The sequence below is a fragment of the Phalangium opilio genome, unplaced genomic scaffold, assembly GCF_054372755.1.
Source record: "Phalangium opilio isolate 3A_F unplaced genomic scaffold, DU_Popi_V2 ptg000060l_1, whole genome shotgun sequence".
NCBI lineage: Eukaryota > Metazoa > Arthropoda > Arachnida > Opiliones > Phalangiidae > Phalangium > Phalangium opilio.
In genome coordinates this window covers 2,238,403-2,310,491 of record NW_028324177.1, presented here as the reverse complement: position 1 = coordinate 2,310,491, position 72,089 = coordinate 2,238,403, and the positions used below count along the sequence as shown (strand labels likewise).

The following is a 72,089-nucleotide window of genomic DNA, read 5'->3' as shown; positions in this document are numbered from 1 at the left end:
GAGTGTTTATTGAAAACTAAAATAGTTGAGAATGTGTCCGAGTCGGGACTACCTCTGGTAGAAAAAAACCAAAGTTGCATAGACTTTCGAAAGCGTCTTGCACCATTCTTGAGTGCGACGTGCAGTATTGCATGCCCTCTTAATTTTCTATAACATTCAAATATTTTCCAAAAGTTGAATGTTTATTGAAAACTGAAATAGTTGAGAATGTGTCCGAGTCGGGACCAACTCTGATAGAACAAAACCAAAGTTGCATAGATTTTCGAACGCTTCTCAGACCATTCTTGAGCTCAACGTGCAATATATGTACCTGTCACTGTATATCCTCTTAATTTTTTATAACATTCAAATATTTTCCAAAAGTTGAATGTTTATTGAAAACTGAAATAGTTGAGAATGTAACCGAGTCGGGACCACCTCTGGTAGAACACTACTAGAGTTGCATAGATTTTCGAAGGCTTCTTGTACCATTCTTGAGTGCGTCGTGCAATATTGCATACCCTCTTAATTTTATATAACATTAAAATATTTTCCAAAAGTTGAATGTTTATTGAAAACTGAAATAGTTGAGAATGTAACCGAGTCGGGACCACCTCTGGTAGAACACTACTAGAGTTGCATAGATTTTCGAAGGCTTCTTGTACCATTCTTGAGTGCGTCGTGCAATATTGCATACCCTCTTAATTTTATATAACATTAAAATATTTTCCAAAAGTTGAATGTTTATTGAAAACTGAAATAATTGAGAATGTGTCCGAGTCGGGACCAACCCTGATAGAACAAAACCAAAGTTGCATAGATTTTCGAACGCTTCTCAGACCATTTTTGAGCTCGACGTGCAATATATGTATCTGTTACTTTATATCCTCTTAATTTTATGTAATATTTAAATATTTTGCAAAAGTTCAATGTACATTGAAAACTGAAATAGTTGAGAATGTGTCCGAGTCGGGACTACCTCTGGTAGAACAAAACCAAAGTTGCATAGACTTTCGAAGGCTTCTAGTACCATTCTTGAGTGCGTCGTGCAATATTGCATACCCTCTTAATTTTATATAACATTAAAATATTTTCCAAAAGTTGAATGTTTATTGAAAACTGAAATAGTTGAGAATGTAACCGAGTCGGGACCACCTCTGGTAGAACACTACTAGAGTTGCATAGATTTCCGAAGGCTTCTTGTACTATTCTTGAGTGCGACGTGCAATATTGCATACCCTCTTAATTTTATATAACATTAAAATATTTTCCAAAAGTTGAATGTTTATTGAAAACTGATATAGTTGAGAATGTGTCCGAGTCGGGACCAACTCTGATAGAACAAAACCAAAGTTGCATAGATTTTCGAACGCTTCTCAGACCATTCTTGAGCTCGACGTGCAATATATGTATCTGTTACTTTATATCCTCTTAATTTTATGTAATATTTAAATATTTTGCAAAAGTTCAATGTACATTGAAAACTGAAATAGTTGAGAATGTGTCCGAGTCGGGACTACCTCTGGTAGAACAAAACCAAAGTTGCATAGACTTTCGAAGGCTTCTAGTACCATTCTTGAGTGCGTCGTGCAATATTGCATACCCTCTTAATTTTATATAACATTAAAATATTTTCCAAAAGTTGAATGTTTATTGAAAACTGAAATAGTTGAGAATGTAACCGAGTCGGGACCACCTCTGGTAGAACACTACTAGAGTTGCATAGATTTCCGAAGGCTTCTTGTACTATTCTTGAGTGCGACGTGCAATATTGCATACCCTCTTAATTTTATATAACATTAAAATATTTTCCAAAAGTTGAATGTTTATTGAAAACTGATATAGTTGAGAATGTGTCCGAGTCGGGACCAACTCTGATAGAACAAAAACAAAGTTGCATAGATTTTCGAACGCTTCTCAGACCATTCTTGAGCTCGACGTGCAATATATGTATCTGTTACTTTATATCCTCTTAATTTTATGTAATATTTAAATATTTTGCAAAAGTTCAATGTACATTGAAAACTGAAATAGTTGAGAATGTGTCCGAGTCGGGACTACCTCTGGTAGAACAAAACCAAAGTTGCATAGACTTTCGAAGGCTTCTAGTACCATTCTTGAGTGCGTCGTGCAATATTGCATACCCTCTTAATTTTATATAACATTCAAATATTTTCCAAAAGTTGAGTGTTTATTGAAAACTAAAATAGTTGAGAATGTGTCCGAGTCGGGACTACCTCTGGTAGAAAAAAACCAAAGTTGCATAGACTTTCGAAGGCTTCTTGTACTATTCTTGAGTGCGACGTGCAATATTGCATACCCTCTTAATTTTATATAACATTCAAATATTTTCCAAAAGTTGAATGTTTATTGAAAACTGAAATAGTTGAGAATGTAACCTTGTCGGGACCACCTCTTATAGAACAAAACCAAAGTTGCATAGACTTTCGAAGGCTTCTTGTACTATTCTTGAGTGCGACGTGCAATATTGCATACCCTCTTAATTTTATATAACATTCAAATATTTTCCAAAAGTTGAGTGTTTATTGAAAACTAAAATAGTTGAGAATGTGTCCGAGTCGGGACTACCTCTGGTAGAACAAAACCAAAGTTGCATAGACTTTCGAAAGCGTCTTGCACCATTCTTGAGTGCGACGTGCAGTATTGCATACCCTCTTAATTTTCTATAACATTCAAATATTTTCCAAAAGTTGAATGTTTATTGAAAACTGAATTAGTTGAGAATGTGTCCGAGTCGGGACCAACTCTGATAGAACAAAACCAAAGTTGCATAGATTTTTGAACGCTTCTCAGACCATTCTTGAGCTCAACGTGCAATATATGTACCTGTCACTGTATATCCTCTTAATTTTTTATAACATTGAAATATTTTCCAAAAGTTGAATGTTTATTGAAAGCTGAAATAGTTGAGAATGTAACCGAGTCGGGACCACCTCTGGTAGAACACTACTAGAGTTGCATAGATTTTCGAAGGCTTCTTGTACCATTCTTGAGTGCGTCGTGCAATATTGCATACCCTCTTAATTTTATATAACATTAAAATATTTTCCAAAAGTTGAATGTTTATTGAAAACTGAAATAGTTGAGAATGTAACCGAGTCGGGACCACCTCTTATAGAACAAAACCAAAGTTGCATAGACTTTCGAAGGCTTCTTGTACTATTCTTGAGTGCGACGTGCAATATTGCATACCCTCTTAATTTTATATAACATTAAAATATTTTCCAAAAGTTGAATGTTTATTGAAAACTGAAATAATTGAGAATGTGTCCGAGTCGGGACCAACCCTGATAGAACAAAACCAAAGTTGCATAGATTTTCGAACGCTTCTCAGACCATTTTTGAGCTCGACGTGCAATATATGTATCTGTTACTTTATATCCTCTTAATTTTATGTAATATTTAAATATTTTGCAAAAGTTCAATGTACATTGAAAACTGAAATAGTTGAGAATGTGTCCGAGTCGGGACTACCTCTGGTAGAACAAAACCAAAGTTGCATAGACTTTCGAAGGCTTCTAGTACCATTCTTGAGTGCGTCGTGCAATATTGCATACCCTCTTAATTTTATATAACATTAAAATATTTTCCAAAAGTTGAATGTTTATTGAAAACTGAAATAGTTGAGAATGTAACCGAGTCGGGACCACCTCTGGTAGAACACTACTAGAGTTGCATAGATTTCCGAAGGCTTCTTGTACTATTCTTGAGTGCGACGTGCAATATTGCATACCCTCTTAATTTTATATAACATTAAAATATTTTCCAAAAGTTGAATGTTTATTGAAAACTGATATAGTTGAGAATGTGTCCGAGTCGGGACCAACTCTGATAGAACAAAACCAAAGTTGCATAGATTTTCGAACGCTTCTCAGACCATTCTTGAGCTCGACGTGCAATATATGTATCTGTTACTTTATATCCTCTTAATTTTATGTAATATTTAAATATTTTGCAAAAGTTCAATGTACATTGAAAACTGAAATAGTTGAGAATGTGTCCGAGTCGGGACTACCTCTGGTAGAACAAAACCAAAGTTGCATAGACTTTCGAAGGCTTCTAGTACCATTCTTGAGTGCGTCGTGCAATATTGCATACCCTCTTAATTTTATATAACATTAAAATATTTTCCAAAAGTTGAATGTTTATTGAAAACTGAAATAGTTGAGAATGTAACCGAGTCGGGACCACCTCTGGTAGAACACTACTAGAGTTGCATAGATTTCCGAAGGCTTCTTGTACTATTCTTGAGTGCGACGTGCAATATTGCATACCCTCTTAATTTTATATAACATTAAAATATTTTCCAAAAGTTGAATGTTTATTGAAAACTGATATAGTTGAGAATGTGTCCGAGTCGGGACCAACTCTGATAGAACAAAAACAAAGTTGCATAGATTTTCGAACGCTTCTCAGACCATTCTTGAGCTCGACGTGCAATATATGTATCTGTTACTTTATATCCTCTTAATTTTATGTAATATTTAAATATTTTGCAAAAGTTCAATGTACATTGAAAACTGAAATAGTTGAGAATGTGTCCGAGTCGGGACTACCTCTGGTAGAACAAAACCAAAGTTGCATAGACTTTCGAAGGCTTCTAGTACCATTCTTGAGTGCGTCGTGCAATATTGCATACCCTCTTAATTTTATATAACATTCAAATATTTTCCAAAAGTTGAGTGTTTATTGAAAACTAAAATAGTTGAGAATGTGTCCGAGTCGGGACTACCTCTGGTAGAAAAAAACCAAAGTTGCATAGACTTTCGAAGGCTTCTTGTACTATTCTTGAGTGCGACGTGCAATATTGCATACCCTCTTAATTTTATATAACATTCAAATATTTTCCAAAAGTTGAATGTTTATTGAAAACTGAAATAGTTGAGAATGTAACCTTGTCGGGACCACCTCTTATAGAACAAAACCAAAGTTGCATAGACTTTCGAAGGCTTCTTGTACTATTCTTGAGTGCGACGTGCAATATTGCATACCCTCTTAATTTTATATAACATTCAAATATTTTCCAAAAGTTGAGTGTTTATTGAAAACTAAAATAGTTGAGAATGTGTCCGAGTCGGGACTACCTCTGGTAGAACAAAACCAAAGTTGCATAGACTTTCGAAAGCGTCTTGCACCATTCTTGAGTGCGACGTGCAGTATTGCATACCCTCTTAATTTTCTATAACATTCAAATATTTTCCAAAAGTTGAATGTTTATTGAAAACTGAATTAGTTGAGAATGTGTCCGAGTCGGGACCAACTCTGATAGAACAAAACCAAAGTTGCATAGATTTTTGAACGCTTCTCAGACCATTCTTGAGCTCAACGTGCAATATATGTACCTGTCACTGTATATCCTCTTAATTTTTTATAACATTGAAATATTTTCCAAAAGTTGAATGTTTATTGAAAGCTGAAATAGTTGAGAATGTAACCGAGTCGGGACCACCTCTGGTAGAACACTACTAGAGTTGCATAGATTTTCGAAGGCTTCTTGTACCATTCTTGAGTGCGTCGTGCAATATTGCATACCCTCTTAATTTTATATAACATTAAAATATTTTCCAAAAGTTGAATGTTTATTGAAAACTGAAATAGTTGAGAATGTAACCGAGTCGGGACCACCTCTTATAGAACAAAACCAAAGTTGCATAGACTTTCGAAGGCTTCTTGTACTATTCTTGAGTGCGACGTGCAATATTGCATACCCTCTTAATTTTATATAACATTCAAATATTTTCCAAAAGTTGAGTGTTTATTGAAAACTAAAATAGTTGAGAATGTGTCCGAGTCGGGACCAACTCTGATAGAACAAAACCAAAGTTGCATAGATTTTTGAACGCTTCTCAGACCATTCTTGAGCTCAACGTGCAATATATGTACCTGTCACTGTATATCCTCTTAATTTTATATAACATTCAAATATTTTCCAAAAGTTGAATGTTTATTGAAAACTGAAATAGTTGAGAATGTAACCGAGTCGGGACCACCTCTGGTAGAACACTACTAGAGTTGCATAGATTTTCGAAGGCTTCTTGTACCATTCTTGAGTGCGTCGTGCAGTATTGCATACCCTCTTAATTTTATATAACATTAAAATATTTTCCAAAAGTTGAATGTTTATTGAAAACTGATATAGTTGAGAATGTGTCCGAGTCGGGACCAACTCTGATAGAACAAAACCAAAGTTGCATAGATTTTCGAACGCTTCTCAGACCATTCTTGAGCTCGACGTGCAATATATGTATCTGTTATTATTATTATTATTGTTGATGAGGAGGGTACGCGCCCTAGCACCGATGCCAAAGGCATATTGTGCATCCTCGTAATCAGGCCTTGAATAGGCCTGTAGCTGCAGCGTAGCTAAGAATTCGCTCCACCGTGAGAGAGGAGACCCTCGAGGGTTCCAGGGTGTGTGAATCAAAATATTCTAATCTAAGCGAGGCGAAGTAGTCGCACTCGCAAAGTACGTGGGCGGATGTTTCTTCCATCTCCTGACACGACCTACAGAGAGGGTCGTCGGCAAAACCCATCAGATGGAGGTGCCTATTAAGCCGGCAATGCCCGGTCAAAAGACCGGTGGCCAGCCTAATATCCCATCTGCCGAGCGAAATTAGGTCCCTAGCACGAGACCTGCAGGGACCATCGACAAACAACTTTGTCTGTCTCTGGCCCTCCATGCTGTGCCAGAGCTGATTTTGTATGACAGTCAACCTGTCATGCAGACACCGTTTGACGTGCCTGTAGGGGATGGGGACGGCCGGCTCCGGCCCCAAGAGCTTGGCCTCCGCACCCCTTTTCGCAAATCTATCGGCTTGCTCATTGCCATAATATCCGCTATGCCCTGGCACCCAGTACAGCAGAACCCTGTTGCAGGATGCCAGTCGCGCTAGCAGGTCGAGGCAGCTACGCACCAGTTGAGAAGAAATCTGACACTGGTTCAGAGCGTTCAGGGCAGCCTGACTGTCAGAATAAATTCTCACAGTCCGTCCGGTATACCCTTTGTTAATACAGTAATCTGCGCAATAACAGATCGCGGCAATTTCAGCCTGGAACACACTAGCGAAGGTGCCCAGGCAAGCAGAAAAGCCGACCCTTGTGGTTTGACAGTAATAGCCGGCGCCAGCGCCGGAATCAGTCTTGGAGCCATCGGTGAACCAAATGGTTTCACCCCCAGTGCCAAGAGGCAGCAGGTTAGTCCACTCTGCCCGACTGGGGAAGTGGATACTGAATGGCTTAGTGAAATCAAAACTGGTGACGGTTTTGTCAGAGCACATCGTAAGCGACGGCTCAAGTGCGGCGTACTCCCGAAAGAGCTTCGTATGGCTGTAATCCCAAAGTCTTGGAACCCAACAGCCACTAATGTTGAGCCTGTAGGCTCCCATGACAGCCTCCTCCTCAATGAAGAGATGAAGAGGAAGCATGTCGAGGAGCACCTCCAGGGAAGCAGTTGGGGTCGATCTCATGGCCCCCGTAACACCAATGCAGGCAAGCCTTTGAAGCTTGCGCAGGGCAGCCTGCACCGTCTTAAGCCGGACCCTTGTCCACCAGACAAGTGCCCCGTAAGATAGTATGGGTCTGATGATCCCAGTATAGAGCCAGTGTACAGCCTTGGGGTTGAGGCCCCAAGTCTGGCCGACAGAGCTCCTGGTCCTCCAGAAGAGCATCTTGGCCTTCTTAATACACCGATCAAGATGCGGCTTCCATGTGAGTCTACAATCAAAAGTCACCCCCAGGTATTTCACCTCGGAGGACTTTGTCAGGACCTGGCCAAAGAAAGAGATATCATTGAACAGATCCTTAGTATTCTTCCTCGTAAAAGGAACAAGGACAGTTTTATCAGGATTAACGGTGAGGTTAACCGCCTGACACCATTGCTCCACGCTAGAGAGAGCAGATCTCATAAGCGCGGTAACAGTATCCGGGAACTTCCCCGTAAAGACTATCGCTACATCGTCCGCATACCCGAAGCAGCAACAGCCCCCAGCACCCCCGAGCCTCCCCAGGAGCTCGTCCACCACCAGGCACCACAACAGGGGGGAGAGCACTCCACCCTGAGGGCAGCCCCTGCTGGTAGTCACCCCTAGAGAGTCCCCAAGGAGGGACGCCGACACCTCGCGGTCGGTAAGCATGGACTTGATCCAGCGGCCAAGAGTGGCGCTGATGCCAAATCTCTCAACAGCTTCAGTAATAACCGAGCTAGAGACCTTGTCAAAGGCCCCCTCGATATCGAGGAAGACAGCCAGTGAAATTTCCTGAAACTCGAATGCCCTATCCAGGCAATTCGTAAGGCCGTGAAGGGCCGTCTCAGTGGATTTGCCTTTTTGGTAGGCAAATTGTGAAGAAGAGAGAGGAGTTACCGAAAGTACCTCGTCTCTGATGTACCTGTCCACCAACTTCTCCAGAATTTTGAGGAAGAAGGAGGTCAGGCATATGGGTCTAAATGCTTTCGCCTCGAGATAGGAAGCCTTCCCGGGCTTGGGAATAAAGATGACCCTAGAGCGTTTCCAGTCACGAGGTATGTGACCGAGAGCAATGCAAAGTCTGTAGATCTTGCATAGCGGAGAGGCGATGTGGTCTAAGCCCTCCTGCAAAAGCAGAGGGAAGACCCCATCGGGTCCCGGAGACTTGTAGGGCTCAAAACAGTTGACAGCCCACCGAAGCTTGGGAATCGTGACAACCTGTCTGGCTACAAGCCAGTCTTCCCTCTTAGCCCTGTACAAGACAGGGTAGAGAGAGTCAGGGTTTGTTGGATTAATAAAAGTAGAATCAGGAAAATGGACCTCCAGCATATGCTTGAGAGTCTCAGCCCCAGATTTAGTGTACACACCCTCCCGTAGCTTAATAGCATTAAGTCGATGTGTGCTGTCGTGCGCTAGAATCTTCATGACCCTAGCCGTGGCAGGGACATTGGAGATTTGCTCACAGAAGGTCCGCCAGGAGTCCTTCTTAGCAGCTCTAATGGCCCTGTTGTAGGCGTTAAGGGACTGCCTGTATCCAGCCCAGTCACCCGTGCGCTTGGCTTTGTTAAAGAGCCTGCGCGTGTATTTACGAAGCCGGCTGAGATCCGCGTTCCACCAAGGGACAAGCCTCGAGCGGTTGACGGTCTTAAGTGGGCAGTTCCGGTGGAACGACTCCATGATGGAGCACTGTAAATCACCAGCAGCCCGATCAAGATCCTTAGGTGAAGTAAGTTTAAGAGTGTGACCCCCTCCGTAGCGTAGGATTAGGTCTTCCCTATAGCCGGCCCAATTAGTCCGTTTTGGGTTGCGTATCTCCGTCCCCGCCGGGACAGAAGTAATCGCGACAGTAAAGCAGATGTGCCTATGATCCGACAGAGACGGTTCATTTGACACATGCCAGTTAGACACGGAAGACACGAGGTTTTCTGTGGCTAGCGTGAGGTCAATGACCTCCCTTCTATTAGAAGTAACAAAAGTAGGTTCATTGTTTTGATTAAGAATATAGAGTTTACAACCAACTAAATATTCTAGTAAATCATCACCCCTCTTGTTGCAGTCAGAGCTGCCCCACGTGATGTGATGAGCATTGGCATCGCAGCCAATGATTAGCTTGTCCCCTCTCTTTTCACATTGATTGACCAAATTGATCACCTCAATTGTCGGGAGAGAGTCCGCGTCGTGGGCAAAGTATGCGGAGGCAGCCGTGATAGTCAACTTGGCATGCCCAGTGGCCAGGACTAGATTCACGGCCGCCGTGTCCTGGGAAGTGTACAGCGGTAGAGAGATACAACAAAGATCCCTCCGAACCAAAATACACGCCCTAGGTCTAGCAGCAGTTTGGTCATAGAATAGTGACCCCGCCGCGTCAAGACCGAGGATTTTGCCATGGCAAATCCACGGTTCTTGTATGAGGGCCAGATCAAGACCCTCTATAGCAAACCTCCTGCAGAGTACCGCAGAGGCCGCCTTACTGTGGTGCAAGTTGATTTGAATTGCACGTAGCGTCCCCATGGTCCCTAAGAGAGGGGTTCAGAAGGGACCTAGCTACACCTCATCGGTCCCGAGAGGGCTAATGGCACCTCCCCCCCCGACAGGCGAGCTCCCAGTCCCAAGATCCTCCCCCTCACCAGGACCACTAGGACGCTCATCGGCTGAACCCCGAAGGGTCCCATCCGATTCTTCCAGTAGGGTGGACTCATCCATGGAAGAACAGACTTCCGAATGAGCCACCCCCCCCCTCCCCCTCTGTGCCTAGAGCGACACCAGAGAGCTCCTCCGCGAGATCCCCCATCTCGCTAGTCCCACCCCCCGCCGCAGACTCGGCTACAGTGGTTTTAGTGGTTTCCGTGTTCTGAAGGAGTTTGAAGGAACCCTTGTCCACTCCAGTATAGCCCACGAAACCAGCATTCTTAATGGCTTCCAATGAGGAGCCATCAATTAGCAGTACCCAGTACCGTACGGCCCTGTCCACGTACGTCCGGATACATTTCCAGCGTTCAGTGGCAAAACCTGCATTAAGGACCTTTAGGCGCCGAAACAGCACCGCCGGCTCCTTGGTGATCTGGTCCTTGGTGCGGAACATTACCTTAAACGGCTTAGGGAGTTCGCTAGCTCTCATTACTGAGAGCACCGCATCCCCCACCACCGAGTAGGCTAAGTTGTCCTTCAACCATTGCCCAGTGAACGAATCCTCACAGGAGTATACTAGGGCCCCGGTCGTCAGGCTAAAGTTCGCAAGGCGCGGTAGAGGGCTCCCCGAAGGTATCCCATCCAGCGCCCTTAGAATCGCCTTCTGAATTGGGCCCACGTCTTCCTCCGTGATGACCGCCGTCGGATAGCCTTTTTTGACAATGGCCATCTTTTCTGAGCTGGCGGCGTCACTATAGGACTTAGCCTTTTTCGACGCCGCCTGCGAGGTACTTGGTGAGGGAGTCGAATCCTCCGCTCTGGGCCTCTTCATTGGGTTGTCACGAGCCATCGCACCCCCAGCGGCGGTGGAGACCGTTTCAGACCCCGATTTGACCTTTTGCCGAGCAATCCGTCGTTTGAGACGACGACGCAAGGTACTTTTCGAGGGCTTGCCAGACACACGCACCGATAAATCGTCACGAGTATCGCTGGATACAAGCCCTTGTGAAGTGGTATCAGTGTGGGTTCTGCCTTGAGCAGACCCCTGCACCGTAGGTTTGGTAGTGTTAGAGTTGTTTTGATTTAATTTATCCATGGGAATCCCACGAGTAAGGGGGCAAGTAAAAGGTCACCACCCGGTAGTCCCCCACCCGGGTGGAAGGCTAGATACAACGGGGTGTCGCCCGGTGCCCCGAGGGGATCGTTAGCGATACCGAAGTTTTACTTCCCCAGTACCATGCAGCCCTCGGCACGATGCCTCAACACCTTGGCTTGGGAAGGGCGCGTATCCGCTTAGCCCACACAACGTAGTGGTTAACCAGCTCTCACCACCGAGGAGGTGTGATACTCCGCATCGATGAGGACCCAAGCTAGCGTGTGTGAAGTTAAAAACGCGAGCGGGAAGCCAAAGCAAGGGGGGGAAAAAGATACACCCCATCTAGCTTGCGTCCCCAACTTCGAGAGCCATCTGTTACTTTATATCCTCTTAATTTTATGTAATATTTAAATATTTTGCAAAAGTTCAATGTACATTGAAAACTGAAATAGTTGAGAACGTGTCCGAGTCGGGACTACCTCTGGTAGAACAAAACCAAAGTTGCATAGACTTTCGAAGGCTTCTTGTACCATTCTTGAGTGCGTCGTGCAATATTGCATACCCTCTTAATTTTATATAACATTAAAATATTTTCCAAAAGTTGAATGTTTATTGAAAACTGAAATAGTTGAGAATGTAACCGAGTCGGGACCACCTCTTATAGAACAAAACCAAAGTTGCATAGACTTTCGAAGGCTTCTTGTACTATTCTTGAGTGCGACGTGCAATATTGCATACCCTCTTAATTTTATATAACATTCAAATATTTTCCAAAAGTTGAGTGTTTATTGAAAACTGAAATAGTTGAGAATGTGTCCGAGTCGGGACCACCTCTGATATAATAAAACCAAAGTTGCATAGATTTTCGAACGCTTCTCAGACCATTCTTGAGCTCGATGTGCAATATATGTATCTGTAACTGTATATCCTCTTAATTTTATGTAACATTTAAATATTTTGCAAAAGTTCAATGTACATTCAAAACTAAAATAGTTGAAAATGTGTACGAGTCGAGACCACCTCTGATAGAACAAAACCAAAGTTGCATAGACTTTTGAAGGCTTCTTGAACCATTCTTGAGTCCGACGTGCAATATTGCATACCCTCTTAATTTTATATAACATTCAAATATTTTCCAAAAGTTGAATGTTTATTGAAAACTGAAATAGTTGAGAATGTGTCCGAGTCGGGACCACCTCTGATATAATAAAACCAAAGTTGCATAGATTTTCGAACGCTTCTCAGACCATTCTTGAGCTCGACGTGCAATATATGTATCTGTAACTCTATATCCTCTTAATTTTATGTAACATTTAAATATTTTGCAAAAGTTCAATGTACATTGAAAACTGAAATAGTTGAAAATGTGTACGAGTCGGGACCAACTCTGATAGAACAAAACCAAAGTTGCATAGACTTTCGAAGGCTTCCTGTACCATTCTTGAGTGCGACGTACAATATTGCATACCCTCTTAATTTTATATAACATTCAAATATTTTCCAAAAGTTGAATGTTTATTGAAAACTGAAATAGTTGAGAATATGTCCGAGTCGGGACCACCTCTGATATAATAAATCCAAAGTTGCATAGATTTTCGAACGCTTCTCAGAACATTCTTGAGCTCGACGTGCAATATATGTATCTGTAACTGTATATCCTCTTAATTTTATGTAACACTTAAATATTTTCCAAAAGTTTATGTACATTGAAAACTGAAATAGTTGGAAATGTGTACGAGTCGGGACCACCTCTGATAGAACAAAACCAAAGTTGCATAGATTTTCGAAGGCTTCTTGTACCATTCTTGAGTGCGACGTGCAATATTGCATACCCTCTTAATTTTATATAACATTCAAATATTTTCCAAAAGTTCAATGTTTATTGAAAACTGAAATAGTTGAGAATGTGTCCGAGTCGGGACCACCTCTGGTATAATAAAACCAAAGTAGCATAGATTTTCGAACGCTTCTCAGACCATTCTTGAGCTCGACGTGCAATATATGTATCTGTAACTGTATATCAGGTTAATTTTATGTAACACTTAAATATTTTCCAAAAGTTTATGTACATTGAAAACTGAAATAGTTGGAAATGTGTACGAGTCGGGACCACCTCTGATAGAACAAAACCAAAGTTGCATAGATTTTCGAAGGCTTCTTGTACCATTCTTGAGTGCGACGTGCAATATTGCATACCCTCTTAATTTTATATAAAATTCAAATATTTTCCAAAAGTTCAATGATTATTGAAAACTGAAATAGTTAAGAATGTGTCCGAGTCCGGAGCAGGACAATTTGGTCTCGCCGAATTGGTCTCGCCGAATTGGTCTCGCCATTTTGGTCTCACCGATTTGGTCTCGGTACTTTTTGGTCTCGGGACTATTTTGTCTCGGGACTATTTGGTATCGCGATTATTTGGTCTCGGGACTATTTGGTATCGTGATTATTTGGTCTCGGGACTATTTGGTATCGTGATTATTTGGTCTCGGGACTATTTGGTATCGTGATTATTTGGTCTCGGGACTATTTGGTATCGTGATTATATGGTCTCGGGACTATTTGGTATCGTGATTATTTGGTCTCGGGACTATTTGGTATCGTGATTATTTGGTCTCGGGACTATTTGGTATCGTGATTATTTGGTCTCGGGACGGTTTGGTGCCTGATTATTTGGTTACCTAATTAGTTGCCTCCTTTTCCAAAGCAATGGTCTCAATAATTCGTTGCCACCTTTTCCAAAATATTCTCCTATTAATTAGCTGCCACCTTTTCCTAAATATTCTCCTATTAATTAGCTGCCACCTTTTCCAAAACATTCTCCTACTAATTAGCTGCCACCTTTTCCAAAATATTCTCCAATTAATTAGCTGCCACCTTTTCAAAAATATTCTCCAATTAATTAGCTGCCACCTTTTCCTAAATATTCTGCTATTAATTAGCTGCCACCTTTTCCAAAATATTCTGCTATAAATTAGCTGCCACCTTTTCCAAAACATTCTCCTACTAATTAGCTGCCACCTTTTCCAAAATATTCTCCTAATAGCTAGCTGCCACCTTTTCCAAAATATTCTCCAACAAATTAGCTGCCACCTTTTCCTAAATATTCTGCTATTAATTAGCTGCCACCTTTTCCAAAATATTCTCCTATTAATTATCTGACACCTTTTCCAAAATATTTCTATTATTGCTAATAAATTGTTCGTGGTAAGAGGCGGGCTTTTAATACTCATATAAATAATCTTCTTGAACCCAAACAATGTTGGGTTGGGTTAGGTCCCGAGACCCATTTGTCCCGAGACCCAATTGTCCCGAGACCCAATTGTCCCGAGACCCAATTGTCCCGAGACCCAATTGTCCCGAGACCCATTTGACCCGAGACCCATTTGACCCGAGACCCATTTGTCCCGAGACCCATTTGACCCGAGACCCATTTGACCCGAGACCCATTTGTCCCGAGACCCAATTGTCCCGAGACCCATTTGTCCCGAGACCCATTTGTCCCGAGACCCATTTGTCCCGAGACCCAATTGTCCCGAGACAAAACGGCGAGACCATAACGGCGAGACCAAATTGTCGCGTACCGGTCCGAGTCGTGACCACCACTGATATAATAAAACCAAAGTTGCATAGATTTTCGAACGCTTCTCAGACCATTCTTGAGCTCGACGTGCAATATATGTATCTGTAACTGTATATCCTGTTAATTTTATGTAACATTTAAATATTTTGCAAAAGTTCAATGTACATTGAAAACTGAAATAGTTAAAAATGTGTCCGAGTCGGGACCACCTCTGATAGAACAAAACTAGAGTTAAATAGATTTTCAAACGCTTCTCAGACCATTCTTGAGCTCGACGTGCAATATTGCATACCTTCTTAATTTTATATAACATTCAAATACTTTCCAAAAATTCAATGTACATTGAAAACTAAAATAGTAGAGAGTGTTTCCGAGTCGTTACCACCTCTGATAGATCAAAACTAAAGTTGTATAGATTTTCAAAGGCTTCTTAGACCATTCTTGAGTGCGACGTGCAATATTGGATACCCTCTTAATTTTATATAACATTCAAATATTTTCCTAAAGTTCAATGTACATTGAAAACTGAATGGGTGCTGGGGATGCGGTGGCGGGCGAAATGGGTGGCAGGCGAAGAAGATGTTGGCGATGCGTGGCAGGCGAAATGGGTGCTGGCGATGCGGTGGCAGACGAAATGGGTGTTGGCCATGCGGTGGCAGGCGAAATGGGTGTTGGCGATCCGGTGGCAGGCGAAGAAGATGTTGGTGATGCGGTGGCTGGCGAAATGGACGCTGGCGATCCGGTGGCAGGCGGGGAAGATGTTGGCGATGCGTGACAGGCGAAATGGGTGTTGGCGACGCGGTGGCAGGCGAAATGGGTGCTGGCGACGCGGTGGCAGGCGAAATGGGTGCTGGCGACGCGGTGGCAGGCGAAATGGGTGCTGACGATGCGGTGGCAGGCAAATAGGGTGCTGGCGATTTGGTGGCAGGAGAAATGGTTGCTGGCTATCCGGTGGCAGGCGCAGTGGGTGCTTGCTTGAGTCTCCTTTTTGCCTCGCGCCGTTTCTCGCTGCCGTATCACTTTTTTGGCTTGTTCAGCACTTGCTGGTAGAGCTCTTCACCAGTTAATTTATTTGTTGGAATCATCATTAGTAACGTCATTAAAGAGAATTGGTGAGTATGTAATGATTCATCAAATAATTAGTACTTATAATTGAATTAGCGTCACTCGTTACTTGAAATTCTTCTTCACCGGGCCAAGGAGAAATTGAAGAGTAGAAATGGTAGCTAGCTGTGATGTGAACTCCCACACGGGTGAACATAGTGGGTTGAAAAAGTGGGGATCGCATCCTAGTAGAACGTTTACCCAAGTTCTACGTTACCATAGAAACCAAACCTCTAGCCAGTACCCTGTAGCTCACGCCATCTAGTGCCGCGGTTTGGAGATATAATGATAAAATAGAAAAAAGGCTTAGTCTTGGGTTTGGCAATGTCGTCATCTGTCTTTGATTGAAAGATTTTCCAACAAATTTTTAATGTGAAAATGGGAAAATATTGTGTGTACAAAAGTTTTAAAAACTACAACACGTCAGATGAGTCCCGTAGTCAAGGCATAAAATATTATCCAGTTCCAAAACCAAGGAAAAACTATTTCAAATGTATGCGGTGGCTTATGGCAATAAACCGTGAGGATATAAGAACTCATAATGATGTTAAGTCACATCATTATGTCTGCTCTATGCATTTTATTGGTGGGAATGGGCCCACAGATGATTATCCTGATCCCTACACTGATAACCTGCAGGTAGGGAATTGTTTTAGTCTAAAATTGTAGTACTAAAATTACAATCATAACCATTTATGATAGGCGAACATTACTTTGGAAAGCAGTTCTTATTCAAATTCTCAGCAAGCGCAAGGAATAGGCAAGTTTCCTAATAGTTAACCTAGGTTGTGCATATTTTAACAGGGTTTAAATTTTTCAAGTTGTTCGAAATTCAGCTACAGGTGATTATATCTATGGCCTAGGCCTGCTATCTGATAAGAATTTTGGAACACCGTTAAATATAACTGAGCCAATGGTAGAAAATGAAGAATCTTCTGAAAATAGTACAGTTTGGCCTACAACTTCTACATTAGCGCTGAGTGGAACAACTCCAGTTTTAGATCAACCTTCAAATTTCACAAATACAGAAACTGCATCATTTTTGATAAATGAGCGCACCTCGGAATCAGAGTGCCTTACACTTGAAATGGAAGTATATTCTCAGAAAAAACTTAGATACATGTGATTGGTCCTTGGAAATTTTGCACGAATCTGAAGTCAATGTACATGGTTTAAAATGCCTAAGATTTAGAAGAAGTGGGAATTGTTTATATGTAGTTGAATTATCGAAAAATCTTACACCAAACATTTTTTGCAATACAATAATTCCTGCCGATCATTTGGTTTTCTCGTCGAGTTCTGTAAAATTCAGCAACTCCATTACGTGTTTCAAAGATCTGCTGGATGTCTTACTTGAAATTGAAAATTGGCAAACTTGCCAAGGCATTGATGGAGAATTGTTTACGTATTTTAAAGACAAAAATCTTAAGCCTGTATATGTTTGCATGGTATCCCAATCAATTCGATCCCAAAATTGTGAGAAACTATTTCTTAGCCAATTTTCAAGACTTTGCCGGTCTTGCCGGAAAACGAAGATTGTTTTTGGTAATCGAAAACGAAGAGTAAAATTCTTTGAAAAACGTGCCAATTTTCGTTACATCACGGGAGAGCAGATGAAAGACAGAGTTAAAATATTAAATAAGAAAATAAGGCGTTTAAAAAGGAATAATGTATTGGAATTGAAGGTAAAGAAGAGCTTAAAAAGGACGCAATTTTTATGTCTGAAGAGGCAAGTCTTGATTTTGAAGAAATAATCAGAAAAAATCCATTTGAGAGCAAATTGGTATTCCAAAAGTTATTGATGAGCGAACAATTGAAATTACTCCAAAGCAAAAAATCCAGGCCAAGAAAATGGCATCCAGCAATAATACAGTGGTGTATTTCGATAAAAGCTAGGTCTCCTTGTGCATACGAAGCCGTGCGTCAAGTAATTGCATTGCCTTCTCAGCGAACTCTTTATAATTACTCTGTGGACCTAACTACAAAAAGTGGATTTAACGATGCCAGTCTCTTGGAAATGAGAGGAAAAATTGATATAGAAAATATGGACGAACACCAAAAGTATTTCACGTTAATCCTTGACGAAATTCAAATAAAACAGGAACTGGCATTCAACAGCAGTACAGGAGAATTAATTGGAGCTTCAAATCTTAATGAATTCCGAAATAAAGTGATTGAATTAGAAAATAACATTAAAGGAAAGGTTGAAATTGCAAACATAAACTTGGCAAATCACATTCTTTAGTTCATGGTCAGAGGACTGACGACCAATTTTAAGTATCCATTCGCGTTTTTTCCTTGTGAAAACCTACACGCAGAAGAGTTATATTCCTTAATTTGGGAGGGTATCGAGAGTTTACAGACAGCGGAATTTCGAATTCTCGTTGTAGTATGTGATAAAGCTTCCACGAATATGAAATTAATTAAAATTTGTACGGAGATTGATAGAGAAGTAAACAATCACAGAGTGGGGTATAAAACCAAAAATTGTTTCAATAACGGTGAACCCTTGTATTTCGTGTCGGATGTTTGTCACATAAAACATCTAAAAATGGACTAAACAACAGTGGTAAAATGAAGAAACACAAAGATGGTTCAGTTAAACCAATGAGACTTTTTAAAAAAATTGGAAAACATTTGCTATGGCAGCATATAGTTGATGCTTATGAAATTGATTCAAAGTCCTTGCTAAGGTTAGCGCCTGAGTTGACAAACAATCATGTGTATCCTAATGCACACAGTTGTATGAGAGTAAAGCTTTCAACCCAAATCCTGAGCAGTACTAGCGCCAACGCTGTCGAGCAATTGGTTGGGAGGTAAAGCGGAAGAGACATCTTGAATATTTCTAACACCTACGCATTCTTTACAAAGAAGGAACCTGAATTAGAACCATTCAAGAACTTAACCGACAGGCGTTTTAACGTATTCAAGGACAAAAACTAACAAAATGTATAATGTGTAATTCCAGAAATTTTAAGAACTATAAATTATTTCTAGTGGCTAGAGGATGATTTTCTCGGTTACTTAGACGAATGGGAATCTGAAGAAAGCAAAATGGAAGTTGAAGATTTCGACAACAATAAAATGCTACTTAAAGTAGTAGGGAAGATCTTGAAGATTTCTATTTTCATTGTCTCTTAAAGTTGCATCAGACTGCACAAAAGGAACTATCTTATCACAGGTATATTTCAAAAATCATATGCTAGTTTTGACAAATATAACAACCCTTCCCTATCTTGAGTTGCAGTCCACTGGTGATATGCTTCGGTTGCATCACTCTTTTTAACTTAGCAGTTTCTTGAAAATTTTGGGCTTCCGTAGAGCCTAATTAATTGGTTCACTGTGTACCGAGATATCTGTTGAATTATTTTAAATTCTTTGTCTCTTGCTGCATCACTTAAGTCTGACTTTTTGATTTGTGTTTCTTTGACCTTCTTAGCGAATTTTTCTTTTTCCAAATAATTAGAATAAAGTTCATTGAAAAGACGTTGAGTAAAAATTTAAGTCGATACACCCTGATCCTTTGGTCCAAGCATCCTAAATGGCTCCATATGTAAAAAAGACATTTTTAACTCCTCGGCAAATTCTCCTTTGGTAAAAAGCCCGTGTCTTTTACTGTAAAATTTTCTTTATCTAAAAGCCCCGGTTTGTCATCCATAAATACTGATAAAAAGTCGAATCCATCTTCTGAAAGCTCTGTAATTTTACTTTTCTTGACTTCTTCTAAAGCGTCCTAACACAAGAGATATTATTTTTAATTGGGGGCTAACCTTATAACATGACACTAAGAACTTACAACTATTGGCTTCGGCCTCCCAACAAAAGTCACCTTTTGTAAATCTGAAGAACTACAAAGAATCGCCCCTAGATTTTCTTATAAGTACTTTTCATCAAGTTTAATGCCTGAAAAAATAAGAAAGTATTATATTAGCACGCGCTTTATACAAGTTTGTCAATAGATAGTTGGGTACTGGCAAGCTGGCTCCCAAGTTTTGTAAATATTCACTTACCTTCTTCAATCTTTTTTCGTTGGGCCTTTGTGGGTTTCTTTGAATTGTATTTTTTGATATAATTATGATCTACCGAAATATCCATAATTACGCTTTTATTCTTGATTTTATTAAAGAGAAATCGGGTCTACATCTCCAATGGTAAGGAAAATGCACGTGTCAAGGTCTCCTTGACAGACCAAGGGCCAAAATCCAACATTTTTCAACTGGGTTTAACATATTTTTTATTATTATTTTTCTGGGGCGAGATGGCGCGAAGCAGTGTATCCAATGATTGACGTCACATTTTTACCAGGATGTTCCTCCGTTTTCGAGCCCCCCCATAGCCATTACGGATAGGGGGAGGGAAAGGCTTTACAAAACGACTCCGTACCCAGGGACAGGCTCCAACGATCCCCGTTGACTTCCAGCAGCCCCTTTTATCGGAATTGTATAATATAATTGTAAAATTTAACCTGCAAGCAATAAATGAATTTTTATACCACGGACTCGTCTTCCGTTCTCTTGTAGCAAGCCCGAGTGGCCGTACCGACATCCTCTGCCACGGCCGATACCACGGCCTCGAGGTGGCATTATGTCCCCACGGCTTCGAGGTGGCATTATATCCCCACGGCTTCGAGCAGTGAGCACAAAAATAGAGGAGAGTCGGAGAGGCCAAATTCTCCGTCAGCCCCCTTTCAAAAACGTTACCAGTGCCGGTGGCTCTCTAGGAGCGTGGCGCACATGCGCAATCGGCGCAACCGAGAGAGAAAAAAGTCAGAGAAGTTTGTTTACATTATTACGGCCGAGGCTTGAGTTTTACGGTGTCGGAGTCTCGATGATACTCAAGCCGCTTCGCGATTCGCGAATCGTGCGTGCCTACAGTGCTTCGGCGACGGTAATTAACAAATTTGTTTCTTGTTTTTAATCTACTGACCCTTTCCAGTGTTTTATTTTTTAACCTCTCAATATTCAAAGAAAAATAATAAATATGGTTATAATAAAGTAAATAATCCATCTTTACATAGGTCAAATCTAGTTTTATGTTTGGGGAATGCCGGAATGAAATGAATTTAATATCGGAGCTACAGTTTTTCGTATTATCGTTACAGTTTTTGTAACAACATTTCTTATAGGAAACCATTATTAGGCTTACAAATTATTAAAAATTGTAAATTAACCGTAGACAAAGCTACAGTAAACACGCTGAGTGCTGATCTCTAGTGTGTAATGTTAGCCTCTCTCTAACCGCATTTTCGGGTTTACCCTTTTTGAATTTCCCTCTCAAAGGATCACGTGACGTCTTACTCCTCGGCGGTGCGCCGAGGTAGATGCGCGTAAGAGCCATGGTGCCCGGCCGTTATAAAGTACCTTCCCCCTTCTATCTCTGACTCTCCTTTGGATAATGTGCTCCCTGCTTCGAGGTGGCATGATATTCCCACGGTCTTGGGGTGGCACGATACCACGGCCTCGGGTCCTTCCAATACCACGGTCTCGGGGCCTTCCAGGTGGAGGGATCGGCCCAGGTCCTTTGGGGCTTTTCAGGTGGAGGTATCGGCCCTGGGCCTTGGGGCCTTCCAGGTCGTCGACCTATCGCAGCCCCACGGCCTCGGGCGGGTCGCCCTATGGCCCTATTAGGACCTCGGCGGCCCCTAGCGCGCCCTCTTCCGCGAATAGCTTCATTACCGTAATACACTTGAACGGTCACCGTTGTATTTTCGGTAAATAAAAATTGGCGATGCATATTGGAAACTAGATTTTGAAATAAAGACATCTATTATTATGGTACTAACTTATGTTTTACTCAAGGACTATTTTCACATTAATTAATTAAGCTTATTTTAATAGTAAAAAATATCAAAGGGACTGAAAGACAGGCTGAAAAAAAAGGGGTGCATTGGAATAATCTTAAAACATTAATTTCTTGAATTAATCGAACTTAGTTTCTTGAAACCCTGGTTATCTTAATTACGGGCCTGTACCGTACTTCTAATAATTTTTCCCACCAGCGAACCGGCCCTCTTTTTACTTCCCTTAAGCCTTATCTGCAGCCTTGAAACTTGAAAGAATCAAAGAAAGCAGCTCTCATTAACCGAGGCTTAAGTTCTATATTTTGAAAAAGACGTTATAAAAAGATTTCAAAGTGAAAATATAAGCTGTTAGTGCTTTAATGCTACTAAAATGTAATTAAGCATAAGATTAAATATTATTTGTTAATAAATTTTCCATTTAAAATTATATTCCATGACAATAAGTACGAAACTAAATTCGCTTACTTGTTTTCTTGACAATGTTTGAAAAGTGTAAGTGCGTTCAGCAACCACTACGAAGTTCTCGGTTTAGTGCTGGATTGTAATATTTATACGGAACCGGTAACATAAGGCGCCTTTATGGTACACCAAGCTGAACGTTCCTAATGAAACCTGGCAATACGGTAAATTTAGTTTCTACATTTTTAGACTTTTCTCCGTAGTTTCAAAGCAAAAATATAAGAGAATTCAAAGAACAACAGTTTAATTTACTATATTTATTTCTTTTCTTCTCTCGAATAACGACTTATATTGCAGGAAACACGCATAACTACGTAATGATTTTAAAAGTGGCGGTATAGCAAGTTTGTCCCGTTTCAAGCGACATCTCTAGAAAAAGGTGTTGTTAAAAAATATGTTTATCTGTAACCAGCAATCAATATAATTTCGGCATGATTGTTATTTTAGAAATGATTTTCACCATATGATTTCAATTTGTAACTGTAATATAGTCATACTCATTTGTTAACATCGAGCCTAGCGCCACAGCCTACTGTATATTCAGGTCTCATTTAAAGGTAGCACTGTTTTAGAAAATGGATATGGGGAAACGTCTTACTGGCCCTCCAAACGTTACGAAGCTCAAATGGCTCTTTTCAATTATAAACAAGCTCGCAAATAATGGAATAGTTTAAGAAAATTATGTCAATTTGAATGTTAGAAGTAGTCTTGTAAAGAAAACTAGTACAATTACTGTAGAAAAAGCATTATTGGAATTCAATTTTTAAATCCCGAGCCAACTTTTTGTCTGTAAAGTGTTCAACAGTCAAGCCATCAAAAAACCAATATCGATTAGATGGTTTTTTGATGAGCAAGCGCTGAGCATCATGACGTCAAAACCGGAAACGCAAAAAAGCGTACAGTGGGGAAAATTTCACATCGCTTAGTAAGCGCTTTCATCAAAGAGGCTTACTGAACGTACCCATTGTACAGAAGTGATGCCGAATCGCCAACAATGAAGATTTTCCCAGCGTTCGCTACGAAGCGGGTATATTGGACTAGGGATAAGACACTATAACTAGTAAAAGAATTAAGCCCCTAAAGAATAAGGCACCAATCTTGTGCTTTTGTTTAGGCCATAGTGAAATTCTGGTTGTAATAAAATGACGATTAGTAGTGTTTCAATGAAATTAAAAGTTGGCCTTATCTTAATTTTCAATTTAAATCAAAGTGTAGTTTGAAGAAAAATATCCCCTATTTCATAAATAATAAAACATTTCTCTCGGAACTTCTTAGAATTTACACAACTATAAGAGGTATTCCAAGAGTCAGATATTGACCATAATGAACATTCTCTTAATGCATTATCAAATTCTGACTGTTCTTTAGGCGGGTATACTCCCAATATAAGATATTTCCGGTGAACTAACTTCCGGTGTAAATAAATAAAATAATGGCTGCCTTCCAATCAGAGGAGCTCGGAGGATTAATTTCAATGTAGTAAGAAAATTTTATATTGAATTCTATGCGACTAATGTTTTTCAGAACTATATGTTTCAATCTTTTCTAGTAAAAAAAATTTATTTCTTTTATCATAACGGAAGAGAGACAGGCGTTAAAATAACATTTTTTTTTTTCATTATAATCGACAAAGGCTTAATAATGTTTTCCCTACTGTTTTCATGGATTAAATATAACTTACAGGGATAGTCATCTTGGGTAAAATGTTTGTTCCACGCGCACCTGTGGGCCACTATTGTCAAAAACCGGAAGTTTCAAAAATACTGAAGCACGGGGTTAAATGGGAGCTGGGTTTCGTCTGATCTTTGTGTGAACATTATAGGCCCATTAGCCCGTGGATTAAATATTTCGGAGCTCGAAACTAAGTTGTAAAAGTTCAATTATTTTGGAATTTAAAATGCTTTCGACCCATAAATTCGAAACCATAGGTATAGCAGCAAAAAACAAAGAAAATGAAATAAATGTTTCAGAAGATAAATTATAATATTCTAATAAGAAAAGAGTTTTAAATTAGTATGTCTAGGCTTAACAAATGTAAAGTTTCAGAAAATAGTGATGAAGAATGGGGAAATGTTGCTTTTTCAATTACTAGTGACTTTGAAAATGATTCGGTACCATTAGAAAGTATAGAGAATGCTGGATCTTCGAAAGGTTAATTTTCATTGTATCTTCTCCTATTTTTTTTAACCGTCTTGATTTGTAGGAGTAAAACAACTGCCTAAGAAAAGCCAAAGAAGAAACCAAAAAAAATTACACTTGCTAAACAAATAGTTTCAAGTAAATAGTTCTAATTTTAGTCTTATATTTCATTTAGATGCAATTCTGATTCATAGTTAGTGGTTATGAAGAAATGTTCTCTAATGCTCATTGAATTTTTAAAGAAAAAGATGATCTCCCAATCACACCAAGATCGGCAGCAATAATGGCCTATATTCTCTCATGAAGTAAATCATCAAGTGTGAAAGATGTTGGCGATCCGGTGGCAGGCAAAATGGGTCTTGGCAGAAACTTCTCCCTACCTCGCGGCGGCCATCATCTATGAAGTATTTTTAGCGGCTAGAAACGTACCGTTCCTCCCGAACAGCGAGGCAGAGAGGTGAAAATAAAAACACTAGCGTCGCGTAGTGAGAAAAATGTGCTTTTCTTACAATCGTATCATGGTTGTATCTTATGCAGCGGCTTCTCACTTGCGCGAAATACACTTGAATTCCGCCGTTTCTAGGAAACGTCAGATTATCTTGGAAGTGGCCATTTATCACAGTTCTCTCTCGATAGGAAAAATTTTTCTCTTCGCGACTAGCGCGCTTCGGGAGGGAGAAAAATTCACGCCTCTTCACTCTTACAAAGTTTTTTTTCGGGTTTTCTCTTCATAGATGATGTCCACGGTACTAACCATTATTGAAGTGAACTTCGTGTAAGGTAATATATTTCTGGTGTTGGCGATCCGGTGGCAGGCGCAGAACATGTTGGCGATCCGGTGGCAGGCAATATGGGGGTTCACTGTGTACCGTGCTATCTGATGAAATATTTTCAATTCTTTGTCTCTTGCTTCATCACTTAAGTCTGACTTTTTGATTTGTGGTTCTTCGACCTTCTTAGCGAATTTTTCTTATTCCAAATAATTAGAATACAGTTCATTGAAAAGACGTTGAGCAAAAATTGAAGTCAATACACCCTGATCCTTTGGTCCAAGCATCCTAAATGGCTCCATATGTAAAAAAGACTTATTTAACTCCTCGGCAAATAGCCCGTGTCTTTTACTGTAAAATTTTCTTTATATAAAAGCTGATAAAAAGTCGAATCCTTCTTCTGAATGCTCTGTAATTTTACTTTTCTTGATTTCTTCAAAAGCGACCTAACACGAGAGATATTATTTTTAATTGGGGGCTAACATTATAACATGACACTAAGAACTTACAACAATTGGCTTCGGCCTCCCAACAAGTCACCTTTTGTAAATCTGAGGAACTACAAAGAATCGCCCCTAGATTTTCTTTTAAGCACTTTTCGTCAAATTTAATGTCTGAAAAAATAATAAATATTATATTAGCACGCGCTTTATACAAATTTGTCAATAGATAGTTGGGTAATGGCAAGCCGGCTCTCAAGTTTTGTAAATATTCACTTACCTTCTTCAATCTTTTTTCGTTGGGCCTTTGTGGGTTTCTTTGAATGGTACTTTTTGATATAATTATGATCTAACGAAATATCCATAATTACGCTTTTAATCTTGATTTTATAAAAGAGAAATCGCGTCTACATCTGGTAGGAAAATGCACGTGTCACGGTCTCCTTCACAGACCAAGGGCCAAAATCGAACATTTTCCAACCGGTTTTAACATGTTTTTACCTCTCCGAGTGACGTATGTCACGGAGAGGTTCTAATTTCGACGTGTCTGTGTGTCTGTCTGTCTGTCCGTTGTTACACCCACGTGACCGCGTTCGCAGTTTGCAAATCGGAGCAAACGTGTATTCAATTTCCAGACCGCATTTACAGTCCCGGAAATTGTATTCCACCTACAGGCTATTACTCCATTGCCTGTCTAACAACTCTGTTCATTTGTCCACCCCACATGGACACTAGTCTGAACTTACTAGCTTCTAAACACCACCACCTTCTCGTCTTTGTCCATTCCACATGGACACCAGTCTGTACACCTGGCTTCTAACACCACCATCTTCTGGTCTTTGTTTTTGTCCATCCCACATGGAGACCAGTCTGTACACCTGGCTTCTAACACCACCATCTTCTGGTCTTTGTTTTTGTCCATCCCACATGGACACCAGTCTGTACACCAGGCTTCTAACACCACCATCTTCTGGTCTTTGTTTTTGTCCATCCCACATGGACACCAGTCTGTACACCTGGCTTCTAACACCACCATCATCCTTAAGGTTAAAACATACGCGGCGATCGGCTAGGGTTACGAGAAACGTCTAGCCTTCCAATGGAGGGGTCTTCCTCCAAGGTTCACGCAATTGCGATGTTCTTATCTACAGCTGCGATTCGAATCCTTTATATACTACCTATTTGAGTAAGGCGAAACAACAGTCATATCCTTCAATTCAAACGTCAATAATAGTCAAGTCTCTCAAGGTTGTTTAATTATTCTTTTTTTAAAACGATGTAACGCTCAATAAGGCGAACAACTATGGAAGAAAATATTAAATATTAATTATATTTATTTTAATATTTAAGATAATCTCTTTTCTCAATTCAAAATTAATACGGAAAGAGTTAAAAAGCAGTCCATTTTTTGTCTGTGTGTGTCTGTCCGTTATCACACTAGTGCGCCGAGCTAGCAGTTCGCTTTGTTTTGATGTGTTAAGAAATCCTACAGAACCTTAATATTCACCTTTTCCATAATATAAAGTGAATATGTGGAAATCTTTTTCGTAATTACGATGCATTTAGTACTTTTGTAGCTTTAAAGCTCTGTTTCATTTTGATATTCCAAGGATGTTTTTTAATATTATTATTTGAAATGGCTGTTTATATATTACTTAAGCTATACTACATCTGTATATAGAATAATCCTTGGTTTAGTTATTTCAAGACGAAAGCTATGGCCTGGATTCTGTCTGGTAAATCAAGTTTGATCCGCAATAGGTTTAGTGAACCAAAGAGTAAATAATTGAGACCTGAGGTGGAGAAAACTCTGGGTTTTGATTATCGTGTCTGTAATGAAGGGACATTAACGGTTCAGAGTGAGCCGAAAGTTAAATACACGTTTAAATAATCAGATTTAGATTTTATTATAGAAGAGCGCATCATGGTAGCAATTAGATCAGTGAAAGGGCTAATCGTTATCGGATCATAGCTTTGAAGTTTTCATTCTTGTTCCATAAGATAAAGTGAATATGTGGAAGTGTTTTTCGTAATTATGATGCATTTAGTACTTTTGTAGCTTTAAAGCTCTGTTTCATTTTGATATTCCAAAGATTTGTTTTAATATCGTTATTTGAAATGGCTGTTTATATATTACTTAAGCTATACTACATCTGTATATAGAATAATCCTTGGTTTAGTTATTTCATGAAGAAAACTAAGACCTAGACTCCGGCGGGTATATCAAGTATTATCCGCAATAGGCTTAGTGAAACAAAGAGTATATAATTGAGGCCTGAGGTGAAGCAAACTTTGGGCTTTGATTTTCGTGTCTGAAATGAAGAGACATCAACGGTTCAGAGTGAGCCGAAAGTTAAATACACTCTTAAATAATCAGGTTAAGATTTTATAATAGAAGAAAAGATCGTGGTGGCAATTAGAATAGTAAAAGGGTTAATGGTAAACGGGTAGTAGCTACAGACTTTTTATTCTCTTTATGGTGCGCATTGACTATTAGTGCGTCTAGCTACAATTTAGCTTTGGTGTTATTTAACGTTAACATTCATGTTGGCAAACTAAGAATATTATTGAGGTGAGACGAGACGACAGTGTTTACACTGCAAACCAGTTGTGAATGTAGCTATCAGTATATACGGTAAACAACTGAAGCGTAGACTTCATTTCCTGTTCTATTCCCCATTGACTGATTTCCTTGTGTCCAAGATTTATCCATATTGGATGTAAAATGTCGTCTGCTTTACTGTATATTCGCTATGCTTGGAATACTGCTTCAATATTTCGTAAATTTTACTTCAAAAAAGAAAAATAATTCCATATCTAGGTAAATAAGTTTGTAGTAGTAGACCTCTTGACTAGGAGAGGTAATATTTTGGTTTTCCCAACTTGTTTTTTATTATTTTTCTGGGGCGAGATGGCGCGAACCAGTGTATCCAATGAATGACTTCATATTTTTCACCAGGATATTCCCCCGTTTTCAAGCCCCCCATAGCCATTACGGATAGGGAGAGGGAAAGGCTTTACAAAACGACTCCGTACCCAGGGACAGGCTCCAACGATCCCCGTTGACTTCCAGCAGCCCTTTTTATCGGAATTGTATAATATAATTGTAAATTTTAACCTTTAAGCAATAAATAAATTTTTATACCACGGACTCGTCTTCCGTTCTCTTGTAGCAAGCCCGAGTGGCCGTACCGACATCCTCTATTACGGCCGATACCACGGCCTTGGGATGGCATGATATCCCCACGGTCTTGGGGTGGCATGATATCGCCACGTTTTTGGGGTGGCACGATACCACGGCCTCGGGGCCTTCCAGGTCGCATTCCAGGTGGAAGGATCGGCCCAGGGCCTTGGGGCTTTCCAGATAGTCGACCGATCGCCGCCCCACGGCCTCGGGCGGGTCGCCCTATGGCCCTATTATCACCTCGGCGGCCTCTTGCGCGATTAGCTTCATCCCCATTAAAGAGTTGAACTCTTACCGTGCAATTTTCGGAAATTTAAAATAGGCGATCCATATTGTTAACTAGTCGATGAATTTGACTTATGGAACTTCGGCGACGCAGTTTGATTTTTTTTCGGCACATGAACAGCCGGTGTGTTCGTCCAACAGCCATTCACGGCTTTCAATTTAAAGGACGATTTTCAACAAACTGTCGTCAGCAATTTGCGAATGGTACATGCTAACTATCCGGTGGCAGGCAAAATGGGTGATGGCGATCCGGTGGCAGGCAAAATGGGTGCTGGTGATCCGATGGAAGACAATATGGGTGCTGGCTATCCGGTGGCAGGCGCAGTGGGTGCTTGCTTGAGTCTCCTTTTTGCCTCAAGCAGTTTCTCGCTGCCGTATCTCTTTTTTTGATTGTTCAGCACTTGCTGGTAGAGTTCTTCACCAGTTAATTTATTTGTTGGGATCTTCATTAGTAACGTCATTAAAGAGAATTGGTGAGCATGTAATCATTTATAAAATAATTATTACTTATAATTGAATTTGCGTCACTCGTTACTTGAAATTCTCCTTCACCGGGCCAAGAATGGGGTACGGAGTCGTTTTGAAGGGTAGAAATCGTAGCTATCTGTGATGTAAACTCCCGCAACGGGTGAACGGGGTGGGTTGAAAAAGTGGGGATCGCATCCTAGTATAACGTTTTCCCAAGTTCTACGTTACCATAGAAACCAAACCTCTTGCCAGTACCCTGTAGCTCGCGCCATCTAGTGCCGCGGTTTAGAAAAAATAGAAAAAAGGCTTAGTTTTGGCGGTTTTGGGTTTGGCAAGGTCGTCATCCGTCTTTGATTGAAAGTTTTTCCAACAAATTTTTAATGTGAAAATGGGAAAATATTGTTTGTACTAAAGTTGTAAAAACTACAACACGTCAGATGAGTCCCGTAGTCAAGGCATAAAATATTATCCAGTTCCAAAACCAAGGAAAAACTATTTCAAATGTATGCGGTGGCTTACGGCAATAAACCGTGAGGATATAAGAACTCATAATGATGTTAAGTCACATCATTATGTCTGCTCTATGCATTTTATTGGTGGGAATGGGCCCACAGATGATAATCTAGATCCCTACAATAATAACGTGCAGGCAGGGAATTGTTTTAGTCTAAAATTGTAGTACTAAAATTACAATCATAACCATTTATGATTGGCGAACATTACTTTGGAAAGCAGTTCTTATTCAAATTCTCAGCAAGCCCAAGGAATAGGTAAGTTTCCTAACAGTTAACCTAGGTTGTGCATATTTTAACAGGGTTCAAATTTTTCAAGTTGTTCGAAATTGAGCTACAGGTGATTATATCTATGGCCTAGGCCTGCTATCTGATAAGAATATTGGAACACCGTTAAATATAACTGAGCCAATGGTAGAAAATGAAGAATCTTCTGAAAATAGTACAGTTTGGGCTACAACTTCTACATTAGCGCTGTGTGGTACAACTCCAGTTTTAGATCAACCTTCAAATTTCACAAATACAGAAACTGCATCATTTTTGATAAATGAGCGCACCTCGGAATCAGAGTGCCTTACACTTCAAATGGAAGTATATTCTCAGAAAAAACTAGCCCGAGAATTTTTAAGTTATCAGATGGAAAACTTAGATGCATGTGATTGGTCCTTGGAAATGTTGCACGAATCTGAAGTCAACGTACATGGTTTAAAATGCCTAAGATTTAGAAGAAGTGGGAATAGTTTATATGTAGTTGAACTATCGAAAAATCTTACACAAAACATTTTTTTTGCAATACAATAATTCCTGCCGATCATTTGGTTTTCTCGTCAAGTTCTGTAAAATTCAGCAACTCCATTACGTGTTTCAATGATCTGCTGTGATGATGTGTTACTTGAAATTGATAATTGGCAAACTTGCCAAGGCATTGATTGAGAATTGTTTACGTATTTTAAAGACAAAAATCTAAAGCCTGCATATGTTTGCATGGTAACCCAATCAATTCGATCCCAAAATTGTGAGAAATTATTTCTTAGCTAATTTTCAAGACTTTGCCGGTCTTGCCCGAAAACGAAGATTGTTTTAGATAATCGAAAACGAAGAGTAAAATTCTTTGAAAAACGTGCCAATTTTCGTAACATCACGGGAGAGCAGATGAAAGACAGAGTTAAAATATTAAATAAGAAAATAAGGCGTTAAAAAAGGAATAATGTATTGGAATTGAAGGTAAAGAAGAGCTTAAAAAGGACGCAATTTTTATGTCTGAAGAGGCAAGTCTTGATTTTGAAGAAATAATCATAAAAAATCCATTTGAGAGCAAATCGGTTTTCCAAAAGGTATTGATGAATGAACGATTGAAATTACTCCAAACCGAAAAAATCCAGACCAAGAAAATAGCATCTAGCAATAATACAGTGGTGTGTGTGTGTGTGTCTGTCTATCACCGCGTTCGCAGTTGGCAAATAAGAGCAACCGTGTTCGCAATTTCCGGACCCCGTTCGCAGTTAACAGAAATTAGGAAAATTCTACTTCATTACGCTATCTTCACACTTGTCTTTCGTATGGTATATACCACATACACGCAAATCTGTACTTATTGGCTTCTGACAACACCATTGGGCTTCTGTGTATACCACATACACGCCAATCTGGAACATTAGCTTCTACTACATTATCATCGTTGGGGTTAAGATGTACGCGCGATCGGCTACGGTAACGAGAAACGTTTAGCCTCCCAATGGCATGGCTTCCACCAAATGCTAACGCAATTGCTCTTATTTTTATCATTTGTGAATGAATCGCTTTATATACCCTAAATTTCCAAAAATTGTGAAAACGCTATACGCTAGAAGTCAAACGTCAACAATAGCTATGTTTAAATTCATTTTAAGAATAGTGTTTCTTAAAACGGCTTAACTAGAATTAAGGTAAAATACTGACGATTAAAAAAATTAATATCAGTTATATTTATTTAATTATTTAAGATAATCTTCTTTTCTTTGGAACGGCACAAGTGAAAGTTTATATAGAACGAGTAATGAAGATTGTATATGAATAGAAACACAAGGTTAATATAAAGCGAGTAGGATGAATTGATCTCTTACAAAATCATAACATTTTCTTATTGCTGAATATTAAATGAAAATATGTTAAATATGTTTCGGCATTACGATTCCATTAGTAGTTTTGTAGCTATAAAGCTCTGTTTCATTTCAATATTCCAAGAAATTATTTTATATTAATATTTCAAATTTGGTGTTTACTCTTTAATTCAGCTTTACTACATTTATATATAATGTAAACTTATACTTCATGGTGAAGTGTTTTTAAAGAGTCACCAAGAGAGAAAAATTTAATATCATTGTCATGATTGCAACCTAACACTGTTAAAATAAGAACCTCTATGAGGTGGTCATATGCTATAGGGAGTGGGCGTTTGTCAGGGAGGGAAAGAACATCCGACGTCATTTTATACCTCTACTTAGGGGAGCGTTTGAATGCGCGATGCTGAAATTCCCCCGTTATGGGGATGGAATCGAGGTAAGAGATATAGGCCTATGACGTGGCAAGAATGGGTTTGCCCTCTCCCTATAATGTATTTCCAACGGATTTGAAGCAAACGAGGGTTCTGAGTCAAAATAAATCAGGTTCAGATTTGAACTAAACCGGAGTCAGAGTCGAGCTACACGGGTTATGGGTTGACTGCAACACGGTTCTTAGGCTAACTCGACAGGGTTCAGAGGCAAACTCGATAGGGTTCAGAGTCGAACTACACAGCGTTCTGATTATAACTAAACAGGGTTCAGAGGCAAACTCGACAGGGTTCAGAGTCGAACTACACAGCGTTCGGATTATAACTAAACAGGGTTCTGGGTCGAACTAAACCGGGTTCTGGGTTTAACGCAATACAATTCTTAGCCGTACGAAGCGGGGTTCAGAGTCGAACTCAACACGGTTCTCAGTCAAACTACACATGGTTCCGATTACAACTGAACAAGGTTCTGATGCACACGCCACATGATTCAGGGAGGAACCTAATACGGTTCCAAAAGAAACTAACTTGGTTCAAAGAAAAACCCCAGCTCGGATCGTAGATGAACTCCTTAGGGCTTTATAGAGAACTCATATCAAGAGTTCTTTGTAGATCAAAAAAGGGTTTAAAATAGGGGACAAGCGTTAAGAACCCTTTTCTCGGCAAAGTAGAACCTTTTTTTCTTAGAGTGTATCTTAATTACCAGTCTTCGGTAATCTGGCTTTATTACCAGTCGTCGGTAATCTGGCTTTATTACCGGTCGTCGGTAATCTGGCTTATTTACCGGCCGTTGGTAATCAGGCTTATTTACCGGTCGTTGGTAATCTTGCTTAATTGCCCGTCGTCGATAATCTAGTTTAATTACCAGTCGTCGGTAATCTTGTTAAATCACCTTTATTGTAACTGTCTCTATAGTCTAAGAGAGCTGAAATTGAAATATAAAAGACTTTTAAGGAAGGAATTAGTATTAACAAATAATTTTTGTGGTAACTAATCGATTTTGCTGATAATTTCGAAACTGATGCCTTCCTCAATACATATGGATAGTAACAATTCAAGGTTATTAATCTAGATTACCGATTACAAATTACAGGTATTTAAGCTTGATTACCGACTACAGGTAATTATGCTTGATTGCCGATTACAGGTAATTAAGCTAGATTACCGATAAGTATATGACTTCTGTTGGTGCACATATCTATGACATGCGTTGGTGCAAAAGTCTAAGACACATGTTGGTGCTCAGATCTATGGAATATTTTTGTGCACAGGCCTAATTAATCTTTTTGTGGTATAACTACCGCTTGCTCTATGATTTGCTTGTGAAAATGAAGGGAAAGCAATTTGAGTTTGATGGGACGTTGATTGTCAAGTCAAGCAGTCAGGATTGAAGTTGTGTAATAGATGTAATTAAATTTTCACTTTTGAACACATGATATGAAACATGAATTATTTTAAAAAATTCTTATCTTAGTTTTTTTCACAAAAATTTCGTTTGCGAAAAATATTTTTGAACATTATTTACCCTAGTATTTTGCTCTCAATATTAGCTTTGGAAGAAATATCTTCAAGAATTTTTTAAAGGGATACTAGCTTGATACTACGTTTTACTTTCGACTGACATGGTCTTTAAGAAGGTTCAAATACTCTCATATCTGAAAAAGTTGAGATTTATGAGGTTATTTTTTTATTTTTAAATGGGAAAAATTGCGAAGCGGAAAGTAACATAGGCAGTTTGAATTTGATGTAGATATTAGTGTCGAAAAAATCTGTAAATGTGTCGTATTCTTTTGAGAGCTATACATTACATTAACTTTTGAAACTAGGAAAACTTACAAATTAACGAACACTTTTTGTTTTGGTACGGTTTTTACTTTATCAGCTACTAACCTTTTTCTGTCCATTTTTTCGCCTTATAGGGCTCAACCGAATTGCAAATATTTGAGAGAAAAAAATCATAAACGTGCATTATTTTTAAAATGATATATATGGGTCATGATAATGTATTTTCTTGAAATAATTGATGTTTCATAATTATGTCTTCTAACTGAAAAATTTTAATATGTGGGACTTCGGTGAGTCCATTTTCTTCTCTTATCGTTTACTTTTTCTCGTCTTTGTCTAAAAAGACATTTTTTATTAATTTATAAAGGCTGTGTTGGTTTTATTTGTTATAGTTGTCGTTGACCCTTCAATCGCTACGAGTGTGAAAGACATTTAAGATTATGATCTGACAGTGTGCATGTTTGTGGTTTGTGTTTGGAGAGAGGTTGGGTAGACGAAAAGTCTGAAAAGACCCTTTTACCTAGGCGTGGTAAGAACTTTAGGTACCCCAAATGTTGGGTAATCTCGAATATTACCTTAGCGAAAGAGAAATCACGAATTATGTACTACATTAGCTCATACGAAACTAGCACGCTCTCTTTACTCTCAACCACACGTAGCTAATGCAAAAATTGTATTTGCGTGAGTTGTTTTCATAACGGTTTCTATTTTACCCTCACTTGTAAATAAATTTTAACCTTATCTCTTTGGGAAAATTAAATCTTTCTCACTAAAAAGTCTGATTAATTTTATGGATTCTAAAACCACCCTTAGCAAACTTAATTTTCGATTAAATTTGTTCAAGGTTCATAGTTTGGTACTACCCCTTGGTTTTGCTCTTGGTGTTGTAAAAGACGCTTTCCTAATTGAGCTTATATTTTAAGGTACATACACGTGAATGATGGTAATGAAGATACCGTGGAGGTTTGTCACTATAAATATAACATTTTAGCCCTTAGTTTGAAATAAGTGCCCCACCCTCGGTTTCATTGAGTGCTATTCAAGTTGCCAAGCAGATCTATTCCACACAAGAGAGGAAAATTTGAAAATTGGCACAACTCCCGCTGCGTAGGCTGTCTTTAACTTCTGGCAAATCTCGCTAGGAGAAAATGTAACCAGAGCGCGCTATTGATGTCAAAATTGCAACAAGTAACGCCTTGACTAAAAACCTTAGGGCTCAAATATTGATCTTACGCGTGAATTGAAAAATTATATTCTCACTTCCCTGATAGATTAAGCTTTAAAAAGAGCTTGAAGGGTTCATGAGAGGAACTGGGTAAATTTAATAGCGATGTCCACCGACTGCACTAGAACACTCTAAGCGCACTCTGGGCCAGTTTTCGTCCGTCACTGGGAACACGAGTGCAACACTCGCCCAGAGTTGCGTTTTCCACTGGCCCCAAAAACTGCCAGAGAATTGCTCTTTCTTGCTCTGTAAAATTTGGCGGAGCAACGGTCATCGAGTGTTTTTACGTTCTTTGATATTAGTTCGGTTTCTTTGACTCTTAACTAATTATAATGGCTGGTTCTTTCGAGTGTTTATTAAGAATGAAAAACAACAACCACGATGTTCAGGTGCCATATTTGTTCCGATGTTTATTGTAGCCTGCTTTGACTAGTCCGTTAGCGACCCCTAGCGATGAGTAATGCAAAACATTTGACCCGCAAAGTTTAAATAAGTAAAGTACAAAACAAGTGTGACGTAGTAGCCTGTTAGATCGTGTTCCACTGACTAAACGTTCTTAAGTTTTCTTGGAAAGGCCTATTTAAAATGGATGGTCGAGCTTTGCTTGGAAATTCAGAGTAAAAATGGTCGAGAATACATTTCAGGCAACATGAAAATCGCTTAAAAGCAAGGCGTTATTTTTCATTAACCTATTCTCATTTCACTGTATAATTTTTAAGAAAATGAGTTCAACTTGTTTCAACTCTTCATACTCCAATTAAGGGCTAACTAAAACATTATTTCTCATACGCATTTCCAGAAAGTGGACCTGACAGCAGTGCCAGTGTCTTACGAATTTACAATGCGAGATATTACGTTGTCAACATTCACAGTGCCATTCGTGTATGCCCATCAAAGATTACTGTCTGCCAAAAATCTGACGTTCAACGCTGCTCCAGTCGGAGCCTTCGACGATTTAAAAACTATTTCCATTGGTGTAAGTATAGAGATGTGGGTCCATAAATTACCGTATTGCAAAGGTAATTTACTGGTAAATTACGTAAATTACCACGGCAATAAGCCTGTTATAATATAAAATACCATAAATTACGGTTATTTTTGTTATTCAATAATTTTAATCGCTAACTTACAGGTAATTTAGCTCGGTGTGGTTATGAAACAGGACCTTGCTTTGCACTGATGATCTGTACGTGTGTTTGTTTGTGTGTTTGTGGCCGGGTACGCCAGGAACAAGTGTGGCTAGATACCGATTAAGCAAAGAATTCGGACGGACGTAAAAATAATTAGTCGGGACCCCTGCTCCGGCTCTTGGGAGTATTGGTAAACAACATTGGCATTGCGGTAACCCTCCAATTTGGTTTAATTTGATGGACAGCTGTAGCGAAGCCCATTTGTTGAAAGCGTTTCAAATTAAAATATTTTCTCTTTACTACGGTTTCTGGGTTAGTGCGGGGAGGGGGATATGGAATACGGGCAAGGTAGCTAGTGTGCGAGATTCATTTTTAGGCGGAAAAGGCACTATGTGTAAATGCTGGGTTGCTGTGTATGTTGGGTAGACGAAAAGACCTTTTGTGCTATGTGTGGTAAGACCTTAATGTACCCCAACCGAATATTACCTAAACGGGTTAAAAACACGAATACTGTAAATAAGCTCATACGAAACTAACACGCTCTCCCCACTCCCAATTACACCTAGCTGATACTTAAATGTTTTTTCGTGATTTGTTAAAAATCACTTAAATTTCACATCTCTAAGTGTGAGCTCTTTTTCTGAACTAGCTTTACATGATTAGTGTTGCAATTGTGGGTGTCAGAATTAAATGCGAAGAACTACACCCTTTGTTTATCTCGTTTACTTAACTTTAATTCATGAAAAACAAGTTTATCGTCTACAAATACTAAATAAACATATCATATAGTTTGTGGGCTGCTAGGAGCCACCAGCTATAGGGTGGTGTAACCAAAAATCTGATAAGACTTCATAAAAGTCTTATCAGGCTTTTGGTGTAACATGATTACACCGCGATTTTGAAATCGTTCCCAACATGTAAGCTAAGACCAAACCTAACGTAACAATAAGAGTTAAGAAATGTCAAACTACTCCAACCAATCAGATTTAGTTGTCGAGGAACGAGTTTCAATTCAGGGAAAACATTTTCCTTCAGTTCCAAATTATCTGCAGTTCGTGTAAAATCTTTCTTTCAAAATAATGATGTAGAATGGAGTGTATATAAAATATGTAGAATTGGGTCTTCGTGTATATATTTAAGTATGTGAAGCGTATTCAAAAACTCTGCTGTTAGTGCCGGTGATGTTAAGGTTAAGCCCTTTGCTTGAGAGCCATCTATTTATTTGCAAAGTAATTCTTAAACGTTGCTTCTCTGAAAACACTTTTCCAGATTTGGAGCCGGTTGCTTTGCGTTATAGGAGTCTTAACGATGATTGATATCATTCACAAGCGAGTAAAAAGAATTCCAGGATCAACGATATCCATCGCTGCTCAAAAAATCTTTCTTTACTTCGGAGCCATTTTGGGAAAAGGTAGAGTCTCCAGAGTCGAACAATTTATCGGGCCGGGCCGGGTCGGGCTTTTCAAATTTTGGAAATTAAGGGGCAGTTAGTTACAAAATTTTAAAGCGCGCGCCCTGATTCCTATGCCAAGCAGAGCCGCGGTGGTCTAGTGTGACATCACTCAAGCGAATTGTTTGAGAGAGAAAAAATTTCGAAGGGAGCGTGAGCCCCCCTTGCCTGTCTCGCACCGTCGCACGCGTAAACACTAAACACGAAAGATGTCGTATAAATCTATAAAGTTTGCATGCCATCTATGATGGACGCGCAAAGTTAAAAAAAAATCCAATCAAAAGTAAAGAAAAAAACCATTTCTATCCATTTTCCGTAAATTAGTGGATAAACGATTATTTATAAACGAAGTTGAGGATATAATACGATTTAACAAGCAAGTTCTGAGGATAATGGCGTTGACAACATGGAGACATAATGCGGAGTTCTAAAAAAGATCCCTTATACTTTAAAGCCACTATTAAACGCGGAATATCTAAGGTAGTGAAAATTCAACTTTTTCGAATTTCCCTGAACTATGAATGCGGTATTGAATTTGCGAACACGCTCGCTTGGATTTGCAAACTGCGAACGCGGTCCACTTGGTTGTAAGAATGCAGCACACAGACACACCTACACGTCCAACAAAGCAAATGGTTTTAGTCAAACAAAATGAACAGTGTCTTCAACCACTCAATTTTTCTATTCGTTTGTGTTGGTGCAGGCTTCGACATTCCTTCGTCACTGGCGATTCGCTTCAGCGTTGGAGTTTACCTCTTGATAGTAGTGGTCTTCGTCAATTTGTTCAACGGAGTCTTGAAAGCCAATTTCTCGTCTCAGAAAATAGAGAACATTAACGGAATTCCCGATTTATTGAAAGTACCCGACGTCAACGTTTACATTTCTGGCTTTATAGAAGACAGTGTTGAACAATCGGTAGAGATTTTTAAATACTTAAATTTCATTTCCAAAGTCCATTAATAAAATTTCAATTCTAACAGACTGACGATGACATGAAAACTCTCTGGGATCAGCGAGCAAAAAGCTTTCAAGCGGGATACTTACAGTCAGGAAAGCAAATATGGTTTGGAGATATACTTTTTTTACAGATGGGCTTGTTTATACTCTCGAAGGAGCAAAAGCTGAAACTATCGCGCCTTCATCTTGGTTCGGCCAACTACTTGGAACACCCGCTAGTGCTCCTAGTTAACAATGCAACAATGAATCCGAAAGCTCTGAAGAACGTCAACCAAAGGTTCGTTAACTTTCTTAATGCAAGAACAGTCTACGTTTTTGTGCTACTTGAGTCTTCTTCCATAATTCTATACACTGAGAGAAATAACCGCGGTTTCTACAGGAAAATTTTACAGTAAAGCAGGGTAATTTGAATTTACGGGAAAGTTCTGAGAAATCTATGATTTTCCTGAAGTTTTTACAGGGACCAAAAGCAAGTTTTCCTGTAATTTTAAAACGTTGCTCGTTTCTGTAATATATTCAAGTTCTATCTTATAAATTTGTTTCACAGGTATTCACATGTAGTTAATCCATGCGTCTTAACTGCACTTTTCACGGGTTCAAAATATAGTTTTTCCTGTATTTTCAAAACACTGCATACCTACGTAGAAAACACAATTAAATTCAGTAAAAAATATTTATGTATTTTAAACCAGTAGATTTTCCTTATATTATATTATAGTTCTAACAGGGTCAAAGATACATTCTCATTTTTAGTAATGACGTCGGTAGCTCCTGTAGGAAATCAAGTGGAGGCTCTAATATTGTAGTTCATACCAAATCTAGACTTCAGTTTTAAAAGGGACAAAGACATATTTTATATTTGAGTATGTTCACGCGTTTCTGCATACTGTTGGAATTAGTTGATTTATAGATTGTATAGGCCATTTGGGAATTGTTTTTTGTTTAAATATTTTATAATGTTGGGTGGCGTCTGCGTGTTAAAGTTCATTTAAATTCAAAAAACTCTCTGTCCAAGCACTTTTAAACGTACATCAATAACGTTTATTGGCTTTATAAGTACTATAATCTATGTTCCAGCGTGTACAATTTTTTTTTTTTTTTTTTGCTTGAGCCCAGGGATGATTTAATTCGTGCTATTTACCTTCAATGCTAGCTCTCGCGTTTGCTTTTCATCGTCTTTAAATGTCTTACGCTTTGATTATAACAGACATTAGCTAAAAGTAATCTAACCATTAATAAAACAAAACTAATGTCAACGTTGGCTATCGGCTAAGTAAAATAATGTTGAATGTCAAATTTAGTAACGTTGGTTAATACATTAAAATAGGCGATTTTGCCGAGAACAGGATGGCATATATGGGTTTCCTATTTTGAAATAAACAATTAGGTACTAGATTTTTGCTGAAATTTACGAATTTCAACAAATTAAACTTGGTAAACTCCACCTGAAAATGCACTTAATTTCTATCAATATTCTATTCGCAATATAATAGCAAAAGCGGAAACTACATTCTTTCCTACGGGATATTAAGGCTGCACTGTGCTGCTTTCCGTGTTTATTAAATTACTTAAAAATTAAAATCAATTACTGAAAATTGGAAAAATTATATGAATTTTGTGTGGGTGTGGTATTTTAAAGAGTATATTAAAAATGTTTATCTTATCTCTTATTAAATTAAACTGAAATTTTTTTCCTCTTGATTTATGGATTTTAATGGTTTAAAAAAATGGTAATGTTGATTTATTCAAATGTATTACGTTTAAAAATATTGTGGGCCAAAACGATATATTTTTTAAAAAAAAAGGTATTTCGAAGCGCGGAAAGCCGGAAACTTAAGGTAGATAACCTTTATCGATTTTTCTCAATAAACTCTTTTTTTGTGACACTCCCTATTTTAAACCGTGTGAAGGCTTATGAAAGGAAAGGTTGGGGGAGGGTGGGTGCTTCAAAATTTCTTAAAGTAGTGGGTACTTTTCCACAAAAAAACACCCCCCTTGATCATTTGTGTCAGCGGACAGCGAACTCAAACACTACGCGAATGCGCGTCCCTCTACTCTTTCATGTGACTTCTTCTACAAGTTTGACAAAGACCAATATTCCAAAGATTTATTTAAAAATTCTTAACACTGCTATAAGGTAAGAAAATGGATTTAATTATATCGCAGTTATCACCTTGATCGAGGTAATGTTATAATGATTTGTTTTCGTGTAGGCTTTCAAATAACTTTCACGGAAATTTCCTCGTCAAAATCACAAGGTAAGAGTTTTTTTTAATTATTACTTAATATTAATTTTGCGCTCAAGAGACCTCTTAAAGGAATAAGACATGATATTATACATTAAGTAAATGGCTCTAATTTAGTGTCCACGGAATAGACACTAATTGATTATAAACTATCGCCTTCTACAATACACCTCCGTGGTCAAAGCCCGTGCTTGGAGAGATACATACTCCTTGCCAAGTTGTAGTTCTTCGGAAGGTCGTTTGTTTTTTGTAGTATTTTTTGGACTATGAATTTCGGGGGCCGGTCATATAGGTTGAAATTTAAAAAAAAAAAAAATATATTAAGTGAGTCCTATAATTTATTTTTAGCCACATCGTATATATACGATGAGGCTATTAGTTTGTCCCGCGAGCCTGTGGGTGTGGGTGTGGTGGTCGTGATCGTGGTAGTAGTTTTTCGCGATTTGGAATGTGGTCAGAGTTACCCAAAGAAATAGTTAGTCAGAGCTAACCGAAGAAATGGTTATTTTATTGCTTTGGCAGTATAGAGCTATTTCAGAGGGGGTAATGGCTACGTCACCAATGCTATTTGCCCATAGAGAAAACCCTCATGAAATGGCCGCCCTACACTCAAAGGCAGGCCCAATTTTCGTAGCAGACGAAATTTTTCCCCCACTGAAATAGCTCTATAAAACGTTTCGTTCGACATTGAAAGGAGAGTGAATGTGAGAGAATTGTGGTGAGGTGATATTTTTCGTTCGTGTATTTTAAAAGGATGGGGATTATAATAGTAAGTGCAAGCATGCATTTAATTGTACAGGTAAGGTTAAGCTTTGTGAAATGTGGTTTACGTTTGCTCGATATATTTAAAAATAGAGAGAGAGAGATAAATTTAGTATTGGCTTAATTTTAATGGAAGGTTTAATACTCCCTTTAAAATTCCTGTCACCCGTCAACAATAAGGGTTTCACGCTTTTCATCTCACCCCCCGATTTCAAAATTCAAAGAAATCGAGGGGGATTTTTAAAAGGCAAAAGGAACTATATACCGATGTTATATTTGGAAAGGTGGTGTTTGTTATATTTGGAAAGGTGGTGTTTATTACTAGAAGTTACGTCTATTTCTCCATAAATCGAGAAGAGTTTTAAAAGAAGGTACTAGCTTGGGGCACCAGATATTACAATTATAACGTAAGTAAATTTATTGAAGTAAGGATTAGAGGGTTATAATTTTTCTTACGGCATCGAGGTGCTATTCACTGTGATACCTCTCTCTCTCTCAGTTTCAAAAACAAAAAAACTCTCTCTCTCTCCCTCTCTCCCTCTCTCTCTCTCTCTCTCTCCAACTAGGAGTCATGATCTTAACCGAGGCCAGGAGATATAACTACACGGTTGGAGAGGCAAAAGCATATTAAATTCTTACCGACCGGGCAGAAGTTTTATCACTGTTTAGGGTAGGGCATCGAGGGGCTATTCACTCTGATTTTATGCACGGTAAATCATTTAAGCATTGTCAAAGATAACGTTATTCACTCATTAGGGTAAGGTATAGAGGGGTTATCCACTCATTAGGGTAGGTATAGAGGGGCTATTCACGAGTACGATGTGGCTACTATTACTAGACCTTGGGTCACCTTGTTATATTGAAATTCAACTCCAAATATATTTGAATAGAAATGGGTCAAAGCAAACCTTTTTTTTTAAATAGGAACAATTCTTAATCTCGCCAATAGTGCTTTTGACTCTTTAAACTCACGTACGATAATTACGTCTATTTATAATGGAAATATTAAAAAAAAGGAACTTGCGTTGCACAGCAATTTCATTAAGCATGAATTAAACCTTTGGAAGTTTTTTAGATAAGAATTTAGCCCTAAACTTCTTAACTTTCTCTTTTTCTGTCGGTACAGTAAATTTAATAACAGATTTAAAATTTTATTAAAGGTAAAGACTCAGGTCCTAGTCTATACCGTAAAGTTTCGTTAAACTTATTTCAAATTGTAAACAAGTTATTTTTTTGAAACTAAGACGAGTTTTAATTTTTAAATTAATTCTTGCATGTTTATTGAACGTTTCTTATGTCCAAAACTTCACGGTCCCATCATAGAATACTACCTTGGGGCCACTCTTGGCGTTCTTAAATAGCCAGTTTAGCCAAGGTTGTTGTTGTGGAATTTGTTGCGGGTCAGGGGCTTTAAATTATCCGTGAAATCTGAACCTATATCTTAATGGTTTTGATATTCTTTTATTGGTCTAAATCCATTAAAATATAGTTGTTTGGCCATTTCACTCGCTCTTTAAGGGGGTAGAAACTCTACATTTTTCATCAATTTGCACCTTTAAAGAAATTTGCTAAAAGGCCAAATCAAGAGATGTAATGTAGCCATACCACTTACATTTTCAGATATGATGGATTTCAAGTGTGGTCTAGAACGTTGTGAATTTAGCACAAACATTTATAAGAAATATTTTCACCACTGCTTTTCTCATAAAAACTTGCACCGAGTATATTTTAATTGTTGTGGAAGGTTATTCACAAATTTTGGATCGTTTAAAAGCCACGCGCATCGAACTCACAAATCTGAAATGAAAATTAGCTTAAATAACGATGCTGACATGGTTTCTCAGTTTCCTAGTGAAATTTTAAAATGCAAAATTTTAAACTGTAATTTTGAATGCGCTACCATCTCTTTAAAAACTTTCTGCGATCATCTTAAGGAGCACATTATTAATGGGATCACTGTATCATGCCCGATGAAACAATGTAAAGCAACTCAATTTAGAACAAAATCATCATTGTCAAGCCATTTTAGTCGCAAACACAGAAAAAGGAACGAATTACGATTCGATCGTAGCGAACCTAGCATAACCCAAACGGATTTACAACCACAAACTAACCAAGCTGTTGATTCTGAAGAAGAAATGAGGTTTGAATGTGCAGATTATGAAGATGATTTGTCAGAAGAAATCTTAGAGCAAAAAGGATTAGAAGACAATTTGGGAATGTTTTACTTAAAACTTCAAGCTGTAAAATATTTGCCCTGTAGCACGGTGCAGTATATTGCAGAAGAAATTTCAAATTTGAAATATGTGGAGAAATCCATCATCAAGAACAAGTTGTTTTCGGATCTTGCCGACCAGGGGATAGCCGATGATGTCATAACACGTGTTCTTGATATATTTTCAAATTTTAATATACTGGAAACTACTCATGAAAAATTTAAATCAATATATCAACGGGAAAAGCACGTTAAAAACTCTTTGCAATATGTTGCACCAGTTCCAGTTTTCCTGGGCTACGATAACGGGAAGAAAAAAAAATTTTACCATTACGTTCCAGTGAAGGATTCACTATCAAAATTAATATCTAACGTGGAAGTTGCGAAAATACTATTTTTTCCGAAACCTACGTTTATCAATGGGCAGAATCAAATACTAGAAGATGTATGCGACGGAGAAGTTTTTAGTGGAGAGTATATGCACATGGAAGACTACAGAAGTTGCATACACCTAATAATCTTCCAAGACGCGTTTGAAACTGTAAACCCTTTGGGATCTGCGAGGTGCATCCACAAGATTGTAGGAATATATTACACTTTAATTAATATTCCACCCGAGCTCCGATCTACTACTGACCACGTTCAGCTAATTTTATTATGCAGGGACTCCTACTTCAAAGACACCAATAGCTGTCTAAAGAAGTTAGTCAGCGACTTGAAAGATTTAGAAACTGAAGGGATAGTTATTGGAGGTAAACGGTATAAAGTGTTTGTATGTAGTTTCGTAGGAGACAATCTGGGCAATCACGAAATAGGAGGATTCCAAAAAAATTTTGCACACGGCCACATATGCCGTTACTGCTTAGCTACGGCTCAAGAAATTCATGCCGATGGCCCATTTACAAAAAGATCCCCGAAGAACTACGATGATAGTATTGTAAAGCTAGCTTCTGAACCAAACATGACATCAAATAATGGAATAGTTAAGAAATCTATTTTAAATGAGCTTAAATATTTTCATGTATGCAACCCAGGATTAGCGCCATGTGTAGCTCATGACCTATTTGAGGGGATTGTTGCTTACGATTTGTACCAGTTTTTAAAATATTATATTAATGTTAAAAAATGGTTTTCTTGGAACTATTATAACTGGCAAATATCTCAATTCGAATTTAAAGGAAAAGACGTTAACAATAAGCCCTGTTCTGGTAGACCTGGTGGAAAAAAATTAACAGGGGATGCGTCTCAGATTTGGTGTATTTTAAGGTTATTTTCTATAATTTTTAAAGATAAGATTAGGGAATTTTCGGATCCTGTTTGGGACCTGTATCTTCAATTAAAAAAAATAGTGGAGATTGTCATGGCTCCTAAAATTTCAAAACTGGAAATTGCGTTTCTTGTTATATTATTACGAGAGTATAAGAAAGGCCTTTTGAAATGTTTTCCCAACTATAATTTAAAAGCCAAACACCACTACGTTTTTGAACACTACCCAGAACTTATTCTTCATTATGGACCGCTTATACGTCTTTGGACGCTTCGATTTGAGAGCAAGCACCACGTCTATAAGAAGTTTGCGCAGAATAACAAGAACTTTCTGAACATAACGAAAACTCTATCGCAAAAGCACCAGATGCAACAGGCATATTTTTTGGCTGGCAGTCCATTTCCATCTTCAATTAGCTACTCGAGTTCGAATTTAATTAAAAGAGAAATGTCTAATGAAATGAACCGAGAAATAGATATTTGTAATTGAAAAGGAGAAAACACAACGTTTCTGAAAAAACTACTTTATAAAGGGACACTTTATGAAAAAGGACTGTTTGTAATTGTGGAAGCTTCAGATGATCATTTACTATTTGGGCGCATAGACACAATGATCATATACAAATCGGGAATTGATAAAGTTTCATGCTTTGTACATTTGTTTGAATCAAAGCGATGTGTAAAACTACACGTCTTTGAAGTCACCGAGAAAAATCGTGCTTTGATTATCAATTTGAATGATCTGGCGGATTATTATCCATTGCCATGCTATGATATATTTGGAAAAAAAATAATTACACTCAAGCACAGTGTTCACCATTCCTAGCGGACATGCTGACAAATGCTTGAGGTATGATGTAACCTTATCGATGGCTTGCAATCGAAAACCCTTCCAGCTCACTAGTCTTTTTAACAGAAGCTACTCCAATCGCCACTATTTTAAAACGTCCCTTTGTAATAGGAATGACTGTAAATTGCGAAAATTATGATCCTTTGCATTTTTGCATGTATCGCAATACCCGCCATTTTCCATTTATATTTTGGGCCCGACGACAAAAACAAATATTTAAATCTTAAAATTTATTTCAGATGGATGAAGGCCCCTTCAATCAAATTCCTGAGGTCGTTCACAACGTGGAACATTTCGTGGAAAACCCTCTTAAAGAGGGTTTAAAAAGTCTCATAGTTAAAGCTATACCTTCACTGTCATTAGCTGATGCAGAGCTAGTGGCAAATGTTTTAATTGCTACCGGCGTTGAAAGCGAAGAAGATATACAAGATGTGACGGAAGATGATTTAAAAAACTCAATTTTAAAACCAATCTAAGTGCGCAAACTAAAACGTCATGTGCAAGCGAAGCTCAATAAAACCATGCATGTAAATGGTAAGTTCTTATTATTTAGGTGAGGCATTTCCATGGGCCACGTTACCACCGACACGTATGTGAGAAGTCATTTTGTAAACATTCATATTTAATTCTTATTTTAGACACAAGTGTTGTAGTGGGTCAAGAAGCTTCATCAGGAAGTAGTTCTAATAATGACAGTGAGCTGGTATTAAGTAATGAGGCTGGACCAAGTGGACTGTCGTTTAACCAGGAACCCACTGGCCAGGTAAATATTACGTAGACTTAACTTTTAAGCCCATTCTAAGAGTGTAATAGCCTATGGTTTCAAAACGTACAATTATTTTCAATGTGTAGTAATGTAATTATATTTTAGGCTGTTGAATATGGTAATGAATCCTGGATTGCTTCGTACAAAATTAGGCTAGAAATTTTCACAAAGCCAGTCCAAAGAGAGCTTATGAGTAATAAGGCCCTCAGCTTAAAAGCCCGGGGCATTGTAGTGAGAACACTTGTGGATGACTCGATAAAGAAATCCGTAAGACCTTCATACAATAGTATGCGGAAAATTTCCAGTTTATTTGCCAAACGGTTCCCAAATGCCTTGGAGATAAAGTAATTGGGCTTGGAGACACATTATTCGTGAAGCAACTTTACAATCGCTTGGACTATCTTTCGAGACAGGAATATGGTGTTATGCCTCGCGTTAAGGAAGTAAAAAAATTTAAGAAACCGCGCTTGGATTTAACTAGCATAGAGTCATTTAATTACAATCCCGAAACAAGCAAAGAAGATTTGGCTATGAATGAAAGAATTCGTAAAGAACTGCAACAATTGCGTTTTGAATTAAATCCGGATAATGACATAATAGATTCAAAAATTAGACTTTCATTTCCACTACAAAGGAAAGAGATCATTGGAGGTGCCGAACTGAAAGAACTAATAGCACGTTGGCCATTTCTATTTGAAATAAGTGGAATGAAGGATCACTTGGACCTTTTTCTTGGAAAAGACATATTTCAAATATTTGAGGATTTTTTCAAGGAAAAACGCTCCATATTTCTGCAATTTTTTCCGAGAAGTAAGAAAGCCTTCATGGTCAAAACCATAGAAGCCTTAAAAGATACAGAAAAGAGGACAGAAGTCGAAGTGGTAGGATCCATTATCCTAATGATCATGAATCACTTTAAGGAGGATTCAAACTGCATCTTCCCGATAATTGAAGTAGGCTATCCAAATTTAGGGTGTTTTGGATTTTATTTCTAAACGGTTATTAATGGAACTCTTTAAATAATTGTAGCCAGGAACTGAAATTTCAATGGATATTCTGAAAAAGCTGGAAGAACCTTCTTCCACTTTAATAGTTATAGGTATTTATATTTTCTATTCGAATAAAACAGAAAAAAAATCAAACCTGGAATAATACTAAAAAACTGAACATTGTATAAGTATAAATAATAGTTTGAATATTGTAAGTAAGCTTTAATCAATATCTTTATTAACCAGTCAATTATAAACGCAAGTTGAAATGTGTTATTTGAAAATATGTAATCAATTTGCTTTAATTTCCCTATTTGGCCAAGTATGAGACGCGGATTCCAATTTGACGCCCTTCTAAAAACAATGAATTTTTATTTCACAAATTATCTTTTCTTTTAGGAGAAAGTTTGCTCAAGGCATCACGTTTTGTCCTTGTAGCAGAAGGAACCATTCTTAATGACCACATTCCTGGGGAAAATATTTCTACAGCGCTTGCGATGTTTTTTGGAGTATTTTATTTAACAAATACCGAATATCCCAAGAAATGCTCTGCAACTTTGGAGTTTTTTCAAAGGTGTGATATTTAGTTAGACCAGATAGGGACAATGGTTTAAAATATTTTTATACTGTCTCATAGAATTATTAATCTTGCAGATTTATCGCGGATTTGAACCCTGATAACCCAAAGGATGCAGTCAACACAAAAGCGCTTGGACTTTTCAATAAACTATCTCCACTCATGTGGACCCAATTTAAAGCAGGCTGAAAAAAACCTGGCAAATAAGCATTTCCTTTCATATTTTAATTAATAAAAGTATGAATTTTAAATGGCCTTCATTATTTACCGGAATTAAACTATTCATTTTTGGTACAAGATATAAATAACCAACGACCTTAGAGGCATGCTTAGTTATACATTATACCAGCGATAACCAATTAGGTTCATATGCATCGCTTTATGGTTGGAAGGCTATAAGTGAATACACAAACTGAAGTTGAAAACTCCAATTGATACAGTGAAACTTCATTCAATTTTTAACCTATAAATAACTATTCCTAATGGAAAACTACCTTTTTACCAACCAAAACAGCTGGCTCTCTTCCTATAATTTTAAAGACACTTCCAACAAAATGTACCCTTACTACCAGTAAACAGTACTAGCTTACTTTTGATAAATTTTCCGAGATCTACTGCTAAACCTACTCTTTTTACCAATAATAATCACAAAATCAGTTCTGTAGTTTTTACAAGCTATCCAACTAAAAATAGGCATGTACTATAAAAACAACTGGCTCATCTCTTGTCGTTTTCACAAGATACACTGTTCAAATTCCACTTTCTTCCAGTAAAAATTACTTGTTCTGCTCTTGTCGTATTTAAAAGTTATCCTGCTAAAAATGCTTTTTTTACCAATAGAAACCGCAGAATAATTTTCTGTAGTTTCTATAAGTCATCCAACTAAAAATAATGTTTGTACTAGTAAAAACTACTTGTTCATTTCTTGTTATTTCCACATGTTACTCTGATAATGTTACCCTTTTTACCAGCAAAGATTACTAGTTCATTTCCTGTAATTTTTACTATCTGAACCATTAAAAACACTCTTTCTATTCATAGAAACTACAAATTAAGTTACTGTAATTTTGGCAGAGCTGTCTACTGTAATAGCTACGATTTCCTGTAGAATATACAGTTTGACTAAGAAATAGCATCCTGTAAAAATTACAAATAATTTTGGTGTAAAAAAACTGAATTATCCTGTAATTTCGGTTTACTGGAACTTCTTTAAAATTCACTGGGAAGTCCTGGCTTCACTACTGCCAGGATATTCCAGTTATTTCAGCAGTAAATTTTTCTCTCAGTGTATATAAAGCCTTAGTGTGCAATACTTCCCAGGATAAGAATTCATTAACTTCTGATAATGTACTATCATAGGAAAATAATACATAGCCCCCTAGAGAGCTATATATTATTTTCTTATGGTACCATGCGTGCAAGCAAATGGACAAGTTTTACTTATGTTAGTCAAGCATCTACAGATTATGTATTTTACTGTAAAGATATGATACGCTTCTCAAAAATATTCCTAAAATCAGAAAGATGAAATTAAGAAATGACATTCCAAAAGCTTCAATTACTCAGTAATATTTATGGAGGGGCTGGAATGGCTAAGGGGGCTCTCGTACCCTTGAAGGTGGAAACATAAGGCGAGTCCTTTTTTATTTTGAGAAGTGTAGCTCCTCCCCCTACATCTGTTTAGCTGTCTACCGAAGGCGAAAAATGTCATGACTCGTTGAAAAAGGCATGGCCGAAGTGACCTTTTAGATTTTTTAAAGTTTAATGCGCTGATTCGGCGCCGTTCGCGTTCATATTCGATTCTCTCAGCCTAAGCAGAGGACCTAGGGTAGAGGGTGCAGAATTATAGCAAACAAGTTTTTTTCGCAGCCAATGAATGAATGAAAGTAATTTAAGTGGTAAATACGATTTTTACGTCAGGCCATGACGTCACTAGCGTAAATTAAGCCACGCCAGTTGTTTCCAAGATCATTTCACGCCGATTAGGATTTGACCTTAGCCATTCCAACGGTATAGTCCCATTGGACCGAATCCCATTGGATCGAAACCGTTTTTTGGTTTTTTATGGAGAATATATTTAAATTTCCAGCCCAATGGCGGGTTTCTGCTGAATGGGAATTTATTTGAAAGAATTAGTTAAATAAATGTCTGTGAGGATTTCGAATCACCGCAGCAGCATGGTAGAATATCAGGCTTTTAATTCAGAGGCTCGGGTTCAAACCCAGAGAAAGAAATTGTAAGTTTGGTTAGGTTAGGTTAGGTTATTATCCTATTAATTAGCTGCCACCATTTCCAAAACATTCTCCTACTAATTAGCTGCTACCTTATCCAAAACATTCTCCTAATAGTTAGCTGCCACCTTTTCCAAAATATTCTCCTAATAGTTAGTTGCCACCTTTTCCAAAATATTCTCCTATAAATTAGTTGCCACCTTTTCCAAAATATTCTCCTATAAATTAGTTGCCACATTTTCCAAAATATTCTTCTATTAATTAGTTGCCACATTTTCCAAAATATTCTTCTATTAATTAGTTGCCACCTTTTCCTAAATATTCCCCTATTAATTAGCTGCCACCTTTTCCAAAACATTCACCTACTAATTAGCTGCCACCTTTTCCAAAATATTCTCCTAATAGTTAGTTGCCACATTTTCCTAAACATTCTCCTATTCAAACCCAGAGAAGGAAATTGTAAGTTTGGTTAGGTTAGTTTAGGTTAGGTTTGGTTAGGTTCGGTCAGGTTCGGTAATGTTAGGTAAGGTTAGGTAAGGTTATTATCCTATTAATTAGCTGCCACCTTTTCCAAAACATTCTCCTACTAATTAGCTACTACCTTTTCCTAAATAGTCTCCTAATAGATAGCTGCCACCTTTTCCAAAACAATGGTTCCAATAATTCGTTGCCACCTGTTCCAAAATTTTCTCCTATTAAGTAGTTGCCACATTTACCAAAATATTCTCCTATTAATTAGCTGCCACCTTTTCCAAAACATTCTCCTACTAATTAGCTGCCACCTTTTCCAAAATTTTCTCCTAATACTTAGTTGCCACCTTTTCCAGAATATTCTCCAATTAATTAGTTGCCACCTTTTCCTAAATATTCTCCTATTCAAACCCAGAGAAGGAAATTGTAAGTTTAGCTAGGTTAGTTTAGGTTAGGTTCGGTCAGGTTCGGTTAGGTTAGGTTAGGTTATTATCCTATTAATTAGCTGCCACCTTTTTCAAAACATTCTCCTACTAATTAGCTGCTACCTTTTCCAAAATATTCTCCTAATAGTCAGCTGCCACCTTTTCCAAAAGAATGGTTCCAATAATTCGTTGCCACCTTTTCCAAAATATTCTCCTATTAATTAGTTGCCACCTTTTCCAAAAGAATGGTTCCAATAATTCGTTGCCACCTTTTCCAAAATATTCTCCTATTAATTAGTTGCCACACTTTCCAAAATATTCTCCTTTTAATTAGTTGCCACCTTTTCCTAAATATTCTCCTATTAATTAGCTGCCAAATTTTCCAAAACATTCTCCTACTAATTAACTGCCACTATTTCCAAAATATTCTCCTAATATTTAGTTGCCACCTTTTCCAAAATATTCTCCTATTAATTACTTGCCACCTTTTCCTAAATATTCTCCTATTAATTAGCTGCCACCTTTTCCTAAATATTCTCCTAATAGTTAGCTCCCACCTTTTCGTAAACTTTCTCCTACTAATTAGCTGCCACCTTTTCCAAAATATTCTCCTAATAGTTAGCTGCCACCTTTTCCAAAATATTCTCCTAATAGTTAGCTGCCACCTTTTTCAAAACAATGCAATTTTCTCCATTATCAATCACTCTTAAAAATAAATTTTGAATTTCAAACATCAATAGATATACAACGAAATCTGTAGGCTAAAAAAAGTGAAAACGTTTGCTTTTTAAATTTTGATATATATTTTCCCAAAACCGCACATTTGGGCTGTTTTCGGTTGAATGGGAAACGCGTTCGGTCGAATGGGATTCGGTCGAATGGGACACAAGGATTCCAACCCCTCCATACATTCCTGGTATTACCAAAAGTAACATCCCTTGACTGCTTTTGCTCATGCAGCAACCACAACATGTTCAAAGGGTCATCCTGTGGATTATTATCTGAAAAAGTATATTTCAATAACGTTAAGACTTCGGTTGGAATGAAATCGACCCTCTACGAAGGGTATTGGCTACAAAACGTGCTAGGATGTCCACTTCTCTATCATTATTAGCAACTAAACGATTTCTTCTACATTCACGGTCTTGCAAGACGTAACTACCGAAATCAAGAAGGTTTTCTCTAATATCGGTAAAGGTACTTTGCACCGGAGGTCGTCGGTGTGGTAACCGTTCGGCATATAAGCGCTATTCGATTTGAGGTTCTATGACATCGAATCTGGTAGCTACTTAGGCCCTACTTTAGTGCCAAATAGTGAATTCCATCGGACTGCTCTGAGATCGCTCGCTGTTTGCACTATTTCGTCATAAAATCCGACAAAAGGGATCAGTTATCTATCTTGAAGAAAGTTAGGCATCATTTAGGAGTGGTTTTAACATCAGTTTATTCCCGCGAAGATTTCTATGCTAATATGTATTTTAATACAGATTGGTTTCGAGCTGAACTTGAGCCAAGTGAGGGGTGATATCGATTTACCATTTAGGCCAGGACACATAGGCCGAAAAAGGGCTTGACCTAGAACATTTGAACATAAAGATGAAAATTGGCACATGTGTTGTTTTTGACCCAACAAAAATATACTAAAAGTCCCCTGCTGTAGAGCGCGAGCTTTCGCCGCCATCTTGGAAAATGGCCGCCGGGAATTACAGCTACAATGTATTCCACGTTCTTCTTCAAAAATTATGAAAATTGGTACACATTATGAATGGAACCACATGAACATCTTGGCAAAATTTTATAGCTCTGTGTTCAATAGTTTGGTCGCCATATTGGAAAATGGCCGCCGTGAATGCTAGGTACAGTATATTTCACCATGTTGTTGGAAAATTATGATAATTGATAGGTGAATTGAGCTGTATGAACCTCATAGTAAAATATTGAAGCCATTAGTCAGATAGTTTGGCCGCCATGTTGGAAAATGGCCGCCATCAATGTCATTTAGTTAGAGTATATGGTTCAAAAATTATGAAAATTGGTAATAATTATGTTAAAGACCATCTTAACATCATACTTGAATATTGAAGACGTGCTACTGATAGTTTGGGCGCCATCTTCAAAAATGACTGCTAGAAATGGCAAATATATTACCGATATATAAATATTTTAGATTTTTTTATTGAGTAGATGATTTTCATGAACTTATTAAACGCCATAAAAAGAACTATTTTTGAGTCTAAATTATCGACCCATCTTCAAAAATGGTCGCTGAAATATTACTTTCCTAAATTCTGCCATATTACTCGGAATTTGGTTAGGAAAAACCATTTTATATGGGGTATAAACATTCTAGTGTCGTTAAGGATTAGATTTAAGACACATTTTTAACATTTCGTTCATATTTCTCGTCCTGAAGATTTTTTATTACGGCTAATACCTTGAAAATGACCACACATTGCCCAGCAAGCTAATACAGATCGTCTACATTCACAGTTCTTTATACAAGATGTTCGGGTGTACCTTATATGAGCAGTTCCCGGTAGAGCAGTTCTCGAAATAGCAACCGCGATTCCAAAAAAACAGCGGAGTTTTTCAAAACTGCTGTTTTAGAAATAGCGGCTGCTGTTTTAAAATAGCTGCCGCTATTTTGAGAAATAGCAGTGTTTGTCTTGTGGTTCGAGCATGTCTTAACAATACACTTATATTCGTTGGTTTCAAATACTACCTTTTCCGTGATCATTTAATCAGGAATGTGACCTAATAAAACATCATGTTTTTTGACAGATAATTGTAAACAGTAATTTTTTGGAAAAGGCATATTATAATTCGAGAAAGGTTATTTTATTTCGGAAGTAGATAATTGTAAACAGTAATTTTTTGGAAAAGGCGTAACATTGTTACACCATTCCCAAAATATTACTAACCTAAGTCTAACCAAACGAGAAAAAAAACCTAACCTAACCTAACCTAACCAGACCTAATACTATTTAGTTGAAATAATAATCTTTAACCTAACCAAATTATCCATATTCTTTTTGAGTTCATATAACCCAGCTGGGCCAGCTTACACCATAATAAACTATAGTTTTTCGCATATCTGTTTTTCCGCTCTTAAGAGAACTGCTGTAACGGTACGCTGCGTTTACGAGAACCGCTGTACCGGTAATTGCTGAAATGGGTAAACTGCCATTTCGGGAACCGCGATTTAGGCAACTGTTGTTATGAGGACCGCTATTATGAAATCCCCTCATAAGGGAACTGCTCATATGAAGGCTTCCCAGATGTTCTGCAGACTGCAGGTACAAATAATGAGTGGAATAAGTTCATCTGATGCCGGAAGGAGAATGGTGTGAATGAGTCTTCGACTTTCGCGATCGCAAACCAATCCCCACTGTTCGGGATTAAATCGTTTCCTAGCTATTGTTGGACTTGAAGATACGCTCGGAAAAAATGTAGTTTTGCGGCGTCGGTTGTTGGATGAAGCTTAGCGAGATCAAATGAGGACTTGACAGTATATGTGGCAACGGTTCCATTATACGTGTAATATCTACATAAATGAAGCGTGACGTGTCAATTATTACCCTAAAAAAAGCGAAAAGAAATCTCTCTTCGGCAGCAGCTATGGCTTCCCTAGATGCAATATGGTCATTAAAAAAGCGCAACAAATTTGTAAGATGTTGATTATCTGTCATTACTTTAAACCACGCCTTATCATAACCACACCCAATTACAGCACGCAAATGAAAGAATGTTCTCTTAACCTTTTTAATTCAAAGGACTTGTCGTGGCGGAGGGGGCCCGAGTTCGGTGTGACGGTTCGGGAGTTCCTTGGGTTCGCCCTTGGTTCAGACCGTTCCTTGCCCCATTCCGTGAAGGCTTTACAGGGCCGTTTCGCCCCCACCCAGGTGTTGCCATGGCTCACCCCCGCTATTGGCAACCCTCTAGGGGTCGCGGATACACTATTTGTTTGGGCCGTATGGCACTGTTGTGCTTGGAGAGAACTTCCCCGTCCCCTCGAGTCTTCTGCTGCCTTAATCCTTCCCTGTCACCGACCATCTCCTGACTGGGCTCGCCGCTGACGGTGTCCAGCTTCTGTCAGCTGCTCAAGTGGCGTTTGTCGGTCCCACTGGCCGATCTCGTGTGCCATGACGGCGGTTCCGCAGGTTGAATTTGGAATATGATGGGGAGGGGCGCTGATAAGGCCCCCAGCTATGTGTAGCGCCTAATCAAGGGTTGTGACATGCAATTATTATGAAAAATCTTCTGGATGACGATGAATATGTATGAAATGCTAGAGATCTGTCTAAATTCTAATCTTAAACAACAGTAGAATTTATAAATCCCATATTAAATCATATTCTCTAATCAACATGTTGAGAATAACAGCTTAGAATAACTTTTCTTTCTTTCAGAATTTAGGGCTATGATTTTCATGTGTCCATTTTTAAAGATGGTGTCGATAATTTCGACTTCGAGATATCCATTTTTTGTTGTTTATTACGTTAATGAAAATATCTATTCAAAAAAGGAATTTCAAAAAGATTTATATATTTGAAATATATTTAGCATTTCCAGCAGTCATTTTCGAAGATGGCGCCCAAACAATCAATAGCACGTCTTCAATATTCAAGTATGATGCTAAGACGGACTTCAACATAATTAATACCAATTTTCATAATTTTTGAACCATATAATGTATCTTTATGACATTGATGGCGGCCATTTTCCAACATGGCGGCCAAACTATCTGATTAATGGCTTCAATATTTTACCATGAGGTTCACAAAGCTCTGATTGTAATACCTATCAATTTTCATAATTTTCCAACAACGTGGTGAAATATGCTGTACCTAGCATTAACGGCGGTCATTTTCAAATATGGCGGCCAAACTATTGAACACAGAGCTATAAAATTTTGCCATGATGTTCAAGTGGTTACAATAATAATGTGTACCAATTTTCATAATTTTTGAAGAAGAACGTGGAATACATTGTAGCTGGCATTCCCGGCGGCCATTTTCCAAGATGGCGGCAAAAGCTCGCGCTCTACAGCAGGGGACTTTTAGTATATTTTTTGTTGGGTCAAAAACAACACATGTACCAATTTTCATCTTTATGTTCAAATGTTCTAGATCAAACCCTAAAAGTCCTGGGCTATAATGGCATTGTCGTCCGCATATTTGTTAGCCACGGAATGCTGCAGGACTGTGTGGACATCTGCTGTGTAGATGTTGAATAATAGATGGCCCATCACGCTGCCCTGAGGGACGCCATGACGGACTTTAAGAGGTCTGGATCGTTGATTATTATGATGTACGATTTTGTTCCCTGTCGCTAAGATAAGATGTAAACCACTTGAGCATACTTCCTCCAATGTTCATGTCGTGCATTTTTGCGATCAAAAGCTTATGCTGGACGGTATCGAAAGCTTTTGACATATCAAGGAATGTAGTCAGTACATATTTGTCTTGGCTTAAGTTATGTAATATCGTTTCCTGGAGGTAGAAAAATCCCGTTAAGGTTGAGTGTCCACGCCGGAAGCCAGATTGATATTTGTACAGGTGGTTCTGTTCTTCCAAGAACTCGTAGTTTTCATAGGCGATTTTTTCGCATATCATGGATAAAGTATTTAAGATTGATATGCAGCAGACGTTAATTCGCGAAGCTTTTTTAAAGCCAGGGAAAATAGTGGCAGTTACTTTCATCCTCGTAACTGTATTTCTAGTTGAATTTGCATTTTGGTATTTTATAAATATTACTTTAATTTCGGGTAACGCAACAAAAATATCTTAAACATGTAGAGACTTGTCAGGATAATGCCTTCGGGTCAAACACCTGAAATCAATTAAATGTTTGGTGGTAAGGTGAGTCACCAATTAAGAAAGCAGTAAATCACAGAATAAATTCCATTCATTACAATACAACTGGTTCAATCACGCCCTCCAAAAGCCATCGCGTCTGAGCGTGGTTACGTATAAATAAAAAGCCGATGGGGATAAATTCCATTGGTAATACAAATGGTTTAGCCACGCCCCCTTTTAAGGTCCTAAACCACCTGGTGGGTGGCCAATTGAAGAAAGGGCAATAAAAGATAAGCATCAGTCAATATACCCCCGGCTAAATATCAACCCCGCATTTAAGAAAATCTCGCAATAAAGATCATTCGGTTGTAACCTTTTAAGCCGTAAAGACCTGTCGCAAGAATGTCCACCAACGTCGGAGATCGTGTTTTAGATTACCGCGTAAACGCCCGCGTTAGACTAAGTAATGAATGCGACGTCGTTTTCGGGGTGAATGGATACGAGCCAAGCCTACTTTTGACAAAAAGGGATGGAACTATTGTCACCATCTCGGAAAACGTTTTGAAGGAATTTATGGAGGAGTGGACGGAAATCTATTCAGCGCTGGAAACTGACGACTGGGGTAATTGTCGTTACTTAAACTTGAAAATAAAAATAACCGTTATGGAGGGGAAATGGTTGAAAATATAATTTTTTGAAAACTGGGGTGGACTTGATTTTGCTTTTAACATATTGTTGCAAAACCAGGCACTCCACTAGTTTTTCATAATCCCTTAGTTGCAGCACCAGATCTGATCCTTCACTATCACTGTCAAGCTCCATATTATTTGTAGTTTTAAAACTAAATGATAAAATATTATGTCCGTTAGAACCTTTTATTTATAACAATAAGAATGTGGTGCGCCATTCTTCGTAGGTGGCGAATAATTAATATTATTATTATTTAGCGTGAGTTATTGAATATATAGTTGGGCAATAAGAATCACTTAGCCAATGTCATGTTATACACCTGTAGCGAGAGTTAATGTAAAGTTCGGCAATTAGACATCACTTAGTTACGATCTAATGCATGTCTACGCCATACTATGTAACACGCAATTTAATTAACAACAGTCGAGCATACGACGTCATTATAATTCATGACTATATCATGTTACATACTCTGCAATTTAACTAACGAAATTCTATAAATCAAGTACCTATCAATTAGCAAGAGTCTAACGCATGTCTATATCATGTTATGTAGCATGGAATTGATATTACAACAGAGTTGGTGAAGATATCATTTTACCGTACTAGATTGAAGCGCGAGTCAAAGTATATAGTTGGTCAATTAGACATCACTTAGCCAATGTCATGTAATGAACCCTATGCTAGATTGTAGCGCGAGTTAGTGTTCAGTTGGCCAAATAGACAACACTTAGTGACGATCTAATACATGCCTCTCTGATTTTGTGGCCTGGGACCCTATTCTCTAACTACATTTGGATCATTCATAATCCAAATGATTTGGATTTGGGGTCGATTCATCCCCAAATGACACTAATCGGTATTCTGTAACTCCAAATCCCTTTTCATTTGGTTCAAACCCTATCCAAACATTTGGCCGGCCAAATCGTCATTAGAGAGGGTGCAGCCATTATACCGTACAAGATGGCGGCCACTCAAGGGGGAGGAGTCGGGTTTTTTCGATCTCCTCTCTTTACCTGTCAACATTTGATTGATTGTATAGGCTTATAACAAAGGATGGCTTTGTAGGAATAAATTTATAAAGACCGTAACATAAAATAAGTTATCTGTATGAGTAAGCTTATAACAAAAGATGGTTTTGTAGGAATAAAGACCATAATATAAAGTAAAAAAGTTATTTTATTTTCTTTAAAAGTATAGGTTCTAATATTAAAGATATTTTTTCAATTTTCATTTTAAAATGCATTTGATTTATTCTAAAATAATTCCTTCTATCTTCGTAAGGAAGAAGATAAATTTTAATATTATTTTTAAATCTTACGTAAGTCATTAAGCCTTTCTTTAATATACAACGCGTTAAGTTGTTTTCTAACGTAGAGTTCCAAAACTAATCTTTCGAGATCTTTAGTTTTGACTTTAAAGGTGTGATAAGTTTCTTCCGGGTTTTCTAGGGGTTTTTCCGGTGGATTTTCCTCAGTCTTGACTTTTATATTTTTAGTGTACGTTTCTGTCTCATCAATGGTAAAGGGTATGTTTTTAGTAGACCCACCTCTGATGAAATTACATTTAGGGAAATGTTTTAAATGTTCTTCGTAAGGGTTATCAGTCGGTTTCCATGCTAGCAAAATCCCGTTGCATTCGAAACATTGTACTAGATCATCAGTATGTAACGAATAAAAACCCGATCTGCTTAAAGCTTTTTTATAGTTTTCATCTTGTGGCCAGGAGTAAAAAGAGTGATATCTTTGCAGCTCGGAGTTCATGATGCTGAATGAATATGATGATAGAATTATCTGAGTTATATCCCCCCTAAATTTACTACCCCCCTTTTTTACCTTCCCCCTCAAATTCCTTAATATATGAAATAATAGAAAACAGTATTTAAAAAAAAGGTGACACATTTATTTTTTAAAAATACAAAAGAGATTACAAAGAGTATTTGTTAACAAAAGGATTAAGTTAATCTTTACGGGCGCGCTTCAACATGTTTGTAACAATGACGTCATTTTTCAATCGATCTCGTCCAAACTGCTTCATGAATGATTTGTGGCTCTTTCTTTTTGTTCTTTGTATTATATACATAATACAATATAGTCCGCATGTCGAACTTGACAAGTTTTGAAGTCTTCTTTTGTTAAAGGACCATTTTCTTGAATTTCTTTTAACAAATTCTTTAATCGAGGGGAGAAAGTTCCCTAAAACCAAGGAGTCAAAGTAATAACCCCTTCTGTTTCCATCAAAGTAAGCGCATACCCAGTGGGACCCGTCTTTATAGTGACTGTCTAAATTTATTATAATAGATGAAGGAAACTTGTCAATTTTTTCGGGTAATAAATCACTTGGGTAAACACCTAGGAAATGTGGGGTGAATCGTAGAAAGCGTGTTATCTGATCGGCGTTCATTATTTGTTTAACAAACGATTGACACGTTTCTATTTTTATCTATTTGTAACAAAGCCTGGAATTCGGCTAATACGATACAACTAAGAGTAGTGGGTGTGGGTTTTTCAAATCCCAATTCTAATCTTAATTGTCCTTGCTTCGTGGGACTCGAATGATCTGAATGACTCGCGTAACCATCAGGTGTTAAGTCTAAACAGTAAATGGCGTAACCCGAGGCAAAGTCGTCCATAGAAATATTGTTTCCCTTGTCATTGTAGTGGCAGTTTGACCCCGAAAATAAAGTGTAATAGCTTCGGACAAATTGCTTTTTACTGTAGTTGGGTCTTAAGGCTCTGGATGGGTATTGTTCGGAATTGATGAATGCTGCTAGATGATTGACATTCCAATGTCCAAAGTCGAAAGGGTTACTATCCAATGTACCGTTGTAAGCAGTATGCTTTACAATAGCTACTGTAATCCTTGAGGGCTGGGTTCCCAGGTAGATGTTTCCGATTGATGTGTTTAAGATATTAGGCGAGATTGTAAATATTTTAGTTTCCGTTCTAGTGTAACTATATTGGGCTGGTTTAATACTTAAGGATTGTTCATGAGCAATTAGAATTTTAGGGGCTAATTGCAACTTTAAGACGTATAATATGGCTTCCACGATGACGGGTTTATAACCAGTGCCTGCGGCGGGAAGTTTACCCATAAGACAAAAATTAGGTTTGCTTCTGTGTAATTTTAATTTCATAGAAACACCGTTTATCAGATATCGAGGGATATTAAACATGTCTACGTAAAGGCTGGAATACATCTCAACTTCCTCCGATAATGCTGTGAGTTTCTGTCGTTTAACAAAACCCATATTTTCTGTAAGCGAATCCATGCTTCCACTTGTATCTTTGTAAAACAAAGAAGCCCCCAAATGAGATTCTTTAGCCGCCGGACCGTATGACGTCAGAGCCGAAAGCAAAGCCGTGTACGCGTAGTTACTAGCAGCGGGTGTTGTTGCGCAATCGCCCAGCTCCAAATCGACACGCTCAAATTGACTGTGTTGGAAATTATTTACGGGTCCAATCTCGTCAGTGGCTGTTAAAGCGGTTCCATCTTCATTTACAATTTTAGTTCTGGTGTACAGCATTGTTAAGGCTGTATCCACGTATTCACTACCGCTAGACGTTACTTCAAATTCAATAGGTTGGTCACCTTTCAAGGAAGTCAAAGGTTGATACGGAACCCATTTGGAATTTTCGATGGCCGTTTGAAGGGGAGGGGTGGCGAAAATATCGAAACCAGTACTGCAAGCTTCGGTCATTTTTTAGGGAGAGAAAATATCATGAACCGTTTTGAATGAAAGTTTACGTTTATCTGATTTAAATTTGTTTGTGTTGCTTTGTTTTATAGATTTCTTTCTCTTTGGTATTTTTTCTTTTTAGCTAGTCTTTTCTTTTGTTTGCCGCCCCCTCCTCTACCGTATTGTTGTTGTACATCATCCAGCGTTTCGGTGAACCTTCTTTTAGCGGAAGTTTTCAGATCCTTTCCAGCGGCGACATCGTTTATAATCTCTGAAGATGTACCCAGAAGCTGTTTACCAAGGAACTTTGCCCCTTTAATTAAGAAAGGTGATACGTATCTTCCGAAAGATTTCAAGAACGAGCCGATGCCCTCCCCGTTTTGTCCGTGTCCGTGTTGTCCCTGTTTGCCGACGTAAAAAGTCAGACCACCGCCTGACATCGCTTGTTGAGTATAATAATCCGTGTAGACACATCTTTTGTTATCTAACGCGTTGGACTTGTGCATCTTAAATGAACTTTACAGTGCAACAGTCCAAACTGAAATAAAGCCGGTTCACCCATGTGATCCTTTATATAAATGCCAAGCTCGCTAATATAATGTTTTGACAAAGGGGCGTAATGGGGTGAGACAAAAGTAAGGCACACGGTATCCCCGTGTTTCTTGTCTTCGATGGGTATAATACGTAGGAGGGGGGCGTGGATGTTACCGACAATTTCCCCTTCTACCAGGTCGCAATAAATATATAATTGAGATGGTACGTGGTAGTTTAGCCTGGCTGGTCTATCGCTCACACCTTGTATATTGAGATGGTCTTTATACCCCAAGATGTCGGCTAATGATTTGTGGGTCTTGAAGATAATTTTTGTATCACCAGAGGCATCGGTTTTTAGTTTTACATGTCCCGTCGTTTCATTAATATGAAATAAAGAAGCTGTTTTTTCGCATACTTTGGAAGTATTGATAGTTTCCACAACGTGGTTTAGTGATTTGTAATGACCAGCCGGTATATTATGCAGCTGACAGATTTCGTATCTGGTCAGTTTTGCATCTTTTCGTTCAACCTGGTATGTTAAGTCGCATGACTTGGGGTTTTTAGGTTTTTTAAAGTTGCTATCATCCAATGAATCTTCAGGTGTTTTTCTCTTATTGGTTTTGTATATTACATTGTAGAAGCTGTTTGTATATATTATCTCTACTAACGAAATTTCCCATTGTCCTTGTAAATTAATAGGATCCGGTAGTTTAGTGATGTAACTACCCATAGTGTTATTAGGGTAGATATCCATACTAGCGTCGCTAAGTAGCGTTAAATAGAATTCAGATTTTCTCGACATTTTCGGCTGTTACCCAAGAGTTCTGTGATTTAGGTAAACCGATAAACGATACAAAATATTCTAATTTTAGTAGGGTTTTTACTCAATTCAGGCTTGTAAATGTTTTTGTAGACTTCCAGAACGTTAGATGGGGAAACATTATCGGGTGCCATTTTTATTACTGAGTGATAAGAGGCATTGTAGCCTTTAACTATGTCTGACAAATGATCCATATATCTATGAGAATTGAAATGAGTCAACATTTTGAATATTCGATGTTTTAAAGTTTTAATTAATCTTTCTACAAAAGGACAGTGGAATTTTTCTGACGTCATAGAACCGTATTTGATTTTATTTTTCTTTAGAAGTTTTTGCGTACTTGAATTAATAAATTCTTTTCCTAAATCGGACCAGATGGCTTTAGGTTTGCTTTGTTCGATGATTATTTCGAGAGCTTTCGTAGCTTCGGCAGCGTGTTTTCTTTTCATGGGTACCACAAAAGCTTTTCGGGAAAAGCAATCAATGCCTACCATAAGGTATCTGTAGTAATCATTGTACTTGGCGATTGACCCCAAGTCAGCTAGATCAACTTCGACTCTATCCGAGATGTTAAATACAGGGATTTTACGTCTTTTGAATTTATTTCTAGCAGTTTTATGTAGTGTGTAAACGTCAGTGGCCTCTAGAAAGGCTTTGACATCGCTTCTCGAAATGTCAAGATGTTGAACCGCCTTGTACAAGGGGGCTAAAACCGTGAACCCTGACCTGTGTTTGCTGTTGAGATAAGTGTCCTTTAAGATTTCCTCTTTTTGGAGCTGCGATAGACCTCCCATACTGTACCCTTGGTATTAAAAGGTTGTTTCTTTAATATTAAGGGGCTGGCTTTATTGTCAAAAGTTAATCTCTTCTTCGCTCTTAAATACGATCGTGGTCGAAGCCTGTTTTTTAAGGGTACGGAGAGAGGCGATGTCTTGATTGATGAGGGCTGTGCTGAGAGAGTCTTTGATTTACTTTTTGAAGGTAGAAAGTTTTGAACAAAAGGTTCAAATTCTGTCCATCCCGTAGGGGGAATCCCCATAAGCGAACGAGTTACCCAGTATTTGTTGAAGAGCATAGGTTGTATAGTAAAATATACTAGTTGAACTATATCTGAATCAGGGATCTTAAGGTCATTCACATAAAGAACCCCCGCATCATCCCAACGTATACTATGGGTGTTACTTGTCAAATGATCAAATATCTTTTTCGCTGCTCCCCTATATTTCAGTGGAAACATATTAATCCAGGTGTCGTGTTTATTCGATGGGCGGTGTTTCAAGATGCCCTGGTATCGTTTCAAGGCTTCCTCGTAAAAAACCCATTTGGTTCTTTCATCTAAAGTGGGATTTGAGATAATTAGATTCATCTCTTTATCCAACTCTGATAACACTGCATTGTTTTTTGAAATATCACTGTTTGTTGTAGTTATTAATTGACGTGGTGGTGGTGGGTTAGGACTTTGTTCGTGTTGTTGTTGTTGCTGTTGTTCCAAAGGCACTAAGGTCATTTTATTAGCGTAAACTAACTGTTTATTCATTTTGCAAATAATCCGCCTAAAAGGCTCGAAATTACTGGAAAAAGGACGCTAAAAAAACCACTTCCGGTTTGTTTAGATAAAATAGCTCTTTTGTCTTTCCAATGAGTATTTTTGCAAGCAATTTTACGAATATGTTTCTTATGCTTACACAGTTTATTATAAACGTATGGTTTCAAATTGACGGCGCCTTGTAAAGCGTTATGACAACACTCGCTAATTGAATCAATAATTTCTCTATTAGAATTTTTAAGAATAGCTAATCTTTGTGGTTTTTTTAATTGCCCCAAAGTGGCTATTAAATTGATATTTTTAGCAGCTAAACTTTTTTTCTTTTTATTCAACGATGTTTTCTTGACCTTTCTCTTTGGAGACATCGTAAAGAATGATTGAATTTAGGAAATGTTGTTTAATTATATAGTTTTCTTCTTGGGAGTATAGATGACTATTTGTTCTCCCGGTAAAATATTTGTTCTAAACCTTAAATCGGAATGACATTTTTGGGTTAAATCACAAAGTAAATACCCGTGCGGTTTTTCTGTCGCGTCCAAATAACATTCTACTATAAATTTAGAGTTGTTGGGTGCTAATTGTTTAGAAAGGGCCACTAATTGCATAAGATCTCTTACTGTTTTCATAAGAATCATGTAATGAGCGTTTAAGGAAGCTGTTCTCAAGTTTTTTTCAAATATATTTTGTAAAAGGGTAATTACGAATAATTTCCTATGATGCGATTGTTTAGTAAATATTTCTGATAAAATATTATTTTTATTTTCTAACATGAGATCATCTAATACGATTAATGTTGTTTGAGTACCATCGTATATAGTGACGTCGGGTAAACCTTGACGCATAATTACACCCATTTCTTTTAATTCATCGTAACCATTCTGATATGTACTATAATGCCAAACAACTAAATCAACTTTAGGTTGAAACATTTTATCCTTATTTTCTATTATTCTTTTACATAAAACTGTCTTACCTGATCCCGAAGGACCAAAAATAATTAAGTTTCCAGGTGTAGTGAATGGTATCATGTCTAATACTTGAATGAAACAAATTTGTAATTATCATTCATACTTAAACACGATTAATTAAAACGCGCGCGCGTGGTTCGCGACCCCCACCCCCCTAAACGCGGTCTGACGCCCCCAAACGGCTCGCGGGGGGGGGGAAAGCGCGGTTCACGCGGGTAGGCCAGCACCACAAGCGCGTTGACATCGTCTTGCCTTTCACTATAGTATCCTCTATAAGCCTTTAACATGATCTGTCACTATTCGAAATGGTAAATACGGTTAAAGAAGCTTGTACTGTTAACCAAAGAAGCTTGGATGAGCAAATAAAGAAATGCTGGGGGCAATTTTTCAAAAATCTCCTTAAAAGGAGAGATTCTGTGGTCCAATGACATGGCTTCGGACCAATTTGCCCGCGAAAATTTTTACCCTTGTACATGCTAACCATCTTGGGGACACGTGTTTGATCTCGAACACGCCCTGACCATAGTAAAAGGTATAAAAGGCCGAGGTTCAGACCCCCAAAGACATCACTTTTCTCTCGAACCAAAGTCAGCCATGAACAACCAGCAACAACCAATGGACCTTTCTTCAGCCAGGTAAGAAAAAACTTTTTTTTTAAACCTAGTTTTTTTTGAGAGAAGACCTAAAAAATCTTTCTCTATAGTTATGTGCATGGTGTAGACACCCCGTACTCCCCCTGTGAGTTCTCCGACTCACAGGAGACATCCCTTTCGGGGACTCCCGAACCCCCACAGCGGCGCCCTCACTGCGTCGTCGGGCCGCAGCGCCGGCCGCCCAGCCCATCACCGCAGCCGCCCAGCCCATCACCGCCACCGACTAGCCCGTCACTCCCGCCCACCCCGCCACCGACGCCCGAACCTCAACACTATTATCAACCTCTCCCGGCCATATACTATCCGTGGCAAGCCATGCCTCGGCCGGGAGAGGCTGACTTAAATGTCAATAGTGACTTGTAAGTGAACCTTTTATCTTTGGGGGGTAATATAACGCGAAATTATAATTTCTATTTATTCGTAGCCTCGTTTACCAGGTCCAATTGTACCTGGTGGTACTTTCGGAGGTCATTGGGGATGCTGATTATTTAAATGACCTGCTGAATCAGGTTCGGCAGGTCATTTATAATCATTCGATCTTCATCCCTGATGAGTAAGTATTTTTAAAAGGTTTTATTCGGTAAAAAATTTTAAACCAAATTTTTAAACCAAATTTTATAATTTTTATTACAGCCTCCTAGCCTTTAACTGCCGAGGGTTCCGGTAAGCTAAATACATTTCTTATACATAATATTAACAAGTAATAACTAATTTTACTCTCTCTCTCTTCCTTAGTGTAACCCTCGAGCTAGGGCAGTTGGCATTGTACCGCCGGGTACGTTTTTTGGAGGTGCCGGCGCCTGCTGCACTAGTGTTCGAGAACTGGGATGACGTACTATTCCATGGGTTCTCGGCACTAGTGCAGATCCTCATCCGGCCGTGAGGCGGCGGGGGTGGGCGGTTTAACAAAAAATGTAAAAAAAAAATCTTTTTTTTTTGTGTAAATTTTTTAAAAACAAATTGTAAATTTTTTAAAAAAATTAATTCTGATTTGACTTTATATACTTCTCTTTATTTAAATTAAGCTTATATTTTTACCTTCAAAGTTTAGTTTATTTTTCTAAACTCTAATTTCATAGGCTTAAACAGTAGAAGAAAACAAGATGGCCCCGGCCAGATTACACTTTTCGCGCCCTCTAGTGACTAAAATTAGTATTACTAAATTCATTGACCCCGACAAATTTAAAATTTTCAGGTTTTTTTCCATTGTTTATAAAATAGCATTCCGATTATGAATAAAACCAATCTAGTAAGAATTTTGTTTACAGTTTAATTAAATAAGTAATAAACTGTAGTGTTCAAGTCTTGGCGGATTAATTAGGCGAGATATACTAATCAGTATCCAAGATTTATTCTACCATATGATTATGGTCATTCGTTACATTCAGTGGCAAGGATGCCGCTTGAGTGCGGATAAAGAAGTGAGGAATGTTCTCTCTATCTCTATATCTCATGCTTAGAAAATGGGGGTTACAATCAATCGATATCTGAGGATGGGGCGCCATCTAGGTTGTGTTGGAATAGGCGGGAATTACGAATATAGCAATACTCTCCCGTGAGATTAAAACCCAGTGACTGTATGAGTCTTAAGATAATGTGAGGGTTTAACAATAAAATTCGAAGATCATTGGCAACTTGTAATATTGCGCTATGCATTTGTAACAGTTTGGTTGAGCTTAATGAGATAGATTGTAATTCAGATTTAACTTCGTTTAACTCACTATTTTATACTGTCCTTTATGAGGTTATTGTTATTGTGGTGAAAAGTTTGTTTAAAGTCATTATTTATACTGTCCTTTATGAGGTTATTGTTATTATGGTGAAAAGTTTGTTTAAACTTATTATTTATACTGTCCTTCATGAGGTTATTGTTATTATGGTGAAAACTTGGTTTAGCTGCTGTCTCATCGGTTGAGCCTTTCAGGCGCTCGTCTGTTTCGGAGTGGGCGGCGGCATGGATTAAATATACCTTACAGGGGTAAAATATTTGTTCCAGGCGCCCCTGTCGGTCACTATTGTCAAAGACCGGAAGTTTCAAAAATACTGATGCACGGGGTTATATAATACAAATATGTGAAAAGGTTACTTACTGTATTTAGTTCAAGTAGTAATGCTACAATCCCTAAAATTAACATGAATTAAATCATCTAATTGACAAATTCTTTGCAACATGTTTGAAAACGCCCGATTTTTTCGAAAACACGCGATTTAACGGTTTTATCATCTCACGCGGTCGACGCGAGATGGCGACATATCAAGAATCTACTTCCGGATGAATCAGTAAATTTGGGGAACGGCGGAAATATCTGGCTGCCTTGTTTGAAACAAACGTGTTCAACTCGTGATATACTAAAATGTTGGGGGACATAACTATCCCTGTAAGGTATATTTAATCCATGGCGGCGGCGAATTGGTGTCGCGGATGTGGTGGTGGTCCTTGGGACCAGTGACCCTCGCATTAATTATTATTTTACCGGTCCCACTATAAATTAAATTTCTAAAATGGTGACAATAAAAAGCACGTAAAGACACAAAAGTAAAGAAGCTGAAAATTCTAATTGAATTTGAATTTTTTACTGTAGGAAAAAGTAGCATATAACAATCCATAACAGTTAACTTTTATTTCTTATCACAATTTTTCAACTAGTTGCCACTAAATATCAATCAACATGTCTAATGATATTTGAAGTTCTTAATCCTTTTCTGAACTCTCCTTATTCCTTATTGCATTTTACATAAATTCGGTGGCAATATCTTCTCTCGCTATCAGTAAGCCAAATCAAAATCTAGTAATGTGACCATACACTACTGAGAAATACGACTACTGACAACTAGTACTGGCTATGGTCTAGACTGTCGACTACAAGAGACTCATTCTAGAGTATAGACGCTAGACAAGATCAATAGTCAATAGAATACAAAACTTTTGTAGGGAAGTTGTAGCCAAGGAGTACTAACTACCTATGAGTAGAATTGGTAGAAAATGTGTTGAGCTAGAAAAATTCTAATAAGGAACCCCGAATTTATAAACTGGTCCAACCGTCTATTTTTTCCAAAAACCATAATTAATAAAGTGCTCCCTCATACCACTGACCCCAACTTTTGGAATAAATAAACTGGTCCGAGCAATTAATAAACTGGTTTGGGACTTGTAAACCTGTCTTATTTCCTACCCTGTAGTGACGAGCCCATGATGTAAACAATAAAGATGGCCGCGAGCTACGAGGTTTAAGCCTCGGTCTTTAGTGTATCGGGGAGACGGGGACTCGGGGTCCGAGAAACGGGAGTTTCTGAAGCGTTTGCAAATCTTATTTAAATTTATATTTTTATTATTATGTAACCGATTTATATTACTGAACGAATTGTACCTTATACTGTAGCAGACCACCCTAAAAGTTAGGCCAAGGTTTTTCAACTGTTGCTGATATTTAACTAGATATGCCACCGCATGGATATTTTAAAATCCTTTCCTAACATTAGAATAAGGTACACACTTCGGAGTATGAGCCTGAGGTTAGGAAAAAACATTGCTTTGGTGACGATGGCCTAGGTTTCCAAACTAACAAAAAACTCTTGGCAACAGAGCTGCCAAAATACAAAGTTTAAGGAAGACAAAATAGGAAATTATTGCTAGTCCATTCTTAAACAAAATTATATGTTCTTTCTGGACTGGTACAGTTTTACTACCCCCATAATAGGAAAGGCCTATTAATAATTATCTTAATGTTCTTTTTATTAATGAGCTTAAATTGTAAATTTTTAATTTGATACTTTCAAAGTAACGTTAATTAAACCTTCAATACCTTGATTAACTTATCATTTATAATCCTTATTTAATTTAAGGATGATGTCAGTTTGTAAGTCTCGTTAATTTAATTCCCCATTTCCCAAAGAGAGGGTCTGAAAATTTAAATCACTTGGCAGAGACTGGAGATCTTCAACATTCAGTGACAGACTCTGAATCTCAATGGGCATTTAAAAAACTGTATAAATTTAAATTGAAATTCCAAATTATTTGTTTGATGCGCTGATATTAACGTAATCAATCCTTGAATACTCTATTGGTACTATCAACACCATCGTTAAATTTATTACTTAAATAATATAATTTTTTAAATATAATAATCAAATTAGCGACTTATAATTAGTTAACTTTAAATGAGTATGTTTCATTGATTAAAATTACATTTCTAAAAATTGTTAGGTTGATAGCACTTTCATGTTTCATGTAGAAATTTCATATTTCCGTGGATGGAGAGATGAACACGTTGATTCCGTTTGTCGTTGATTGAAATTAGATTCATTTTGATGATAAATATCATTTTATATTTTGAGTTGTTGATTTTATGAGATTGTTGATTTTATTTCTATAATTATCACTTACGTAACTGTTATTAGTAGATGAACCCAGCGAGAGTGGAAACTGCCAAAATGATTAGTTGATTCCGTTTGTTGTTGATTGAAATTAGTTTCAATTTGATCATAAATTTCATTTTATATCTTTGAGTTGTTGATTTTATGAGATTGTTGATTTTATTTTTATAATTATCACTTACGTAACTGTTATTAGTAGATGAACCCAGCGAGAGTGGAAACTGCCAAAATGATTAGTTGATTCCGTTTGTCGTTGATTGAAATTAGTTTCAATTTGATCATAAATTTCATTTTATATCTTTGAGTTGTTGATTTTACTTTTATAATTATCACTTACGTAACTATTATTAGTAGATGAACCCAGCGAGAGCGGAAACTGCCAAAATGATTAGTTAATTTTGCAAAGAATCTGCAATTTAATTCTGCAAAAATCTACCTATTATTTTATGTCAGTTCCGTTAAGTGATCATTTAATTTTAAACTTGCCAAACAAATAGTGAGCAATGGTACCTCCGTCCCAAACTAGTTATAGTTTTAAAACGCTGACTCGAGTTTCATTTTGTTAATACATTTAATTTTATTAGTAAATCAACCTCCCTAACTTTTAAGCAGACGAGTCTTCAAAAAAATTAGAAAACTCTCTCTGCTTAGCGCGCCTTCTGTCGGGGAGAACTTTAATTTCTTTTTTGATTAATATAATAATATTAATTGTAATGTTTAAGTTCCCAAGTAGAAATCTAATCTTGCCTAGGATTAAAAAGATATATAATAATTATAAATTGCAAAAAAAATTGCAAGCAACTGTCTCTCCTCCTCTAGCGCGATACAATATATATTCGACAGCATCCAGTGGCGCGAGTCGGGGGGGTGGGGGGGTCCATATCTAAAGCCAGACAGCTCTCTCTCTCTCTCGTCTCGTGGCGGAGGTCGGGGGGGGGTCCATATCGTTCTACCTTGCTCTTCTCTTGACTATAATTTATCTCGCTCTATGTTACAAGCAAGCGTGGCTTCGTGGTAGAGCGCGCGGCCGGGCGTCTTCACTGACGTCTCGTATGGATTGGGACATTGCGGGTTCGAGGCCCAGCACCGACAGAAAAATAATTTCAATTGAAATTAAATACGTTACGCCACCTATGAGGTGAAACATGAACTACGGGTGAATTTCGAATCGAAAATTCGCGGGAAATTTGAAATTCGAAATGTTCATTTATGACAAAATTCATC

General features: G+C 38.0%; 1 protein-coding gene and 3 long non-coding RNA genes across 8 annotated transcripts; 2 read left to right on the top strand and 2 right to left on the bottom strand.

Moving 5' to 3' along the window:
* Positions 1-24,700: 24,700 nt before the first annotated feature.
* Positions 24,701-25,878, bottom strand: LOC149666518 (uncharacterized). The gene is made up of 3 exons (XR_016368271.1): positions 25,760-25,878; positions 25,549-25,653; positions 24,701-25,485 (listed from the first exon to the last, which is right to left on the bottom strand). It is a non-coding gene; the product is annotated as an uncharacterized LOC149666518 (long non-coding RNA).
* Positions 25,879-41,094: 15,216 nt separating this feature from the next.
* LOC149666517 (uncharacterized) lies at positions 41,095-48,927 on the top strand. The gene is made up of 6 exons (XM_089841707.1): positions 41,095-41,142; positions 41,219-41,263; positions 47,922-48,063; positions 48,140-48,209; positions 48,499-48,673; positions 48,754-48,927. The coding sequence occupies exons 3-6, from the start codon at positions 47,935-47,937 to the stop codon at positions 48,863-48,865; spliced, it is 486 nt and encodes a 161-aa protein (XP_089697833.1). The 5' UTR covers positions 41,095-41,142; positions 41,219-41,263; positions 47,922-47,934; the 3' UTR covers positions 48,866-48,927.
* Positions 48,928-66,928: 18,001 nt separating this feature from the next.
* Positions 66,929-67,398, top strand: LOC149666516 (uncharacterized). Its single transcript, XR_016368270.1, has 3 exons — positions 66,929-67,044; positions 67,125-67,154; positions 67,227-67,398. It is a non-coding gene; the product is annotated as an uncharacterized LOC149666516 (long non-coding RNA).
* Positions 67,399-67,600: 202 nt separating this feature from the next.
* Positions 67,601-71,725, bottom strand: LOC149666515 (uncharacterized). 5 transcript variants are annotated; one of them, XR_016368229.1, is made up of 5 exons: positions 71,352-71,725; positions 71,203-71,287; positions 70,876-71,086; positions 68,582-68,613; positions 67,601-68,503 (listed from the first exon to the last, which is right to left on the bottom strand). It is a non-coding gene; the product is annotated as an uncharacterized LOC149666515 (long non-coding RNA). The 5 variants fall into 5 exon arrangements; XR_016368231.1 differs by having other exon boundaries at positions 67,607-68,503; positions 71,048-71,086; XR_016368227.1 differs by having other exon boundaries at positions 67,608-68,613; positions 71,048-71,086.
* Positions 71,726-72,089: the final 364 nt, after the last annotated feature.

Excerpts from the sequence above, each read along its gene's own strand:
- LOC149666517 (XM_089841707.1), top strand. The coding sequence starts at position 47,935 with ATGGTCAAAACCATAGAAGCCTTAAAAGATACAGAAAAGAGGACAGAA. Across the intron at positions 48,064-48,139 it reads GCATCTTCCCGATAATTGAA|CCAGGAACTGAAATTTCAAT; the intron begins GTAGGCTATCCA and ends AAATAATTGTAG. Across the intron at positions 48,210-48,498 it reads TTCCACTTTAATAGTTATAG|GAGAAAGTTTGCTCAAGGCA; the intron begins GTATTTATATTT and ends CTTTTCTTTTAG.